Source organism: Lygodium microphyllum, chromosome 25, assembly GCF_053477565.2.
Source record: "Lygodium microphyllum isolate KBCC chromosome 25, Lygodium_microphyllum_v1.1.10, whole genome shotgun sequence".
NCBI lineage: Eukaryota > Viridiplantae > Streptophyta > Polypodiopsida > Schizaeales > Lygodiaceae > Lygodium > Lygodium microphyllum.
The window spans coordinates 126,598,159-126,667,300 of NC_141159.1; the positions used below are offsets into that span (position 1 = coordinate 126,598,159).

Here is a 69,142-nt window from a genome sequence, read left to right on the forward strand (position 1 = left end):
ATAATGGTACTATAGAAGTTCATAATTTAGAAATTTATATTGGATCTTATAAGGAAAAGAAAAAAATTTTAGTAGCACCTTTGCAATATGCTGATGTAATTCTAGGAATGCCATGGCGTCACCAATTCAACCCCAATATAGATTACAACACACACTCAATGTACATTGAGCACAAAGGTAAACACATTTTACTCAAAGGGTTAACAAAAACTAAATTATTTCCAATTATTAGTCATACACAGGCGAAGCGAGATTTGCGTAAACAATCAAAAGCTTTCTTAGTATGGATTAATGAAGTTGATGTTACAAAAACTGAACTAACTCCAAAGCAACAACATTTTATTGCTAAATTTTCTGATTGCTTTTCTGATGATTTATCTTTACAACTTCCTCCATCATGACCTGAAGACCACCAAATTGATTTAATTTCAGGTAGTCAACCACCTTGCAATCGCCATAACTAATTAGAACATAAAGAGATTCAAAGCAAATTGAAGAACTTTTAAGTAGAAAATTAATTCGTATGTAATGTGTCCACCTGTTCACTTGTAGGACACGTCTTAGCAGCCCATCGGGAAGAGAGTTTAGAAAGTGCTGCCCGGCACTCCCATGGAATATTACGGGGTTTACGATCTAGGTCTTCCCGAGTCTGTCACGTAGAGGAAGCATTCCGGCCGTCCCACTTAGGACCGACCTGAATCAGGGTTTTCCTATTGGTCAAATTCCTAGAACGGCAGCTAGTGTCGAGCCCCAGGCGAACTACTTTACGCAGAAATGTCAGGGTCGAAGCAGATTCATGCTGCACTTGGTTCAAGGAGAATGGGAAACGAGAGGGATGCAAAGCTCAACCTCTCTACCCATTAAGGCATAGTCCCATTCCGTTTCCCTAAAACCAGATGTACTTTTATCTCTACTACATGAATTAACAACAAGCGTAAATCCATTCTTCCTATGGAGTTAAGCGTGCTTAAAGCATTTCTTTTATGTGGAATTAAACTCGTGGAACCTAGGCTTGAGGGCTCATGGGAATGTCCACGTGTATGCTTGGGGAAGAGACCTCCGCACGTGCACCTTGCACCTTTGGTTTTGAGGCCATTGTAGATGTAGAGGATTTGGACTTCGAGGTTTGTCCTTGCCCTTTTCGTAATCTCTAAATTCCCTCCAAGCTTTGGCAAACAGCCTCAAAATCTTTTTACTTCTCCCTTATGCAGGAATACCCCTTTACAGGATGTGGGTTTTTAAGACCCCGAAAAAACTCGTGGAAACGGAGCTTATGGGAGCCCAACCTTAGAAGCTTCTGCCTTTTACAGAAAGCATGGAGGGAGGTAATGATTGAACGGGGAAAAATTAACGACGAGAGGGGGGGAAGTTTATGATGATAAGGCGATGATGGCAGGGAGTATGGTAGTGGTGCGCCAGCAACGGTAGCCTGGCGACCTTCACGGTGGCAGCGTTCTTCACGGCAGGCGGCAGCAAATCGTCCTCCTTCTCTCCCTTTGATCCTATCCTCTGCCCACGCGGCCTCATTTGCACAATGCAGATGGACTCGTTATTGCACGTGTGGGGTAAGGATTTAGCTACCAATATTTACAATATGGGAGATAACTTTGCACAGCTTTTGCGTGGGCGTGTGGTGATCAAGGTTCTTTAATATTTTGAGCGAAAATATTACATCATCCAAGTAGTTTACCTTTTGGAGCTCCTGCATTATTAGTTAAAAAGAAAAATCAAACTTACCGCATGTGTATAGATTATAGAGCACTTAATAAAATAACGGTTAAAAATAGGTATCCAATACCTAGAATAGATGACCTTCTAGATAAATTACAAGGAGCAACAGTGTTTAGTAAAATTGATTTAAAATTAGGATATCACCAAGTTCGTATGTCTACTTCTGACATTTTTAAGACAACTTTTCGTACATAATTTGGACATTATGAATTCTTGGTAATGCCCTTTGGACTTACCAATGCACCAGCTATATTTAGTAGAATGATGAATATAATATTTTTGCATTTGCAGCATTGTGTAATAGTATTTTTCGATGACATTCTTGTTTTCAGAAAAACTAAAAAAGAACACGAAGAACATTTATCTTTAGTGTTTAGTTTATTAAAAGAAAACCATCTATATGCTAACCCTAACAAAAGTTCTTCCTTTCAATCTGAAATAGAATATTTAGGTCATATCGTGTCTGCCAAAGGCATACACGTAGATCCACATAAAATTGAAGCAATTAAGTCTTGGCCAACACCTAAAAATATCCATGAAGTTCATTCATTTCTAGGACTAGCTAGCTTCTATCAAAAATTTGTTAGAAACTTTTCATTGCTTGCTTTACCATTAACTCTTTTGTTTATCATTGGGGCGACAACCACCCAACAATGATCATTTGAAATAATTAAGCATGCACTCACACATGCACTAGTTTTACAGTTACCTGATTTCAATAGAGCATTCTTTCTTCTTGTGGTTACTGATGCAAGTGGTTTTGGCATCGGTGCATTATTGATGCAAGACAATCACCCTATAGCATACTCTAGTTGTAAACTGAAACTGTCTGAAGTTAAATATAGTACATGTGACAAAGAATTACTAGCCTTAGTTCATACATTGCGCATATGGAAGCATTATTTAATGGGTTTGAAGTTAATGATTAAAACCGATCAGCAGAGTATTAAACATTTATCATCACAATCACAAATATTTGATAGACACATATAGTGGACATCATTTATTCAATCCTTTCATCCATTCATTCAATATCAATCAAGTAAGGAAAATGTAGTAGAGCCGATGCACTTAGCCGTAGGCCATCATTAAACAATATTTTTGTCATTTCTACTTCATCATTAGACACAATGAAAAATACTTATCTTCAAGATCCTCATTTTCATGATGTTTGGGTAAATTTATCTAACAATCAATGGATCCCTACTAATAACTTTTCTGTTTTCGATGATTTTTTGTTTTATGAAAAAGGTTATGTATTACTAAGCCTTTTCGTCATTTCATTATGCAAGAAGTACACGAACCTCCTTATATGGGACATCGTGGTATTATCTCCACACTTAGAAATTTACGTAAAGATTTTTTTGGGCCAAATATGCAACATGATGTTTCTAATTTTGTTTCTGACTACATTGTATGTCAACGCATAAAAAGACATCATGGTAAGTCATATGGTTTATTACTTCCATTAGCTATCCCTAATTCACCTTGGGAGCAGATTTCTATGGACTTCATTACACGTTTACCACAAACTTCTTCACAGAATGATATGATATGGACCATAGTTGATAGATTTAGTAAACATGCTTACTTCATTGCTTGTAAAAAGACCTTAAGTGCTGTGTAAGCTGCTAACTTATTTCTCAAGCATATTTTTGTGCACCATGGATTGCCAAAAATTATTGTGTCCAATTGAGATCCTCGATTTTGTAATAATTTTTGGATTACCTTGTTTACTAACTTAGGAATTTAGATTGATTTTAGTTCTGCATTTCATTAGAGACTAACGGTGAAACAAACGCCACAAACAGCACAATTTTGGATTTAATCCGTGCTTACACAATTTCTTCTCCAGCCACATGGGATAATCATTTGCACCTTCTACAGTTTGCTTACAATAATGCCACTCACACTGCTACACAAAAGGCACCTTTTGAAAATTTTTACGGTCACAAATTGCCAACTCCCACATTTCGTCTAACTCAAAAAATACATTCTCTTGACTATTGGATTCAAAATCATTCAAGTCTTTATGAGCAAGTTAAACATATACTAACAAAGGCCCAACAATTATATGTGAAACAAGCAAATAAAAAGAGGCAAGCTATGATTTATAAGGAAGGAGATTATGTTTGGTTACATGTTGAAAAACGTAGACTCCATAGTGTAGAAAAGAACCCGGATGTTAAATTAGCTCCTCATTTCTATGGACCTTTTAAAATTCTCCATTGTATTAATCCTAATGCTTACAAATTAGAGTTACCTCATCATTGGAAAATCCATGATACTTTTCACATTAGTCTTTTATGTCCCTTCAAAGGTTCTTTTTCTGTTCATCTTGTTTATGAATCACCACCCTTGATTGCTAATGACCATGAGATCCTAATACCTGAAAAAATTATTGATGTAAACTATATGACCACTAGAACTGGAAATACTTATCCTCGTAATCGTGTTAAATTCCACAATCACCCTGTTGAGGAAGCTCAATGGATGCATGCTCTTGATTTGCGACATTTTTCCAATTTATTGTCTCCACATCCAGCCAATAGCAATTGAGGACAATTGCTATCCCACCCTGGGGGTATGTTGCCAAGCGGCACCTACGCAAAGGGATGAATGCCTTAAATGGTTCTCCTTTGTGTATACGTTTTAGGGATGAGCACCTTAAATGGTTCTCCGTTAATGCGGGGCACGTTCCTAAGAATTGTCTTAGGCGGAAGGTCGATGGGGATGCTTATCCTTTCCTGGCGTCGATGCAAGTGTGAACGTGGATAGTACCATTTTATCCACATGAGTATTAGCGTCTTCATGAACTAATTATTGTATGGAATTTCAAATTAATTGATTTATGAGACTAGCTGCAATTATTCGGTTGGTTATTATTCTAACATGATTTTTTGAATTTTTGGCAACTGATGTATAGAGCAAGGAGAATTGAAAAGGCGCGCCATGCGCAAGCATTCTAAATATTATTTTCTTAAGAATTTATTAGGCAATTATTGGATTATTGTATTAGACGCACCGCTATTTCTTATAAAGCATGCACATAGTCTCTATGTAAATATTTATTAGCAAAATCAATTTTTAGAAGATATGTTCAAATAAAATATTAATGGTTCTAGAGAGTTGTGGGATGCACAACTGCTAGCATCCATTGATTCAGATTACTCTATCTTTCTTTTGGTTTACTCAAACTCTTTATGCAAAGAGTGATTGTAAAGGGCCTAAATCTTGGGCAAAGAAGATTTCATAATATTATTATAAATATGGCATGAAGAGAGTTGCCCACTTCATGTCGAGGGGAGATTGAACCCAATCTTGAGTCGCTTCATCTTACTTTACCTTGTCTTTTAGTCTATTTTCAATTTCTCATGAGTCGTATGCAATTTTATGAGTAAAAGAGAGAAAGAGGGAGCTTCTTCCATTCGCTATGCACAAACCACACATCCATTGCTCGCAACATTCAGTCGTATGATGAATTGTATATTTTTGAAGTATCAAAATGTGCAATTGTTTTCTTTGATGATATATTGGTTTTCAGTAAGAATGAGAATGAGCATTGTGAACATCTATCTTTGGTTTTCAAATTCTTGAAAGAGAATCAATTAGATGCTAATCTTGACAAGAGCGAATTTTTCCAAACCCAAATTCGAATACTTAGGTCATATTGTTTCTTCTGATGGTATTCATGTTGATCCTAAAAAGATAAAGGAAATTTTGAATTGGTCAATCTCTAAAAAATTGCATGAGTTATGTTCTTGCCTAGGTCTTGCCAAATTTTATAGAAAATTTGTGAGTAATTTTTCATTTCTTGTATTTCTTTTAAGAAAAATGTTAAAGAAAGTTGTTGTGTATCATTGGTCTGACAATCAGCAAAAGTCTTTTGATTTTTTGAAATATGCTTTAACACATGTACCTATTTTGTAATTACTTCACTTTAATCACCATTCTTTCTTGTAGTCACTGATGCTAGCAGATCAGGAATAGGAGCTGTTCTCATGTAAGATTCACATCCCATATCCTATTCTAGTTGCAAGCTTAAATCCTCTGGAACTGAAGTATTCCACCTATGATAAATAATTAATAGTTACAGTTTAAGTCTTACGTTAATGAAAACACTATCTAATGGGATCTGTATTTATGATTAAAACTGACCAACAAAGTATTAAACATCTCCTTAGTCAACCACAAATTTCTGATTGTCATATTACATGGACTGCTTTCATTCAAAGTTTTCATCCACTTATCAAATATCAACCCGGAAGAGAAAATGTTGTTACCAATGCATTGAGTAAAGACCAAGCATCCATAATATGTATGTTCTATCTTTTGATTCCCTTATTCCTATGAAGGATACCTATGACCATGACCCCAGTTTTCAAGCTGATTGGAATAAATTGGTTGCTAATAATTGGATTCCAACTGATTCTTTGTCTTATTCTAACGAATTTATGTTTTATGAGAAAAGATTGTGTATCACCGCTCCATTTAGATCATTTGTGTTGCAGAAATTCATTTTCCTCCATATCAACGCCATAGAGGTATTATTTCTACTTTAAGAACATTGGTTGAAGATTTTTATTGGCTACAAATAGAATCTAATGTTTTTAACTTTATTTCTGAGTGTTTAATTTGACAAAGAGTTAAGCAACACCATGACAAGCAATATGGTTTGTTAATGTTTTTACCAATTCCTGAACGTCCATGGAAACATATTTCAATGGATTTTATAACCGGTTTGCCTAACACCCAAGCTAATGATGATATGATTTGGACTATAGTAGATCGATTTAGCAAACAAACATATTTCCTACCATGCAAGAAAACATTAGCTGCATCTCAAATTACACAATTGTTTTTGAAGACTATTTTACTAACCATGATTCGCCAAAAGTTATTATTTCTGATCGTGATTCTAGATTCTATAACAATTTTTGGACTAGTTTGTTTGCTTATCTAGGTACTAAGATTGATTTCTCATCTGTATTTCATCTAAAACCAATGGGCAAATAGAAGCTACTAATAGTACAATTTTAGATATTTTGCATGCATACACAATTTTAAAACTACAAACATGGAACACATACTTGCATCTACTTCAATTTACATACAATAATACACCACACACAACTACACAAAAAGCACATTTTCAAATCATTTATGGACATAGATTTCCTACACCTATTACATCATTGTCTAACAAAAGTAAAGTTGATGATGATATTGCCGAAACACATATTACTATTTTTATTCAAGTGAAAGATGTGATTGCGAAAGCCCAGTCATCGTACACTAAACAAGGTAATGAGAAAAGAAAAGCCATGAGTTTCAATGTTGATGATTATGTTTGGTTACACATTGAAAATAGAAGATTGCAAAGTGTTGAGAAATACCCTGTTATTCAATTAGCACCTAGATTTTATGGACCTTTCAAAATAATTCACAAGATCAATGACAATGTATTTGAATTAGAACTACCCTAATATTGGAAGATACATAATACTTTTCATATAAGTTTACTACGACCTTTTAGAGGCTCATTTCCTATCCACCCTATCTATCAAAAACCTCCTTTGTTAGAAGAAGAAACTGAAATCTTTGAAACTATTCTAGACATTGACTTTATGACCACTAGAACTGGCCATAAATATTCTAGATCTTTGGTTAAGTTTAACTATCATAATGTTGAAGAAGCCGAATGGATGTACCCTGGCGATCTAAGTGCTTACCCCTCAGTGCTCACTCCACATTGAGCTAATAACAATTGAGGAAAATTGCTATTCCACCCCAGGGGTATGATGCCAGGAGGCATATTCCACGGTGGATTCTGTGAGGTTTTTTGGTGGATTCCGTAAAACTATGTTTATTTGCCAAGGCTCATACACAAGGTGGATTCCTTATGCGAGAAGTTGACGCAGATGCCTCTTCTTTTCAAGTTTCAAGTTAATTTAATGTGTATGTGGGTGATTCCACAGTGGGTGATTACATAAAATACATATTAAATTAATGGGCGTTTATGAGTTTAGAGTGGAGTCGTATTAAATTAAGTTTATAACAAATTTTCAACCTATTTAATTATTTTGTAGCTGAAAACTGCTAGAGGTATTTACTTTTGTGGGTTTTATCTTATTATTTTTTAACAATTGTGAATGCTTCAGTTGATGTGCACAGGAGGCAACGGTGGTGTTGGGAAGCACCAGGTGATGGAGTGTATTCAGATTACCTAAAAGAGATTTTTCTTTTGATGGACACGCGTCTTATTATTAAAGGTGTGGCACCAATATGTATTTGGATGCGCTTATTTATTAAAGCACTTGACAAACATTGATTATTTTGTATGTGCATAAGCGTTCGATTTGAATATTTCATCATTTGACATTATATTTGGACACAGCCCGATTTTTGAACGCCCAAACACTTTGCTCTTTATTTGGACAAAATCAAATACAAAAGCCAAAAGCATGCTAATTGTAAATTGGACTATTTTTTAGATTGGAGATTAATAAATTTATAAATACATGCCTTATGAAGCACATACATAAGGCATGGGGGAAGGGGGGGTTGCACCCAATTGGTCTTCTTCTCTCTTGTCATGCAAAATCTATTTTTGTCTTTATGAAGCTTTTGTAGAGTTCTTTGTTCTTGGGGACCTTTTAGAGTTCACTACGTGCGCATACAACATCCGATTTGTACCCCAGAGGAAATGGTTATAGAGAAACAAGCAAAGAAATAGAGGGAGCATAAGAGGAAGAAAGTAGAAGAAAAAGAAGTAGAGCAACTAGGACCTCTAGAGGATGAGCTTTTTGACATGCTTAAAAGAGTCAGCCCAAAAAGTTTTAGTATATATTTCTTCATGCTTGATCATGTAGGAAAGGAAAATGATATTATCTTTTTAGGCTCAAAATGTGTGCAAATTCTTAAGGATAAGAGGAGAGAAGTAAATGACTCCATCGTTCTTGTTGAATTAAGGTATAATATATCTAAATTTGTTTGTTCTTAAGAATGATATTTTTATATTAATGATTGCTTTCCCATATACTCACTATTTTACTGCTTTTACTAGGTGTATGATGCATGAGCTCCCTTTTGATATAAAGTAAAAGGTTGAGATTCTTGATTCTTCAATCTCCCACTACATGAGGCTAAGTGAGCTTGAAGCAAATGCATTTAACCATTGGCTTAGTAGAATTGATTTTGATACTTTGGAGCTTATTATGATTCCGTATCATGAAAAGTAAGATGTTTACTACTTCTTCTACTTTTAAAAGAGCTTATTACACTAAATTATTCACCTATGATTATTTTCATATCTCATTTTTATTTATTTTTTATATCATTTGTAAAAATATTAATTAAAATTCTACAAAAAAAGCCTCATATGCCTTCTAATCTACTTACATAAATGGAGTATAGACAAGTTGTGGTAAGTTTTTTATCAAATACATCAAGATACTTGATTTTGTAAACTACCACAAATAAGTTACCTAATTTTTCTTTGTGTTGTTTTTTGTAGAGCCCTCATCGAGATGATAGTCATTCTTATGGTTGGAGGGTTACTATAAATGCCAGAAGATAGGTCAGGTTAATTTATCTTAATGATAATAAATTTATCAAGGTAATGTAAAAGATATTTAATTTTAATATATTGATTCACTCAAAAGACAGTGCATTGCAAATTAGCACGTTTGGTATATACGAGCAAAGATTTTGAAGTATATACTTGTCAACTACACACAAGAAGAATAATAAGTCAAGGAGACCAGAAATAAGGATGGGCTAGAGGAGAAGGTAGAGACTATGGAAGTAGAGAAGGAGATACCCTGAATACCTAAGGAACCAAAGCATCAAATGTAACGTGTCCACTTGCATCTTCAGGACACGTCTTAGCAGTCCATTGGAAAGGGTCTCTAGAAAGCTCCGCCCGGCACTCCCATGGAATGTTACTGGCTTTGAGATCTAGGGCTTTCCGCGTTTGCCACGTAGCGGAAGTATCCTGGCCGTTCCCACTTAGGATCGACCTGAATTAGGGTTTCCCTTATTGGTCATTTCCTAACGGCAACTAGCGTCGGACCCAAGCGAACTACTTTACGCAGAAACGCCACGTTTGAAGCAGATTCACGCTGCACTTGATTCAAGGAGAATGGGAAAGGAGAGGGATGCAAAGCTCAACCTCTCTGTCATAAGGCATAGTCCCATTCTGTTCCCCTAAAACAGCGTAAATAAGGTTCAATTATAACTCTAGGTCAATGCTTTTTTTGACCATGTTCTTTGACGATCTTCCTGTTGTTCATCGTGATTTGAGAAAAGTTCTCGGCCAACCGGGACCACCCATTCGTAGGACCGACCTATGGCCCATCCTCTGCACTTTCCTCAGTTTTTTTAATTATTTAATTACCTAGCACATTAGTTGGACATGTAACAATCAGCTTCTTTAATGAACCTGCTAGGCACTGGTTCTTTCACGTAATCTTATCACTTGACATAGAAAAAAATATCAGACAAGTTCCTTATTAACAGGTTATCATATTTATCTTTGAAATACAAAGAGTCCATCCCGTAGGCTTATCCACAATCCGCCTAAAGGCTATCCAGCAATCCACAGGGATCACTAATCCAAGTTTCGACCCGTAGACTAGTATGCGGGCCTTGAGATCCAATCTCAAGTCACATTAGTCTCTTGTGCAGAGCTCGAATGGCGAGGGATTTATGGCCATAACCCCCTTTGGCACCCAAGCGTCCTCCTGCTCCAAGTAGCACTCAACGGAGAGAGCTTTCGCGGCGCGTTTGGTCCACTTTCTGCGCACAGTCATTCAACAACCCCCTTGGTTAGGGTCAGGCAGGCAGTCGGGGGTAACTAAAGCTGCCTCTCCCTTCAAGCCTTCAACCTGAAGTATAAATATCCATGTATCTCTTAATTCATTGATCAAACAAAGCTAAATAGTGCTCTAAAATCTGTAGCAAGCACAAACATTTCCATTGATCATTTTTGTTGGCAAACTGCTAAGGAATGAATCCTTCCTTTCGAATGTGTCTAGCACTTGATCCGGGTAGACTTGCAACTTGGCAAGATCCCCTATATCTTGGGTTAGGGCGTATCCTATTAACCTGACTCGGTTAAACCTTAAGTTCATTGGTTATTTCAGTTTATCGGCTGGTCTTTAGTTTCCAATCAATCTTCCTTACTCAAGAAGGATACTAAATTAGGATGATTATTCATCCTCTTGCAAGATAACTTGCGTAAGGACCCGCCAACCTCATTGCCAGAATTTGGCCATTTTCTTGTGATCCAATCACAAGATCATATGACTCCGCACTTGCTACGCAAGTGTCGCATCGAACTATGAGACTTATTCTACTTATTGAACAGAGTCATGAAACAATCTATTCCTGATTATATTAGACTGAAGTTGCTAGACCTAGGGTTTCCAAGTTCCATCTTGTAAGAATCTTAGGGACAAACCCTAGTTCATCTTTCAAATATGTTACACTATCCCTTCATTTCGGCAAAACTGGCCAAGTATTTAAGGTATAGGAGTTTCAAATTTAGCAATACGTAGCGATTAGGTTACGTATTAATTCCTAGTGAATTTACTGGAATTTAACCCTTTCTAAATGAGTACTCCGCGGTTATTAGGTTTATGCCAATTTGTTTAACTCTAGAAGATAGCTATGTTATCATTTCATAAACACGTGACTCGTTGTCTACACGTAAATTGCTCTTTCAACCCTAACTTGTCTATTTAAGGTCAGACATAGTTAAGGTTAATTCCAACTAATCTTCCTATAAGTTGCGAATAAAATTCATGCTAAACAAGTAAGCTTTTTTTAAATAATTTATGCAATTGACAACGATAATTTTCCTAGAGTTATGCATCGTAAGAATCATTTCATACTTTGCACTCTCCATGATGATTCATTGCGAAAAGGATATGGGTTAATAGTGCGATATGCAGTTTATACATCTAGGCTTAAACGAAGTATACTATTTTAATGGACATTAATCTAATTTTTAATTCATTTTCAATGTAGAAAGCTATTTGCTAGAAATGCATTTATGCTTCCTTTATTTTGCATGTTCTATTGAAAGTATTAATGACTAAGTTCCTTCGTCGTGAGCATTTAGGACAAAAATTATATCCTATTTCTAACAATTAACCTTGCATGATTGAATTATAACAATATCAAATAAAAATTAGGAAGGAAAACCTAAGCTTGGGGTGAGATGTCCACGTGGATGCCAAGAGACGACCCTCCCGCGGCTGCGCCTTGGACTTTCTTCAGAGGCGTCGCAATTGTAGTCTTTCGGATGTGGAAGCAGCTTTACAACTCCTTTTTGAAATTCCACCGTGGCTCCCTTGCACCGTCCGTCGAAAGTAGTTTTTAGAAGGCTCCCTCCTTGAAGTAGGGATTTCGAAAGAAGGGGTGTTTCAAAATCTTTTGCGGATAAGACCCATTAAAGCTATGGGGGGGGCTTAATAGCCTTGTAATGACTCGCACAAACGAGGAATGAAAAGGTGTGGAATCCCTTACAAGGGATTTTGAGTGGGCAAGGGAGGTGTCAAACGACCCTAAACATTCTTCTTTCTTTTACGTGTGGGAAAAGAAACAAGGTGCGGGACGGTTCCAAGGGTTATTTTTGCATGGGGCAAGGAAAGGGCTAAGGTAAAATTTTCTTGGGGGAAAATGGGCCCTATAGAATCATAAGAGAGAACTTCCAAGGGTAAAAGTAGCCTTAAAGGCTATGGTCCTAAGGGGGTTTTTTAAGAAAACACGGGGAAGAAAAGAAAGGTCATTTGGAGTAACCTTTTATGGGGGGGGGAGAAGCCCTAAGGGAGCCTTGAAGAGAAAAAAATTTTTTTTTTAAAGGGAAAAAAGTAGCCTTTAAAGGCTAAACCTTTCGGAATGAGGGCAAAAGCCTAAGGGCCTTTAAAGCCAAACTCGGAGGGAGGAGGGGGTAATCCTAAAACCCATAGGAAGGAGGGCTAAGGGAAATTAAACATGGGGGGGAAGGGGGGGTGATAAGACCTTTAAGGTCTGAACTCTTTTGGGGGGGAAAGGGGGCTTATAAAACCCCCTTAGAAGCTTCCCCTTAGAAGACTTTACAACTTCTTTAAGACACATGGCAAGAGGGGGAAATTTCAACACCGAATTGGTGGCATTTGACGGCTGGGAGCGGCCTGACAGCAGAGGTGACGCCATCCTGGCCTTTGGCAGACAATAGCGCCTTGTCTCCACTCCTGGAAGCAGCAGCCAGTCTGTCCTCAATCTCTCTCTCTCTCCTCACGATGCTACAGAGTGTTCGTCTCTTCTCCTTTTTATCCTCCCTCCTGGCAATTCCCCCCCCTATTTTATATAGGTAAGAGGGAGGGAATCCTTCCTCCCCTACGTGTCTACGCGATGGCAGTTTGTAACCAGCGAGCTCCACTGAGGAGCTTTTCCCATGCATTCTATTCCCCTTCCTCTCCAGCGTGACAGTCGGTTGGGGAGGGGAATAAGGAAAAAAAAATTGGCATTATCTTGGTAATTTATAAAAAGTCTATATTATTATCCCCACTACTTAAAAGGGGGTTCATGTGGGTAGTGTTTGGTATATATTACATTCTCTCCCCCTTAGAGAAATCAAGATGTCCTCATTTCGAGATAAACTGGGGATATTGATGGTTGAGAGTGCCTTCATCTATCCAAGTGGCATCCTCTTCAGGATAATCTTTCCACTGGATGAGGCATTCTCTCAGGGTTCTGGATCTTAATTGTCTCTCCCTAACATCGAAGATCCTGTCAGGCCTTAGTTCAAGGACTCCTTGAATAGGCATTACAACTTGTTGGTCATCAAGTACATGGTTGGGATTAGGTACATACTTCTTCAATAGGCTGATATGGAATACATTCTGAACCTTTTGGTTCTCAGGGAGTTGTAGTTTATAAGCATTAGGTCCTAGGCATTTGAGGATCTTGTATGGTCCACAATACCTTGGACTTAGCTTCTTGCAATCTCCTAGGGATAGGGAAGTCTTCTTTGGGCGTACGCGAATGAAGACCATGTCTCCTTCTTTGAGATTCTATCTTGACGCTTCAAATCCGCGTATGCCTTCTGTCTATCCTTGGCCGCTTGGATGTCCTGTCTTATTGACTTTATTTGGTCATTCAGCTCTTCCAACATTTGCCTTGAAGCTTCAACCCTCAAGGTTGGATCCGAGAAGTTTAGGGGACTTCTGCAGTCATGACCATACAATGCTTGGAAAGGGGTCATCTAAATGCTTTGTTGGTAAGAAGCATTGTAGGCAAATTCAACCAAAGGCAAGTATTGAATCCACCTCTTCGGCTCTCGACAGCAGTATGCCCTTAGCATATCCTCGATGACTTGATTTACCCGCTCTGTTTGGCCATCCGTTTGGGGATGGTAAGCGGTGCTAAAACAGAGTTGAGTCCCAATAGCTTCAAAGATAGATCTCCAGAAGTGTGATGTGAAGAGAGAGTCATGATCAGTAATGATTCTTCTGGGTAAACCATGTAGCTTGAATATCTCCTTGATAAAAAATCTTGCAATGTCTGAGGCTTTATAGTTTGTCTTTACTAGAATAAGGTGTGCAACCTTAGTAAGCATGTCAACCATAACCATGATGGAGTTGTATCCTCCTTGGACTTGGGGTAGGCCTACAACAAAATCTATACTGATGAATTCCCATTTCATTTGGGGAATGTCAAGCGGTTGCAGTTTCCCTGGCTTCTTGACATGTTCGGCTTTGATACGTTGACAAGACAAACACTCGTGACATATTTGAGAACGTCACCTTTAAGCCTCTCCCAATGGTAGCTCTTCCTAACTGCATTAAGAGTCTTCGCATAGCCAGGATGTCCTGAGAAAGGGGAATCATGAGCTTCCCATAATATCTTCTGCTTAAGTGACTGACTTGCTGGTACACACAGGCTTGTTCTATAGTAGACAAGTCCACTATTGATAGAAAATTCATGATACTTAGCCTACAACTTTTGATTCTGATCCTTGATAGAGATCTCCCTTAGCATTGTTTGGTAGGTCGGGTCATGGCATGCATCCTCTCTAGCTAACTCAAGTATTGGATTGTTTGGCATAGATACTTTTGTAGCTAGAGATCTAGCTGTTGATGGATTCTGCAGGATTAGAGAATTAAGGAGTGCCTTGTGACTGAGTGCATTGGCAACTACATTCTCTTTTCGTGATCGGTACTTGATTTCAAAGTCGTATTCCTCCAACACTTCAATCCACCAACGTTACCTCATGTTGAGCTCATTCTGAGTAAAGATCCATTTGAGACTCTTATGGTCAATTACTAGAGTAAACTTGTTACCCAACAGGTAGTGTCTCCAAAGCTTTAGAGCATGGATGACAGCTAGCAATTCCAAATCATACGTAGCATAATTCTTTTCATGACTCTTCAATTTCCTTGACGAGTATGCTACTGGATGACCTTCCTGCATGAGCACACATCCCAAGGCAAGTATGCTAGCATCAGTTACTACCTTGAACTCTTTATTGAGGTCTGGAAGTTTTAGAATAGGTGCTGATACCAAACTTTGCTTCAATCTGTCGAAGCTATTTTGTTCGGGAGTTGACCATGTAATGGCAGTTTGCGTCTTTAGTAAGTTTGTCAGAGGTGCTGCAATCAAAGCATAGTTTTTAATGAAGACCCTATACCATCCTGTCAATCCAAGAAAGTTGCGTATTTCTTTGACAGATGTTGGTATTGGCCATTCTAGCTTATCTCTGACCTTGGTTGGGTCTATTGAGATTCCTTCTACTGATACTATGAATCCCAGATATTCAATCTGACGCTTGAAGAATGCACACTTCTTCATCTTAGCATACAGCTTATGCGACCTCATTGTCTCAAGGACAATCCGAAGTTGGGGTTCATGATCTTCTTCCCATTTGGAATAGACTAAAGTGTTGTCGAAGAAGACAAGCACGAAATCATCAAGATATGGCCTAAAGATATCCTGCATTAACTTATTGAAGGTGGCAGGTGCATTCGTAAGTCCGAATGACATAACTAGGAACTCAAAGTGCCCATATCTTGTATTGAAGGCCGTCTTGGGGATATCTTCTTCCTTGATCCTTATTTGATAGTAACCTGACCTGAGATCAATCTTGGAGAAGATCTTCGCACCTTGAAGACGATCAAGAAGCTCATCTATTCTAGAAATAGGGTACTTATTCTTGACCGTTGATTGATTCAATCCTCGGTAATCAATACATAGTCGAAGTGTCCCATCTTTCTTTTTTTGGAATAGTATTGGAGCTCCCCATAGTGAACTGCTAGGCTGGATGTAGCCCTGATCTAGTAGTTGCTTGAGTTGTTCCTTCAGCTCAATTGCATCTAGTATGGACATTCTATAAGGTCTCTTTGCAATTGGCGCAGCTCCTGGTACTAACTTAATCTCATGATGCACTTCTCTTTGAGGCGGGAGTTCTGTCAACTCTTCAGGGAATACGTCTGCGTATTCCTTTAGCCATGAAGGTCCTTCACTAGACTCTTGCTTCTGATCTAACTTGTTGAGTTTAATCAAGTAGACATGTAATCCTTTCCTGACTCCTTTTATGATCCGAGATACTTTGGCCAATTGGATTTTTGGCACTCTAGCCTCACCTTGGGTTGTGACTAATTCCCTTTCAGAATTTCGAAAGAAAATTTGGTCCTTTCCACAATGAATGTGGGCGTCATTAGACTTAAGCCAATCCATTTCGAGTAGACACTCATGAAATACCTAAATTCATGACTCTGAGTGTGACCGAGGTCTTCTTTCCTCCCAGAAAGAATTCCACCTTAGCAGTTTGCCTGGTACAAGTAACCTCACGACCATTTGCCAATTCCACAAGCAAGGTAGGTGCTTCTACTGTGGCTATTCCTAATCTTTTTGCACATGCTGGTGAGATGAAGGAATGTGTACTGCCACAATCAATCAAGGTCTTGAAACTTTTACCTTGATAGTCCGACGGTGTCTGAATCACCAAGAACTGGCAATTCGGCCCTTTCTTGTGTAGAGCGGCATGGACTGTCGCCCTTTCAAATTCTGCTTCCATGGTCGGATCTTGTTCTTCTTCTTCTTCTTTGCACATTTGCCTATTGGCAATGCAGGCGGTTCTTCCTCTGCCTTGGGTAGCGGCTCCTTAACCACGGCCCATTCCTTGGAAAGGTGCTTGGCGATGTCCTCCACCAAGCTTGGGACATTGCCTCTTGAAGTGACCGGGTTTGTTGCAGTGGAAACAACGGAGGTTTCGGCTATTGCTTTGAGTAGGAACAAAGTTGTTGACATTGTTAGTCCTTGCTTTCTTTCTTTGTCCCTGATTATGACCTTGAGCTCTCTTCATCTGAGGTCTGAATACTCCTCTATTTGGGTCATTATAAGACCAAGCTTTGTTACCCCTTGGTCTAAACTGCACCTCCTGAATTATAGGCGCAGCTCAAATGAGTGCGTCTAGAAGATCTGATGGACACATAGATTCGAGATGGGTATTTACTGGTGGATTTAAACTAGCACAAAATTTGGACACCTACTGTGTCATGTACATCTGCGGTGCATACTTAAGAAGTGAGACAAATTTAGAATAGTATGCATCAAGTGTGAGCCCCAGCTATTTTAGCTTGTAGAACTCATTCATTTTCTGCGTGCAATATGCAGGTGGCAAGTATCTTCCCTGCACGGCTTTCGTCAGCTTCTCCCAGGTAATGGATCCCTCCGCAATCCCTTGATCCCTGCACCATTGCTTCCACCAAATCCTGGCTTCACCAGTGAGCTTAAGCTTGGTGAGCATAGCCTGACTGGCGGATGCAGTACCTGCTGCTTCGAAGTAATCCTCCATGGATTCAATTCAAATTTCCACATCCGCTTGGACGGACCTGCCTCTCCCATCAAACTCGGGCGGCTTGATATGCTTGAGAAGAAACTTCTTCTCTTGGATTACATCAGTACTTGATGTAGGAGGCAAACTAGGAACCTGTACCTGGGGTTGTACCTGGATAAAGGTTTCTTAACGTTATTATATGATAAACGTTATTGATTTATATTACATATTCAATTCTGCTATCATGTAAGCAATGTAGCTACTTAACTTTTTATCAATTCTCATGCACAATCAGACATTGATAAAAGAAAGTCTTATTTGTATTTATATGGGCATAGCCGTTTCGGAATACAATATTTCTTGCGATGATAAGCCAACTGTTACATTTAGTTTGGGGAGAACAACGTTGTATTACATTTATCTACAGGAACTATATAATAGTATGGTTTCGGGTCATGGATCTTCAGGAATCGGTAAGTCATTGAAAGTTCAGGGTATCCTTTCCATTGGAATCCATTCTTCTCTTGGCAGCCCAACACTTTAATCCTATTGGCGGGGATTACATGGGTTACTTCCTCATATACATATGAGTTCATCTCAACCCTCCGACCTCGGATATGTAAAGTTGAGTTTACGTGAGCTTCCACAAAAATGAACAGCTTCACGACTTTCAGGTCTTCCAACCACTTGATCCTCTTTAGGTTGGTTTGTAGATAAGAAAACCGGTGAGTGGCTATATAGTAGATTCCTGAAGCACCTGTCCATCTTCATTCCATGTACAAAGGTAATGGATTATAGATTTGCTCTATGATGTTCATTATCTCAACCCTTTGTCGATAATGCGGAGAATGCATTGCAGTCATAAACATGATTCGAAATACTAAGAACTTGTTCCACGCTTCATAATTCTGCAAGACAGCATTGAAGGTAGGGAAATGTTTGGAACATCAACATTTGCTTTACTTCATCTTAAAAAAAACAATTTCATTGTTGGTCAGCTCTGATACCAACTGTAACGTGTCCACTTGCATCTTCAGGACACGTCTTAGCAGTCCATCGGAAAGGGTGTTTAGAAAGCTCCGCCCGGCACTCCCATGGAATGTTACGGGGTTTGCGATCTAGGGCTTTCCACGTCTACCATGTAGCGGAAGTATTCCAGCCGTTCCCACTTAGGATCGACCTAAATTAGGGTTTTCCTTATTGGTCATTTCCTAACGGCAACTAGCATCGGACCCAATCAAACTACTTTACGCAGAAACGCCAGATCCGAAGCAGATTCACGCTGCACTTGATTCAAGGAGAATGGAAAACGAGAAGGATGCAAAGCTCAATCTCTCTGCCATAAGGCATAGTCCCATTCTGTTCCCCTAAAACAACGTAAATTAGGTTCAATTATAACTCTAGGTCAATGATTTTTTTGACCGTGTTCTTTGACGATCTTCTTGCTGTTCATCGTGATTTGATAAAAGTTCTCGGACAACCGGGACCACCCATCCGTAGGACGGACCTATGGCCCATCCTCTGCACTTTCCTCCGTTGTTTTAATTATTTAATTACCTAGCACATTAGTTGGACATGTAACAATCAGCTTCTTTAATGAACCTGTTAGGCACTGGTTCTTTCACGTAATCTTATCACTTGACATAGAAAAAAAATATCAGACAAGTTTCTTATTAACAGGTTATCATATTTATCTTTGAAATACAAAGAGTCCATCCCGTAGGCTTATCCACAATCTGCCTGAAGGCTATCCAGCAATCCACAGGGATCACTAATCCAAGTTTCTACCCGTAGACTAGTATGCGGGCCTTGAGATCCAATCTCAAGTCACATTAGCCTCTTGTGTAGGGCCCGAATGGCGAGGGATTTATGACCAGAGCCCCCTCTGGCACCCAAGCGTCCTCCTGCTCCAAGTAGCACTCAACGGAGAGACCTTTCGCGGCGCATTTGGTCCACTTTCCGCGCACAGTCAACAACCCCCTTGGTTAGGGTCAGGCAGGCAGTCGAGGGTTATTGAAGCTGCCTCTCCCTTCAAGCCTTCAACCTGAAGTATAAATATCCATTTATCTCTTAATTCATTGATCAAACAAAGCCAAATAGTGCTCTAAAATTTGTAGCAAGCACAAACATTTCCATTGATTGTTTTGGTTGGCAAACTGCTAAGGAATGAATCCTTCCTTTCGAATGTGTCTAGCACTCGATCTGGGTAGACTTGCAACTTGGCAAGATCCCGTATATCATGGGTTAGGGTGTATCCTATTAACCCGACTCGGTCAAACCTTAAGTTCATTGGTTATTTCAGTTTATCGGCTAGTCTTTAGTTTCCAATCAATCTTCCTTACTCAAGAAGGATACTAAATTAGGATGATTATTCATCCTCTTGCAAGATAACTTGCGTAGGGACCCGCCAACCTCATTGCGAGAATTTGGCCATTTTCTTGTGATCCAATCACAAGATCATATGACTCCGTACTTGCTGCGCAAGTGTCGCATCGAACTATGAGACTTATTCTACTCATTGAACAGAGTCATGAAATAATCTGTTCCTGATTATATTAGATTGACGTTGCTAGAGCTAGGGTTTCCAAGTTCCATCTTGTAAGAATCTTAGGGACAAACCCTAGTTCATCTTCCAAATATGTTGCACTATCCCTTCATTTCGGCAAAACTGGCCAAGTATTTAAGGTATAGGAGTTTCAAATTTAGCAATACGTAGCGATTAGGTTACGTATTAATTCCTAGTGAATTTATTGGAATTTAACCCTTTCTAAATGAGTACTCTGCGGTTATTAGGTTTATGCCAATTTGTTTAACTCTAGAAGATAGCTACGTTATCATTTCATAAACACATGACTCGTTGTCTACGCGTAAATTGCTCTTTCAACCCTAACTTGTCTATTTAAGGTCAGACATAGTTAAGGTTAATTCCAACTAATCTTCCTATAAGTTGCGAATAAAATTCATGCTAAAGAAGCAACCTTTTTCTTGATAATTTATGCAATTGACAACGATAATTTTCCTAGAGTTATGCATCGTAAGAATCATTTCATGCTTTGCACTCTCCATGATGATTCATTGCGAAAAGGATATGGGTTAATAGTGCAATATGCAGTTTATACATCTAGGCTTAAACGAAGTATACTATTTTAATGGACATTAATCTAATTTTTAATTCATTTTCAATGCACAAAGCTATTTGCTAGAAACACTACAACATATACATGCTATAACAACGTTTATAACGACGTTTTCTTTATATATAAAAAATATCCCCATCGTCGGTATTAGCATCGGTATTAGCGTCGCTACAAAACGTCGCTATTTGCCTCGCTATTTTTGTCATTACCGACAAAATTAGCGATGAAATTAGACTCTAATTAATTTTTGGTAATTAATTTTTGTCGTTCCACTTGTTTGTAATGTCGGTATATTAGACTCTAAATTAATTTCGTCGGTAAATTAATTACCGACAATCTGTTCCTTATTATATTAGACTCTAAATTATTGACGAAATTAGCGATGAAAACAACGATGGTTACAGAGGAATTTCCGACGCTAATACCGATGATTGCAGAATTATTTTTCGACGCTAATACCAATGGTTGCAGAGAATAATTTTTTTGTGTGGCAATGCTACAGATGCAGCCCTGCCACAGTTAGAGCTACACAGGGCTAAGAGACAATTCCTACTGTCAAAGAAGTTAGACAATCGATCCCAAATAATGACAAGACTTTGCAAACAAGTACTTTCATGACATTAGTTAACACAAGGGTACACTACATTGATAAAGAAAATAACAGAACTTAAATTGAGAAGTGCTACTGCGACAAAGCAAATATGGAGTCATGCTACAATATAGAAGTCCGAATCATATACACTTTGCTATTACATATGGAGAATAGAGGCCATAAGGCCTTACATAATACAAGATGGGAAGTAATCAATTGTAGCCTAATCTGCTCTCTACGACTCATCCGCATCAGGAAACTCCTCTCGCTGTAGTGGCATATCGAAGGGAGTCTATAACAGCAAATACATATATAATTGTGAGTACCAAATACAAACTAACATATAATGACAGATTTCTCAAATTAGGAATGATATTTATTACTACTTACCAGTTCTCCGTGAGCATAGAGCTTCTCAATCAAGGCACTCAAGCCATGCTTCTCCCCGTATGTCACCTCTAGTGGAGTCGAGTCGCGATTCATAAAACCTTGTTGTGGCACACAAACATTGAAAAATAATGTACTTGAGATTCATGTTCGAAATACATACATCAACATGGATGTCATTAAATTAGAGCACTCTACGCTATTAATACTTACAAAATCTACCAGGAATGTTGCATGGCCGCCATTACCAAGGTGATGCACCGATCCTGCGTCCAAGCACCTTTGTTGCGTCCTTCTGCTGCTTCCACTTGTCTGGAGTGCCTCATCTTGCAGATTACTCCAGTCCTCTGTATCCAGCCACTCCAGCTTCGACTTGCCCTGCTTGACTGCTTCACGTGCATCAGACCGTCTATGCGACTGATAGTCATGCATACGCGTCATCATCCACTCTCTCGAAAATCTATCATTGCTAGAGGGCTGAGGGAACTCTCGATACAATGTATCAATTATGTACTCCTTGCTGGCATCTGGGATCTCCTTCCACTTGTCTATAATGTTGTGCCGAAATACTTGTTGGCACAACTCATGTATCCTAGAGATGACAGCTTTTCCATCATCATTCATGTATAAATGGCCAGAGGCCTTATCTATGAGATACGAGTAACCTGCAAGATTTTGCAAACGGATAATTTCATGACATTAATACAAATGTGTCAAACACAACTTGAATTGATAAGTGCTACTACGAAAAAGGATGCGAAAATACATACTTGGAGGAGTGGGTTTCGTGTACTTCTTGTCGGCCCTGGGAGTGATTGGTGGGATGCGTGAAAGAGTGGGAGTAGTAGATGTCTGCTCACCACCGCCAATGAAAGATGTTGTTGACTCCCTGGTGGTAGTGCGAGTGGGAGAGACTGCATCTGTATCCCCACAAGAGGAGGTAGTGCATCTATATACCCACAACAAGAGCTACCTCCTCCTCGACTACGTGACTCTGAAGCAAAGTGAGACCTGCGACTGCGTCTACTGGAGACCGAAGCATCGGACCATCTAGAGTTTGCCAATCGTGCTGAGGTGAAACATGAAAGTTGTGCATCGGCTCTATCTCTGACCCGTGCTAGCTGCTCTGGTGAGAAACGCGCTAGCATCGCGTCAATGTCGTCATCTGTAAAATCCCGACTCATCCTGCCGTCCGTGCCCAAATCCTAAACCTGTATATACAAGGAAAAATAAGTCAATTAGATAATGAATTGCAAGACATAATAAAACTAAGACTTAATTTGCAAGAATTCATTTTAAAATAATAATAATAATTAGATAATACAAAACACCATACTCCAAAAACATACAAACTATCCTAACCGATTTGCAAAAAGTGGCATTGTTGTAGTGGAAGGAATGTTTTGATCGAGTCACTTTTGTTTAGGGCTCCACAATCTCATCTTGACATAGCTCAGTATACACCGGGAGATCTATACAAAATTCTCCACAAAATGAGAACTTTGCTTCATTTTCAAAAAACCCATCCTCTATCTCCTCTATCTCCATAGGTGAGATGTTTTGGTCCTCCAGGCGGTTCATCCTAGTTTCTTGTATGCCTTCTGTCATTGCCGCTATTAAAGGTGTCTCTTCTACGGTCGGTACGAGGGTTCTGGCAAACACGGGGATACTCCTAGATGTCATGGGAATGACATACCACCATTGAGGTTGTTGCGGATTAGGGAAAAAGACGACCTGATCCATATTACGATTAGTATAAAAGTCCACTTTAAGATTGCTAAAGCGCGTCAAGTATTAGGGATTCTTACCTGCTCACAGTGATTTGGCAAAACAAATGTGTCACTCAAATCGGTCCACTTCTTCATTGAGTAAATCTCAACAAAGCCACTTGGCCCTCGCCGAATAGTTGCACCTGCTCCTTCGAGAGTAACCTTGAACCATTGCACATCAAATATGGTCACAGAGAAACTTCAATAGTCCACTACAAGGATACTCTGTAAACATCCAAAATACTCCATCTTTGCAACTGCACGGTTTGGATCTGTGGCACGTCGTTGGCTTTCCTGCTCAAACATTGCCATCACTCCACAGTCCATTGTTGAGCGTAACTTGTCGATGTGCTCTACTTTGAAATGTTATCCACGTGACCATGCTGCACTATGGACCTTATACTGGGAGAAGAACAAGTATATTAGTTGCGATTTGCAGTATAGATTGTAATTTCTTGGGATTGCATACCTTGGGATTGCATCCATACCTTGGGATTGCATCCACATGAGAAGTCCCACTCTTCTTCAGTAACTGTTTCTCCATCTTGAGATGCTTTGGTTAGGGACTCATGTAGCCATCTAGTGGACATGAGTAGAGGCATCTCCTCTAAGACCCTTCGAATATCGAATGGGCCGTTGCCATGTACGCCGTCGAAAGTCAGATCTTGCAGACTCTTGCTCAGCTCGAGCATCCTCATACCGTTGTAGCCACTTCTCCATCATAGCACTATGCAGCATACAAAATTTGTTCACCTTGGAATCCATGGATGCGTCCATCTTCTTCTCTATTCTGTTTCCCACTAGGACATCTCCATTCAGACGATCATCCTCCTTAAGTGACCATATCAAGCCTTTGTCCCGGTCCACCATGGATAACCACTCAGAAATGTACACCAAGGCCTCCGACACTAACCAACCTTCAGCCATGCTACCCTCAGGACGAGCCCGTTGTCGCACAAATCCCTTTAAGGTCTTCATGAACCATTCAAGGAAAAACATCCATCGACTATGGATTGGACCTGCAATCTACAATTCATCTACAATATGCACTAGAAGATGGGTTTGTATCGTGAGCATGCTAGTGGGAAGATACTTCTCCAAAAGACAAGCAGTCTCTATTGCCATGCATTTCGCGAGTTTGTATCGTCCAGGAACAAGCAAGCTGAGCAAAAGGTGTCCTTTCTTGGTGGAAAGCCATGGTGGTATATTGTAGTTAACAAGGACCACGGGCCATACACTATAGGAGGTGGAACGTAAACCAAAAGGATTTACCCCATCCATGGCAAGACCGAATTGTAGATTCCTCGCCTCCTTTGCAAAGTCAGGGAAAGTCTCGTCAATGTGATGCCATGCTTTTGAATCAGCTGATGTATGCTGTACACCATTAGTGGATCGATTTTTTTCATGCCATGTAGTCAAATTTGCAAAACTCTTGGTCTGAAAAATGTGAGAACACGCGGTATCAGCGGAAAGTGCCTCAAAACCTTTTGCGGAACAGTCTATCCTTGCAAGTCATTTCAATACCTGTCCGCAATGCACTTGGGACATGTGGCCAACAATTCAAACTCTCCCCAGAAGAGAACACAATCATTGGGGCAAGCATGAATGCAATTATAATCCATGCCTAGCTTTCGCAGCACTTGTCTTGCATCATCACGAGACTCAGGCATCGTGTTTTGGGTAGGCAAAATGTAAGATTTCAACATTCTACAAATTGCAATGAAGCACGTTATTAGAGTACTACATAGCACATTTTAATGGCTTTCAATAAAGAATCATACACATCATAATATACTTGAATAGCTCTGTCACACTCGCATCGCTCCATCCATACTTTGTTTGTATGCTCAACAATGCAAGAAGTGTCTTCAAACGGGATACCCGACTCCCATCATACAATGGAATGGAAGCCTCCGCAATTAAAGGATCTTGGGATTCTGAGTCCGTCAGAAGCAATGATTCGATCATGTCCTCTAACTCGGGCTCCAAAAAAGCAGGAGGATCGTCCATGTCTCCAGCATTCTCACCCATAAAAGGGGGTTGAGAGTTATCACCTTATCTCGGACGGCATTTATATAGAGCGCGGACGAACCCGTCTTACTGGACGCAAGAGATCTACGGACTGCAATGTATCGACATGGCCTTGACCCTGTTAAGGACGTTAAGGAGCTAACTTCTAAGATAACCCCAAACTGTTATACTTAAATCAATTAGATGTCATATAGTACGTAATGAGAGAGAACTTACCGCAATCTCATAATTCAAGTCTGCTTGGTTGATTATCTCAACTCGAAACTCTCGATACCGTTGCACATGCTCTATGGACAAATGACGTTTCCGACAAATGGCCAATTTGCATTGCGTGCATGGACAGGGGACACGTTGATTGAGCCAAGCCTCACGATCACCACCATGTTGGTCGTGAGTGCTAGACATCTTGACTGCGATGTAATGGAATGATAATTTAATAACGATTCTATATTGTATATTGGAACCACTCCACTATATATATTTCAGGTCTTTTTTTTATAAAAAAATCGTATCTATCTCTTTGAGTTCGACTCTAAACTTATCTATCTTTGAGGTCGGCTCTAAACTATGCTCACACACACATTTTCGTATCTACATTGCAAAGAATAAAAACCAACACAAGAAAAAATTTGAAAACACTCGCTTCCATTTCTCTCTCTTTCAACACTTCCTAACCTACATTGCAAAGCAACACAAAGCAACACAAAGATCGAAGAGAAACCAACACTTTCTAACCTACATTGCAAAGCAAAACAAAGATTGTAAAGAAACCAAAATAGGGCATACCGTCGTGCTCTCTTCTTCTTCCACAACCTGTTCGTGTGGGCAACGCTCCTCTCCTCGTGTGCAGCTCGCGGCTTGCTTCCTTGCTCACCTCCCTTTCTCTTTCTCTCCGTCTTTGCACGCTCATTTGAAAGAAACATTCGGGTTTCCGCAAAATGTTACCGCAATAAGTCATCGATATTAGCATCGCTAAAAACATCGCTATTTGCGTCGCTAAATAGCGACGCTAATAGCGATGTTTTTAGCGACGCAGATAGCGATGCTAATACCGACGCCGAAAAAAAACGTCGCTACTTAGCGTCGCTATATGTGTATACCCTTGTAGTGAAATACATTTATGCTTCCTTTATTTTGCATGTTCTATTGAAAGTATTAATGACTAAGTTCCTTCTTCGTGAGCATTTAGGACAAAAATTATATCCTATTTCTAACAATTAACCTTGCATGATTGAATTATAACAATATCAAAAAAAAATTAGGAAGGAAAACCTAGGCTTGGGGTGAGATGTCCACGTGGATGGCAAGAGAGGACCCTCCCGCGGCTGCACCTTGGACTTTCTTGGGAGGCATTACAATTGTAGTCTTTCGGATGTGAAAGCAGCCTTACAACTCCTTTTTGAAATTCCACCATGGCTCCCTTGCACCGTTCATCAAAAGTAGTTTTTAGAAGGCTCCCTCCTTGAAGTAGGGATTTCGAAAGAAGGGGTGTTTCAAAATCTTTTGTGGATAAGACCCATTAAAGCCTTGGGAGGGGCTTAATAGCCTTGTAATGACTCGCACAAATGAGGAATGAAAAGGTGTGGAATCAATCCCTTACGAGGGCTTTTGAGTGGGCAAGGGAGGTGTCAAATGACCCTCAACATTCTTCTTTCTTTTACGTGTGGGAAAAGAAACAAGGTGTGGTAGGGTTCCAAGGGTTATTTTTGCATGGGGCAAGGAAAGGGCTAAGGTAAAATTATGTTGGGGGAAAATGGGCCCTATAGAATCTTAAGAGAGAACTTCCAAGGGGAAAAGTATCCTTAAAGGCTATGGGCCTAAGGGGGTTTTTTTAGAAAGCACGGGGAAGAAAAGAAAGGTTATTTGGAGTAACCTTTTATGGGGGGGGGGGGGGGGGGAAGCCCTAAGGGAGCCTTAGAGAGATATTTTCTTTTAAAAAAAGGGGAAAAAGTAGCCTTTAAAGGCTAAACCTTTCGGAATGAGGGCAAAAGCCTAAGGGCCTTTAAAGCCAAACTCGGAGGGAGGAGGGGGTAATCCTAAAACCGATAGGAAGGGGGACTAAGGGAAATTAAACACGGGGGGTGGGGGGGGGGGGGGGTGATAAGACTTTTAAGGTCTGAACTCTTTTGGGGGGAAAAGGGGGCTTATAAAGCCCCCTTAGAAGCTTCCCCTCAGAAGCTTCTAGAGCTTCTTTAAGACACGTGGCAGGAGGGGGAAATTTCAATGCCGAATTGGCAGCATTTGACAGCGGTTGGGGGCGGCGTGACAGTAGAGGCAACGTCGTCCTGGCCTTCGGCAGAGACAACAACGCCTCATCTCCACTCCCGAAAGTAGCAGCTAGTCTATCCTCAATCTCTCTCTCTCCTCATGATGCTATAGAGTGTCCATCTCTTCTCCTTTTTCTCCTTCCTCCTGGCGATTCCCCCCCCCTCTCCCCCCTAGTTTATATAGGTAAGGGGGAGGGAATCCTTCCTCCCCTACGTTTCTATGCGATGGCGGTTTGTAACCAGCGAGCTCCACTGAGGAGCTTTTCCCATGCATTCTATTCCCGTTCCTCTCCAACATGACAGTCGACTCGGGAGGGGAATAAGGAAAAAAATTTTGGCATTATCCTGGTAATTTATAAAGAGGCTATATTATTATCCCCACTACTTAAAAGGGGGTTCATGCGGGTATAGTGTTTGGTATATATTACATCAAAAAAGGACAAAAGAATTCCTTAAAATGATATTTCTCACAAAAAAAGGGCCTTTGTACATTGTCTTGTACAACCTCATATATATAGATCATGAAGAAATTTACTACAACATTTGGGCTTGTATTTGTATTGAAAGTAAAAAGACATTTTCTTCAAATTCCTTGCATTGTATCTTTCTCTCTCTTCTCTTTGATAGCTGTTAGAAAATCAGCATAGATGTTTACCATTCAAGAAGTGGAATCATATGTATATATATATTATATGACTTTATGTATAAACTTACTCGTTTATTATTAAGTTAGAATGCAAATGAACATGGCAATTCAATATCTTTGTTTTGTAAATTCAGCCTCACTTGATGAAGTGTACATGATTATCTAACCTTTAGTATTGTAATTATATCCTCATTGAGCCAAATATCAATGTTCACTATAGAATCTTTGCTTAAATTGTCAAGATTTTTATCCAAAGCAACTATTGCTACCAACATAATGTCATCTACTGTAATTAAAGCTAAGGATGAAATTTTGAGTAGCAAGCACGTATTTGCAAGAGATAGAGTCTTGATCTATCTTACAAGTTATCTTGCCTTCTATCCTTGTATCACACCCCTCATCAACAAACTGTAGGACATGATCATATGTCAATCTCTTGATACCATGGCCTTTGATCTTCGTATCTCAGTATTGGAAAAGAAATCAATAAATACATTAATAGGCATAGACAAAGTAATCTTGTTTAGCCTACTTGAGAAATTAGGTCTCAATGTTTTCTGAATCTCAAAAACGATTTTACATCTATAGCTCTCACTAGTGGTTGGAGTTAGTAAAGACCACTGAAGGCTTGTGAAATCAGGCAAAGGAAGTGGGGATATTACTCCCCATTGGCAATTATGCATAGGGATAACATAAGAATAGTCATAAAAATATATTCCATTCTCTATGACTATGTTGTTCTCATGTCTTTGTGCATTTCTTATCCAATCAAACCATGCATAACATTAAGAACATCAATAATAGACTTGATAGGCTGCCATTTCTCAAGACTAGAAGGATAGATATCTACAAAAAAAAAAAAACTTATCACAATAAAATCTAATACCAATTTTATTAACAAAAAACATTGAGAATACAATACTTACAATTTGGTCTACACATTGGAAGACTTGAAGCTCCACGTTTTAAATGCAGCTCTTTATGCATAAACATATGCTATATACTAAGACCTCTTTTATGATTTTCTTGTTTGCTCCAAGTTTGAAATCTTAGATCCTACCCTTCCAAGCAGAGAGAAAGGAGTTCTCACATCTCTATCTTTTTGTTCATTTTTCTTGTTGCATGGTAATCCAACTACCTTCACTAATAATGCTAAGAATCCATCTTCCATCTATTTGGAACAAATTAAACACAAATATAGATGTGATTTTAGAGCTTGGATGCCTTGTTGAATGTTATAAAACCATTGGTAATGGATAAGGAAACATCTCACACTCTGTCCTAGAAAATTAAAGATTCTTGTTACCTAAAACCTTCCCAATATTTTTATTGCCCTACGCCACAAAACTTGCTTAATAATTCCTTACATTGCTAATCATTGTACGATTCACTCAATCTCTAGATCCTAACTGATACCAAAAAAACATATCATGATACTACAAGCCACATTCATTTATGCTACATAAATCGTCTACGTTTAGGACTACATCATTTCTCTAAAGCTCAGATACTTCATGTTGTAATGACCTTATGCCACTCGAACAATTATCTACCTACATGTTACTCTAATCTTATACCACCATAACTCTTCTATAGCTTTAGGAGTATACTATAGTGACCTTTTGGTATCTTTTGGTGTATATTGGCTAGCAAGATTTGGATGGATGTAGCAATTAGATTTGTTTCTCTTTTGTAGGAGATAGTTCCAAGATTTTCTCCTATGACTAGCAAGGCTTTCTCTAGATATGTAAAACCCTATTGAAGGAGTTCTAATTTAGTAGTATTGATAAACAATAGTATGAATATTAGATAAGAAAATGAATGATAGCAAGATTTTTATGATAGAAAGATAGTTAAAAATCCTTTATTTGCCTAATGTTAAGTATTATGCTAGGTTGTACTTATTTCAAAACTCATTAAATAGGATTTCAAGTCATTGGATCTTTAAAGAGAATCAAATCCAAAAAATATTAGATTCAAAACATCAAGTTCAATAGATATTGGAATATTTTGAAAGATAGGAACAATAAGTTAAGTACTATCTAATTTTCCCTAGGAAGAAGAGGAGGTACAACAAGTTCCAACTAGGCAAGAAAACTCAAACATTGTTTATAAACCTACTTATTTCATTAAGAAATTGTTATAGAAGTGTTAGATCAGAGGGATGTCACTCCTCTATATTAGTATAGGCATAACCCTTATTACGGAACCCAAGAAAAGGATAGATAAGTATATCAATACCATAAAGAATTAAAGGATCATACACACCTAAAGGACATCCCTTACAATATCTCTCAGGTAAGTTACTCATGAATATATGTGTGCATCACCTGGGTTCAAGATAATGTATTTTTCAAATACAACTTTTATACATTTTTTACATATAGAAGGGCACAATCTGAAGGGATTATTTACATATTGAATAGAAAAGGGTTATGCTTTATTCATAAAAAGGTCACAGATAAGGATATTTATAAATAGGCCTTGAATGCACATGATGTAGAGGATATACATATAGTAACTTTCCTAAGAAATATCTCTATGAGGAGAGGGTCCTTGTAGCCATATAAGTCATGATGTTGAAAACTGTATAACCATGAAGGAAGATTATGGTTCAAGCCAAGCATAAAGACTCTTAAGCCCAAGGAAGGGATTTCAAACCCCAACCTAAGATGCCAATTTTTTTTTGAAGGATTGAATTATTTTCAAATAGTTTCACTGAGCATTCCCTAAAATTCATGATGACCTAACAAATCAAGTGGAACCTCAAGTTGGAAGATGATACCTAGAACAAATTCCAAATTGCATAGATTGCATCTCAAGGATTATTTTGTGCATTATTGTAAGGGTTGTTTCTTGATTTTTTATTTTGAATAAAGTTTGTATCAATAAAATTGAGCTTGGATACATGTTAGGCCTCTCCCAAGGCTGGTGAGGATGGATCCCTTTACAAAACTGCTATTTTTGTCCACTCCAACTACTAGAACTAGCACCAACATGAGAGGTTTGTTCATGTTAGCTATATATAGTCTGTCTATATATAACGCCCATGTTAGCTATATAAAGACAGACTATATATAGCTAAGAGGGGCACTATAAATGTTGGAAATTGCGAGGAAGATGAGAGACAAAAGGAAGAGAGGAGAGAAGAGAGATATGAGACACCGGAAGTGGAACCCCAGAAGTGTGTCAACTGAGCACACATGATAGGAATATATAGAGGGGACCTGGGGCGCTATAAATAGACAGACTATATATAGCCAACAGGGGCACTATATATAGACATACTATATATAGCTAACACCCCCGCTCAAATAAAGGTCCCTTACTATGGATGAAAAAAACCCTTGGGGGCTCAAGGGAAAAACCCACAACTCTATATAGGCCTACTGTTATATTAACATTCAAAATATAAAATTACAAAGTTGAACTTACAAGAGCCTATTCATAGGCATCAAAGGAGCTACGTCACTCGTGAATTACAACATCAACGGAGATTGGAACTTATAAGAGCCTATTCATAGGCATAAAAGGAGCTACATCACTCGTGAATTATGACATCAACGGAGAAGGAGCTACATCGCTCAGGAGCGACATCACTCCTGAATTATAACAGCCTCCTATTCAGAGGCATCAAAAGAGCTTTATCACTCCTTAATATACATGTAAAATAAGGATAAGCGACATCACTGCCAAAGATAAAATCTCCAAGAAATTCCTGCAACTGAACTTGGGATGTAAGCAGTATATCCGTCACATCAAAACTTAAAGAAAAACGTTACAGTGACATTAGAACAACACAAGGTCTATAGAGACGGTTCGCGACGCCGCTCTATAGACAACATAACACATGTGGGGCCCCACGAATAGAATATAAATAAAACAATTTATCATCAACTGGAATATAGTCGCTCATTAGCTGGAAAGAATATAAACGAAATAATGTGTCATCAGCTGGAATATAGACCCTCATCAGCTGGAAAGAATATAAGCCTTGAGTGGCAATGCCATACAGGCAATCTAGCAAGTGCTTTCGACTATGTATGTTGTTGACGACAATGTGGAAGCTTTCCTCAGAACTGAAATAAAATGGAAGAACCTCACAGGCTACTTTGTGACCAGTTTTCCCAATACTTTGAGTGCTTCTGCACTTGAGTCTTGCGCATTGTTGTCCTTTGTCATGCTTATTATAATGACCTCCAGAAGCAAGAACATTCCAATAGGACAAAGTCCTGAAGGATGGATTTTCGCAAAGGGTGAGGGTAACACCAACAGCTTCATAGTGAATGCCAACATCTTCCGAATGCAGCATGAATATTAGAGTTGGTAATGCATTGTACTCAACAATGTGCATTTTATTTTCCTCATTCTTGAAAGCTAGGGTACGCAAAGCACCAGCAGCTGCTCGTTGCACCTTGCTGTCAGTAGATTCTAGCAATTCCACTAGAGGTGGAATACCTCCTTCAGTTCTTACACGAGTTTTTATACTTCTGTTCTCGTGAGCAAGATTTGTAATGGCATTAGCTGCCTTGCAGATAACACCATTAATTGTTCGAGCATTTGAAACACTTGCTTTCCTCTACAAAAAAGCCACAAGATATGGCAAGGCACTAGCATTTGCAATTAGCTGTTGATGTTCTGGCTTGACAGCAAGTAGCCCTAATGCAAAGGCAGCACCTTTCTCAACTTCATGCTCACAAGCAATGGGACCTTTACTTTGTGCACTTGCAACATGAAGATGCTGCACTAAGGCACCAACGGCTCCCTCATCTACAATTACCTCAACATTGTCCTCTCACTTTGCAAATTCAGCTAATGTATGAGCCGCCCTTCTGGCAGCAACAGGATCAGCCTCTGCACAAGATACACACTTCTTCAAAATTTTTACTTGAGCTCTAACGTCTGCTACAGAGCCGGTCCTTCTCCTAGCCCTTCTCCTAAATTGGCGTCGGCCAGCTTTCTTTTGTGGCCTTTTCTTTCACTTCCAGCCGGAAACTTTGCATCCATCCGATTGTTGCCCAGGGACCGGGTTTCCATTGGATCAGGGACCGGGTTGCCATAGAATGGCAAAAGCACCTTAGAAGCGCCTGATCTTTAGAAGGAGAAGAAAATCGCATTGCGGCTGCCGCATCATCCAAGGACATGAAAAGGCGTGAAAAGGCCTTCCAATAACAAAGACAAGAGGATACCGACAAGCAGTAAAGACGAAAACGGATGGCGAGGGCCGGATTTAGGGCTTGAAATTCGCCGGAGACAGGAAGATACTGACAAGTAGTGAAGACGAAAACGGATGGCGATGGCTGGATTTAGGGCTTAAAATTCGTCGGAAAAGGTTTGTGAAAGGTGGAGGCAAATTCTGTCTCTGGAATGAAGAGATAGTAGATAGCGGCTTGAAGATGTTTAGAGAGACAGTAGATAGCGGCTTGGAGATGTTTATGGTTCTCTGTGAGGACTGGAGGCATAGAGGTCAGGCAATGGAACAAACGGCAATCACCTCCTCTTCTCGATCCTTGCTGTCTCTAGGCTGCACAACCGAGGAGGAGCTCTCTTCAAAACCAACCGAGTGATCTTCCTCTGTGCCTCTGATGTCTTCTACAATCCCCTGTGCATTTATAGCATCATACACAGCTTCAGGGGTTACCGCAGCATCTACATACGACATGAGAAGAAGTCCCAGGGTTGTTCTCGAGTGATTCAACTTGATATGCCTGTTCTCCTTCTAAACCCTCCAACCTCATGATCCCTTCCACCTCCTATGAGACCGTAATCCTCATAGATCGAGCTCACAATGGCTCTCGGGTGTATTTGTGCACTCTGATACCATGTTGGAAACCGCGAGGAAGATGAGAGACGAAAGGAAGAGAGGAGAGAAGAGAGATATGAGACACCGGAAGTGGAACCCCAGAAGTGTGTCAACTGAGCACACATGATAGGAATATATAGAGGGGACCTGGGGCGCTATATATAGACAGACTATATATAGCTAACAGGGGCGCTATAATTAGATAGACTATATATAGCTAACAGGGCCGCTATAGATAGACAGACTATATATAGCTAACAGTTCATAGGGATTAGATGTTAGCTAGGAGATGACAAGGGTGTTAGAAAGCTCAATCCAAAAATTCATTGGGTATCTAAGATTAATCTAACCCCCTGCGAGCTTAGGATGGTTCTCTCGATAGTCCCCAATGCTAGCTAAGAGTGGACTGATAGTATCTTTTCTTTAGGTAGAGTCCTATGTGTGGATGGTTGGTCTGATGTAATAAAACAAGGTTATATAGATTGAAATTTAAAAGTTAGTATTTTGAAAATATTTTCCTCATAATATGTTACATGAATTCACTTCATTCTTAATATGTTAATTAACACATTCATTAGATCTTCATGTTAGTTCTAATTGTGGTTTTTTTCTCTTTCCCCCCTTTTCCATTTCAACCAAGGCCCTTTGAAAAGCTCATGATTTAACCTGGGAGCTAAGGTTTTTTCCCCCCTTTGGGTTCCCCACAAGCATCCACTAGCCCAAGTTCGAAAACCCTTCCCATGGGCCTTTGTTATTGCCTCTCTAGTGGGTTTAAAAGCCCATTTATTCCAAGACGAAAAGGCCGCATTTGCGATGGCTCCTAAGAAAGCACAAGGCGCAACCGTAGGAGGATCGTCTCCTAACCTCCATGTGGACATTTCACCACAAATCCAGGTTCTTCTTCCTAAATTTGATTAACGTCGTAATATTTCAATTATGCATGGATCATTTGAGGAATTAGGATGCATGTTTTTTCGATTGAAAATACTTTGGCTAATAACTCACAATTGAGGGATTCGGTCATTAGTATTTTTCAATAAAACGAACAAAATAAAGTGTGCATAAGATTTCTATGCATTTCTAGCAAGTGGTTTTTATGCATTGCAAAGTAATGAACTTAGATTAATTAATGCCCATCTTTACAAAACGGAATTATGATAGTACACTTCGATTAAGCATGAAAGGAATAAACCACATATCGCATTATTGAACATCTTTTTCAAAATGATTCTTCAGGAAAGTTGCTAGTAACCGTAGGAAATTGCTAGGGCTGCATTTAACTCTAGACAGGTGGCCTAAAAACTCAAATCAACGAAAGATTGTGTAAGTTCAGCATACAACTAGTTCATTCGGAAATGAAAATAGAAAAAGGCTGCATGATTAAACATAAAATCCTAAAGCTTAGTAGCATGAATCATGTTTGCATGTTATAGGTTGATCAATTGGAATTATGCTATAACTTAATCTATGCTTTGATCTTAACCCAAAAAGTTAGGGTTTGTAAATCAACTTATACGTAGACAATGAATCATATAGCGTAATTATCTTCAAGAATAGACAAGTTAAATTGGTTTAAACCTAAACACCTAAAAACCACAAGGGACTCGTTTAGGAAGGGTTAATTCAATGCAACATATCCCAAAGAGCTAACTAGGGTTAGCATGTTGAGGACATTACCTAATCACTCTTATTACTAAAGCTGAAACTCTTAAACCTAAAGACTTGACCACATTCACAGAATGTAGGGATAATAGGACGCACTTGCGAGAGACGATCTAGGGTTTCTACCCTAAGGATCTCTCGTTAAAAAGATGAAACTCTGTTTGAACTTGGAACCCTAGAACCGACAATGTCGGCCTAATGCAATCATGAACTAATTGTTATATCTAATCATGAATTCGTGAGTATAAGACTCCCTTCGATGGGTAAATAGTCCCATAGTTTTAATGCGACACTTGGCAACAAGTTACAGAGTTGCATGATCTTGTGATTTGATCACAAGGGAATGACAAATTCCTCAAGATGAGATTGGTGAATTCTTACCCAAGTTTATCTTGCAAAAGGATAGATAATCGTCTGATATAGTACATTTCTTAGGTAAAGTGACCAAGATACAGGGATTAGAGAATTTCTTGGAAGTGAGACACCAATCAATAAATTGAAATAACATATTTACTGCTAATAGAACTTAAGATTTTGGGTAAGTTGGGTTAATAGGGTACGATGTCGAAGGATTTCAAAAGGAAAGTCGCAACCATAGAGGACCTTGACTAATTTCAGGATAGAAGATCAATCATACAAATAAACAAGATGAGAGGATTTGTGTGCAGTAATAGATGTGCCAAGCTCCCAACGAGACCTCGTCTATGCAACAATGATATGACCAAAAGCAAGTTTTCAGCTGAGCATAGAATTCATCCTTCAACATAGGAACCTTTAGTACAAATTTGGTTATCAACTACAGACATAAATTTCAGCATTGTCCTTTCAGCAACATCAACCAAAGGATGGATCTATGGATCCACAAACTTAACAATAAACCCATAGGGAACTTGATTTCAAATGATGAGGTGAACAATATCTCGAGCAATAGTCAATGTTGCAGGCATGTCTTTTAGAGGTGGCTCCCTTCCAAGAACAAGAGGATTAGCCACGAATTGATCTAAAACCATGTATTCATTTGCATTCTCCATAAGCTGACAAACTGACTTGTTTTTTTTTATACCAGCTGATATCTTGATAATCTGATGCCTTGAGCTCACATCAACTGTCATTTACCATATTAAAAGAATCCTCTGACCTTGTAGATGAGTAAATGAGCTACGAACATAAGCTTCAGAGCCTCCCTTTTCCCATAAATGGAATAGGGAATATGAAACCTACAGATATTCCATACCTTACCCACAAGAATAGACAGGTGCTAGTCTCAATGCATTAAAATAGACTGTTCATTCTGATATCATCTGCTAATACCTCATACAACACTTGTTCTACTGATACAATGAGGGTGCTAGCACTCAAGTGAGGAAAGAATCCCTACCCATAAATTGACCTTTGATATACCAATGGTGCATGCATCCAACAGCTACTGCAAGGATCCAGACTGTGCTAACCACCAAATTCTTCACTTTTTGAATTGGCAATTACCAGTTTCCACTTTACTTGGTTGTCTGTTTTCCATATATTGTTGTGCTAGGCACACGCTTGTTTCTGAACATCATGTACCCAACAGGTAAGACCACTCCCAACATCATCACAATTGCTCCAATCAGGTAACGTGTAGGTCCTGGTGGTTCAACTTCCAGAAGGTGTCGGAACGGCATGACTTCACCTTCTCCTTCTGCATGTCAATGGCATCTGCATTCTTCTCCTCATGATCAGCTTTATCGGACTCCGATCAGTTTTGACAAAACAAATTACACTTGGTCTTCATTAACTTCATCTTCTGCGGCTTTATTGGCTTCTTCTTTTATAGCTCGTCTTCATCTTTAGCTCATTGCAGCGTATTCTTCTCCTTAGTTGTCTCAAAATCGAACACCAAGCTTCCTTCTTTATAACTGATAGGTCCTTGTCCAAGATTGAAGCAGTGTTCCATCGATTCTTCATATAATTATTGTCATTGAACGTCCTTTTGTTCGCCGTCTTCCCTGTCACCAGCAAAACAGTCTCCATCGTCTTCTCTGTGCTTCGTCACCATCAAAGTAATCTCCGCAGTCACACTCTGCAAGCTCCCCTTTTGATAGATCTCCCCTCCTTGCATTGTACTCCTATCTTTTTTCTTCATGCAGTCCAAAGTACTATTCTTCCATGGGAACAAAAAAAAAACAACCGTGGAATTACGAATTCTGCTTTCCCCCCCAGAAAACTAATTCGAAGATCTCTTCATTGCCCACTGAGGCAATCTGGTGAGATTTTGATTTGATTATGCTCCTGTAGAAGCTCCAATCTCTCAGGGATGTGCGGAGTTGATCTGTGCAGTGGCTATTATTAGAAAATTTCAGTCCGATGTTCTTTTTCTGTAATGAGTCAGGGACCTGCAGGGTTCAGAATCATCATTGCCATCTGAGCTTTTTGCATGCGGGGTATTTACTGGATCAATATGATTACTGGTACACCCCTCGATTCAAAAGAGTGGGAAGGAAGTAATTTTGATTGCCACAAGGCGCATAATGAGGCCTCCCAAAGAAGCCCCATTTGAAAATAGTCATCCCCTACGCTTTTCCTCCTCAGCCCAATATATTGCACTCATAAAAGCAGCCCTTTTTCTTCACTAGAAAAGCAATCCAATCACTCCCACTCTTGGTGGTTACAATACCACCTCTCCTCGATCAGGCCCTATCTGCCCTGCATCACTATAATTTGTATCAAAGGCCATCACACTTTCTGCCAGTCAATTCCTTGTCATAAATAAAACGGTCAACAACCCTCTTGATTGTGGCTGCATTGACTGCATTTATTCTTGCAAACAATTCAGGAAGAGATTTTCTGTGCCCATATGTGAGCAACTGACGTCCAATGTCTTCTGCAACTGCACTTGTACCATCCAAACGCAATAATAAGCCCATGAGAGGTCATCCAGTGTGTTACTTGTATCAGTAGATACCAGTAACTCTACCATTTTCATCCAAGCCTCAGCATCATTTGGACTTATTTTTGTTGCTCATGCTTCCTCTGTTCTCCCCTGTAGGACATATATATGTCCCATAGCCTTAAGGCATTCACAATTCTCAGGCTGTACACCATGGATGCAAGACATGGACTATTGTAATATGCCTGTGTAGAGACCAAACAAACATAGAACATACAGGTTATAGACAAGTGCACAAACCGAGGGTGCGGATACTTTTCATCTCACCACAAAGGGGCACCCACACACCATTAATCTCATTTCCAATCCAAGATATCTAGCAATAATAGGGTTTGTGTATCCATTTCGGTGACATCACCAAAATCAAGCTCGATTCCAAATGCTTCCAAACTTCTCTCCACTATACTCGCATGCATAAAATAAATGTAAACAAAACGACTAAGTATGTACAAAGTAACAATTGTCACACACACAACATTTTGGTAGATTCCACACCTCGGATGTGCAGCAGTACGACATCCACCCCCTCTAATCCTGCACATCCTCCGGATGGGCCAACTATGGATGATCATTATCATCAAGATCCACAAAGAAATCAATCTCTTCATTGTGTATTTCCGGTATATCAACAAGATTATCCGTCATATCATCTGTCTCTTCTATTGGAGTTTCTTCTCGTTGCTCTTCTCTTGCAAATTCTTCCAATGCATAATTCTCATCATCTCTTTTCTTGAAAATCTTGATTCTTTTTCCTGCAATAGGAACTTTAAGCACTATCCCATCCAATTCTGTCAACTCATATGTTGCATTATCAAAGACATGTCTGACTATGTACGGTCCAAACCATCTTTTCACCATCTTCTGAAGTGCAGTATGCTGATTTTCAAGGCTGCTATCAAAGACTAATACCCAGTCCCCCTCTTCTATTGCTCTGGGCCGCAAGCGATGCCTGCTGTCAAACCTGTCCTTATTTCTTAGTCTAGCAACCTTCAACCTATCAATAGCTAGCTGAATATCCTCTGGTCTTCTCTCCAACTACCGAATCTGAAGAGCTAAGAGCTCCTCTCTCGTCAAATCCTCCTGCCAAGGTAAAACTGACCAAGTCAAAGCACAAGTCTCAGTCGGCATAACCGGTTTCTGACCATACATCAACTCTGCAGGCATATATCCTGTGGTAACAGTGTGAGTCGTACGATCAGCCCACAAAGCAAATGGTAGAAGTCTCGTCCATTCTCCAATCCATCCTCTGCATGCTTTGGCTAATACTTTCACTATCGGTGGATGTTCTCTTTCACTCTTCCCATTTCCCTCTGGATTATATGCTGTGGTTAGAGCCAACTTGATTCCTAGTTGAGAGAAAAACTCCCTAGCTTCATCTGCATCCAATTCACCGCGATCCGCAATGATCTTACCCACACAGCCATACTTGCAGAAAATTTCTTCCAATAAGAACTTACACATTGCACTAGTGGTCTTTGTTCTCAAAGGTCTGCCCTCAACATGATTGGTAAGATTCTCTCTAGCCAAAACAATATACCTCATCTGCCATAGACCCATAGGCATAGTAACCAAGTCAACTACCCACTTATAATGAATGCATAGCGGATAGGTCGGATGAAGCTCATCTCAATGACGCACTACCGAATACATCTGGCAGTCTCTGCAAGTCTCTACAAAGTGAGAAACATCTCTATATATGCTTTTCCACCAATATTTCTCCTTGATTTTCTCATAAGTAGCCCACACTCCTCTATGATCAGCCCAAGGACTCTCATGAAACTCCCTCATCACTTGTAACTGTGTCTCTCTATTGCAAACAATCCGCAAGGGTAATCCACCTCTTTTCTTTGGATGCTTCCAAAGGAATCCGTCCTTGAGAAAATAACCATAGGCTTTTCTTCTGATCTTCTTGAACTCTTCATCTGTCCATTTATATTTTTTGCTTAGTGTACTAAGGTACGTGCCAATCTGCAACCAATCTCCAACATAGAGTTCTTCTATGAACGCCACAATATCATAGACATGGCAAACATGATCAACCATAGTGGCTGAAATTTCTACATCATCCTCTTCTGCAAGTAGTGTCTCCTCATCATCATATCTGGCTCTAGACAACATATCTTCCACTGGATTATCCTTTCTTGCTATGTGTTTAAATTCTGGATTTAATGGCTTGATGTATGCAATCCATCTCAGCATAGCTATATCCGGAGTAGAGCAACTCGTAATCATACCTATCAATGGCAAGCAATCTGTCTCTACCACAACTGAGGCTCCAATAAAGTACTCCTTATCACATTTGAGAGCCGTAACAATCCTCAGAAACTCCCTCTTGATTTGCGGATATCTCCTCTATCTCTCGTTTAGGAGTTTCGCCCCAAACCGAATTGCATACCTATTTCCATCTGCATCATCTTGACCCACAGCCCAACCTATGCCAATTGGACTAATGTCAATTGTCAATACAATAGGTCTTCCCCAATTATAATTCGCTTTCCTGAGAGTAGGAGCAATCTGCAATAACTTCTTCAATTTCTGCATGGCTCTAGTGTGGCTCTCATCCCAATAAAATTTCTGCCCCTTTCGAAGTAGCTGATATAAACAATCTGCTATGTGGGTAAAATGGGGTATCCAAATCATATAAAGCACACAAGCTCCAATGAATCTCCGTACCTCTGAAGTGGTAGAACAATACTCTGTAATCTTGCCTATAGCATCCACCTTCTCAAGTGAGGGTTTCCTGCCATAATACCCACACATATGTCCAACAATGACAACCTCATTTACTCCAAAAATAGATTTTTGCCCTGATAGTGTCAAGTTCACTTCTTCTAACTTGGCCAAAATCTTTTCACAAGCTGAAATATGATCAGCCACAAAGTATCTGCATCCCTGCTCATTTAGACTCTCATTCTTCTCCTCTTCTGCACACCCCTTAATGGGCACATCATCCAAGAAAGGCATGGTAAGCTGAGGTATGTAATCACGAAGGACCTTCTGCATGGCATTCATCATATGCGCAACAGAATTAGTGGCACCTTGAGGCAAGGTACACATCCTGACAAGCCCAATAGGAGTTCTCATAGTAGTTATGTCCCTGCATTCCAAAGCCAGCTGAAACTGATCATATCCCGAATACAAATCACCTAAATAATAGATGGCACATCCAGCAAATGCTTCTGCAAACTCATCCACAACTGGACCTATACCAACATTCCTGATAGTAACTCTATTTATTGGCTGCATGTCCTGTATAAATCGGAGAGTACCATTCTTCTTTGGAACCGTAAACCACCTATTTGAGTATGGTGCAAATGAAGGCTCTAGGATTCCCATCCTGATTTTGTCATTCAATAAGTCAATCAGCTTTGGCAGGTGTGCCTTAGGCACTGGAATAGGTCAAAGGTTCCATGGAATATGAGGAATAGTAAAGATCACCATAGGAGCAACAATATCCAGATTCACACATCCAATCTCATGCGGGAAAAAAGTAAACCCCCTTCCATGTCGCTCAAGCATCTCCTGAAAGCATTGCTTCTCTATGGGTAGCAAGAAATCACCATATCTAATTTTTAATTCAGCAAGAGTCTCTGCTGAAAATTTATGGCCTATATGCTCTGGATTCCTCAAAATTGGCTGTTTGGAAGCCCTCTCTATTTACTGATCACTGTTAGGTGGAAGCGGTACAGCTACCGGCTTCACCTTCTTATCCACAGTCTTGTATTTCGTGTCTACCGTGGCTTCATTATGATCCTCTGCATTGCTCAAATCTTGTTGTAAATCAACAATTCTGCAATTTGGTGTGGCTGAATATCCTCAGCCCTCTGCTCTATGGACTGCATAGGAACAGCCCTAAACTCTGGATGCTGAAATATTTCAGCAGTAAACTCTGTTGGCTGAAAGTTTTCAGCCCTTTGTGTCTCTGTAAGCTGATCATAATCAGCCGGAAACTCTGTTTGCTGAATTTCTTCAGCACTCAATACTTTTTGCTGAGTCACCTCAGCCTCTGACTCTATTTGTGACACAAAATCTGCAATTTCATGAAACATGTCCAGGGATTGCACTGATACATTACTATGACAACTCTGCATATCAACTTTCAGCATATTTTCCATCTCTGTCATCGTATCTACACAAATCATACTATCATACATCCCATCTATATGCTCATCATCCTCTAAAATACCTGCATTTTTCAAAATTTCCTCCTTTCTACATATGTACTGCCTGGCAGCTCTAGGCAACTTAGAAGTCTTCTGATAGCTCATCGAACTATTTGCTGAAATCCCAACAAAACTAGAGGAGAAAACACTACTGCCAGGAGGCAAGAACTCCAATCTCCTCTGCTCTGTACCACTATCGTCTCACGAAATAGCGGTATCTAATGAAAACCCGAATCCCTCACAGTGGGCAAAGGTGCATCTCTAAGAGTATCCATGTTTCTAACATGGTTCACACACACAGTCATAAACTAAACGGCTCTCATGCCATCTTTACTGTGAATCTGTGCATAAGTAGATCCATCATCCATTACCTTTGTTTCCATACACATCTCTGTGATGAATGGCTGTCCAAGAATTATGGGATAAGAGCATGAATTCTACACAAAGAAATGGAAATCCTCCTCTACATCTCCAATAGAAACCCTGACACTGGGACAGGTAGCATACAAATCACCTGCAGTGTTGTTGGTGGCTCTCATGTGCCACCCATGCTCTACATCCATAGGCCATCTATTACTTTCATAAACTCCATGAACTATGAGATTAATCTCTGAACCATGATCCACCAAAGCAACATAAGGCACCTGTTTCTCTCCAATTTTTACCATCGTTTCTGTAGTTTCCCTAGCCCAATGACTCCGCGAAAAGTGACTATGCGGTATCAAGACAGACTCATCAGTTTCATCATAATGCATAGGCTGAACCCTCTTCTCTATCTGTGGAAAAACAGAAGCATTCTCAACCATAACCTCATCCTCATCCTCATCCAACTCCCCAATCAAAACTCCATGTGTATCAGTACTAGGCAATGCATGTCTTTTCCTCTTCAGGACCTCTTGGAACTGATCTTGAAACTCTCTTTTCGAGATGCCCAAAATTTTAGAAATAGTAAAAGTCACCTCACTGCCAAGTATCTTGTCATTAAAGATTTTCTTCATGTCCGTAGATGTCTCAATATCAGACATCAATCTAAACCCTGGCTGCTTTCTCTCTCTAGGCTCTTGCCTCTTTTCTCTCTTTTGAGCATCTTCCATCTGTCGTTATGGCCCTGGTCTCAAAGACGGTCCTGCAGTAGGTCGAGTAACAAACTCACCTCCTCTAGTCTTTTTAGTTGCACTTGGATTTTCTTCATCCCTCTTACGCTTCTCCTCAACAAGTACATCTGCTCCCTGAGACTTAGCCAAGTAGGCATAAATAGTGTACCTGTCAATAGGCGAATCCCAACCTGTCTCAGATCTGATGCTAGAGCTTGCACTAGTCAAAACAGTTTGCTGAATTTTTACCTTGTTTGCTATCTCCATAGCATAAGTCCATAATGCTGACTGATTCTCTGATCCTTTCTCAATCTGGACTCCATATGCAAAAGCATCTCCTCTAGCTGCCACATAAGAAGTACGCGCAGCCATGTCATCCACTAACTTCTTCATTCCGCCTTTCCCAAAGTTGGTAGCAAGCGGAGCTCCTGTTTCAGTCAACCAAATCTTACCATCTTGTCCCCAAAATACCAAATTATTCCTCCTTGCATCCTGAAAAGATTCACAATCCCTGCAATGTTGATGGTCCGTACTATCACACCAAATACATCTTCGATCTCTCCTAGGTGCATTAGGAGCACTCCTAGGTGCAATAGGAGCACTAGACGAAATAGTAGGTGCAGTCGAAGCAAACTGCTCTTTCAATTTTCCCACCAATTCTGCTTTAATTGACTCTAGTGTCAAATCCGTTATGCCTTTGATTATGTCATCAAGAGAGGAAGGCACCGATGGAGCGGTTGGTTTTGGAGCAGAAGGAGCTGGCATCGGTCGTGGAACAGGAGGAACAGGAGGAGTAGAAAAAGTAGGCACTGGCATAGGCCAAGAAACTGGCTGAGGAAGAGAAGAATAACAGGGATAGAAGTAGACATAGGAACAGAAGACGACGTCGGTGTCATAGAACCATTCTGTAGGCGGGTCTTCCATATCCTCCTCTTGGTCAAAGTCGAGACTGCATCTTGAGCATCTTGCCAATCCGTTTTAAGACCCATAGGCTTTGTGCGATCCTCAAGAAGCTCTCCTAATTCTTCCTGAAGAGCAGGATCTGTAGCTTGCAAGAAAAGCTCAACTTTCTCAACATCCAATGCTCTTTGTTCAATGGCATCAAGTTGACTATACCTCTCTTCAAATTCTCGAATCAACTCTGAAGCAGTTAGACCTTTATTTGGCATGTAGACCCACTCTCGGAATGATCGCCGTGTAGCCATCCCAAAGTCCTCAAGGAAATACTCTTCTTTCAGGGCCTTCTTAAAATCTTGCCAATGTGAATTTTGAATAAAAAGATCAGTCACTTTTGCCCTCAAGGCGGGTGTGACAAGACGAAGGAAATACTTACTCATAAGTCCAGCTGGTACTCCAAAAACTCCCATCTTGATCTCATATGTCTTCAAGTAAGCTGAAACATTACGGCCATCAAATAGCTTCTTCTCATTCTCAACTGCTTCAATCGCCTTAGTTGCACTGATTGCATTCTCCTGCTCCAAATATAGTTGCATTTGTTGAGACAACTGTTGTTGATGCAATTGCTGCTGCTGCTGCATATACAATTGTGTCTGCTAATTTTGAAGCTGCATATACATAGACATATTCTGCAAAATCTGCTTTAGATCATCCATTGAAGTACTTGACGCAGCAGTAAATGATGGAGCTGAAGTAGAGGACACAGCAAGAATAGTAGAAGAGGCTGAAATGGATGCTGAAGTATCTCCCATCCTGAAATTTATGCGACGCTTTCACGTCGGGTTCACCAAAGATGTCGAAGGATTTCGAAAGCAAAGTCACAACCACAGAGGACCTTGATTAATTTCAGGATAGAAGATCAATCATACAAATAAACAAGATGAGAGGATTTGTGTGCAGTAATAGATCCGCCAAGCTCCCAACGAGACCTCGTCTATACAGCAATGATCTGACCAAAAGCAAGTTTTCAACTGAGCATAGAATTCATCCTTCAACATAGGAACCTTTAGTACAAATCTGGTTATCAACTACAGACAGAAATTTTAGCATTGTCCTTTTAGCAGCATCAGCCAAAGGATGGATCTATGGATCCACAAACTTAACAATAAACCCATAGGGAACTTGATTTCAAATGATAAGGTGAACAATATCTCGAGCAATAGTCAATGTTGCAGGCATGTCTTTCAGAGGTGGCTCCCTTCCAAGAACAAGAGGATTAGCCACGGATTGATCTAAAACCATGTATTCATTTGCATTCTCCATAAGCTAACAAACTGACTTGTTTTTTTTAATACCAGCTGATATCTTGATAATCTGATGCCTTGAGCTCACGTCAACTGTCATTTACCATATTAAAAGAATCCTCTGACCTTGTAGATGAGTAAATGAGCTACGAACATAAGCTTCAGAGCCTCCCTTTCCCATAAATGGAACAGGGAATATGAAACCTACAGATATTCCATAGCTTACCCACAAGAATAGACAGGTGCCAGTCTCAATGCATTAAAACAGACTGTTCATTCTGATATCATCTGTTGACACCTCATACAACACTTGTTCTATTGATACAATAAGGGTGCTAGAAGTCAAGTGAGGAAAGAATCCCTACCCATAAATTGACCTTTGATATACCAATGGTGCATGCATCCAACAGCTACTGCAAGGATCCAGACACTGTGCTAACCACCAAATTCTTCACTTTTTGAATTGGCAATTACCAGTTTCCACTTTACTTGGTTATCTGTTTCCTGTATATTGTTGTGCTCGACACACGCTTGTTTCTGAACATCATGTACCCAACAGGTAAGACCACTCCCAACATCATCACAATTACTCCAATCAGGTAACGTGTAGGTCATGGTGGTTCAACTTCCTGAAGGTGTCAGAACCGTATGGCTTCGTCTTCTCCTTTTGCATGTCAATGGCATCTGCGTTCTTCTCCTCTTAATCAGCTTTATCGAACTCCGATCAGTTTTGACAAAAAAATTTACACTTGGTCTTCATTAACTTCATCTTCTACGGCTTTATTGGCTTTTTCTTTTATAGCTCATCTTCATCTTTAGCTCATTGCAGCGTATTCTTCTCCTCAATTGTCTCAAACTCGAACACCAAGATTCCTTCTTTATAAGAGATAGGTCCTTGTCCAAGATTGAAGCAGTTTTCCGTCGATTCTTCATATGATTATTGTCATTTAACGTCCTTTTGTTCGCCGTCTTCCCTGTCACCAGCAAAACAGTCTCCACCGTCTTCTCTGTGCTTCGTCACCATCAAAGTAATCTCCACAGTCACACTCTGCAAGCTCCCCTTTTGATAGATCTCCCCTCCTTGCATCGTACTCCTATCTTTTTTCTTCATGCAGTCCAAAGTACTATTCTTCCATGGGAACAAAAAAAAAACAACCGTGGAATTACGAATTCTGCTTTCCCCCCCAGAAAACTAATTCGAAGATCTCTTCATTGCCCACTGAGGCAATCTGGTGAGATTTTGATTTGATTATGCTCCTGTAGAAGCTCCAATCTCTCAGGGATGTGCGGAGTTGATCTGTGCAGTGGCTATTATCAGAAAATTTCAGTCCGATGTTCTTTTTCTATAATGAGTCAGGGACCTGCAGGGTTCAGAATCATCATTGCCATCTGAGCTTTTTGCATGCAGGGTATTTACTGGATCAATATGATTACTGGTACACCCCTCGATTCAAAAGAGTGGGAAGGAAGTAATTTTGATTGCCACAAGGCGCATAATGAGGCCTCCCAAAGAAGCCCCATTTGAAAATAGTCATCCCCTACGCTTTTCCTCCTCATCCCAATATATTGCACTCATAAAAGCAGCCCTTTTTCTTCACTGGAAAAGCAATCCAATCACTCCCACTCTTGGTGGTTACAATACCACCTCTCCTCGATCAGGCCCTATCTGCCCTGCATCACTATAATTTGTATCAAAGGCCATCACACTTTCTGCCAGTCAATTCCTTGTCATAAATAAAACGGTCAACAACCCTCTTGACTGTGGCTGCATCGACTGCATTTATTCTTGCAAACAATTCAGGAAGAGATTTTCTGTGCCCATATGTGAGCAACTGACGTCCAATGTCTTCTGCAACTGCACTTGTACCATCCAAACGCAATAATAAGCCCATGAGAGGTCATCCAGTGTGTTACTTGTATCAGTAGATACCAGTAACTCTACCATTTTCATCCAAGCCTCAGCATCATTTGGACTTATTTTTGTTGCTCATGCTTCCTCTGTTCTCCCCTGTAGGACATATATATGTCCCATAGCCTTAAGGCATTCACAATTCTCAGGCTGTACACCATGGATGCAAGACATGGACTATTGTAATATGCCTGTGTAGAGACCAAACAAACATAGAACATACAGGTTATAGACAAGTGCACAAACCGAGGGTGCGCATACTTTTCATCTCACCACAAAGGGGCACCCACACACCACTAATCTCATTTCCAATCCAAGATATCTAGCAATAATAGGGTTTGTGTATCCATTTCGGTGACATCACCAAAATCAAGCTCGATTCCAAATGCTTCCAAACTTCTCTCCACTATACTTGCATGCAGAAAATAAATGTAAACAAAACGACTAAGTATGTACAAAGTAACAAATGTCACACACACAACATTTTGGTGGATTCCACACCTCGGATGCGCAGCAGTACAACAATGGCCCTAACCCAAGGATATAAGGGTTAACAAACAAACCCTTGAGCATCTTGCCAAGTCACAATTGATCCTGGATCGAGTGCTGGATGCATTCGGAAAGAAGGATTCGCTCCTTAGCAGTTGGCTCCTTAGCAGTCGCAATTAACGAATGGAAATGATTGTGCTTGTAACAGTTTTAAGAGCATTGTTTTACTTTGTTTGCTCAAAGAATTAAAGGATGAAAAGATATCTAAATGCTTCAGATTGAAGGCCTGAAGGGAGAGGCAGCTTCAGTTACCCCCGACTGCCTACCTGACCCTAACCAAGGGGGTTGTTAACCGCGCCGGGAAGGTGGACCGAACCCGCCGCGAGAGGTCTCTCCGTTGAGTGCTACTTGGAGCAGGAGGATGCTTGGGTGCCAGAGGGGGCTCTAGCCGTAAATCCCTCGCCTTCCGAGCCCTGCACAAGAGGCCAACATGACTCGGGATTGGATCTCGAGGCCCGCATACTAGTCTACGGGCGGAATCTTGGATTAGTAACCCCTGTGGATTGCTGGGTAGCCTTTGGACGGATTATGGATAAGCCTACGGGTTGGACTCTATGTATTTCAAAGATAAATATGATAACCTATTGAAAAGGAACTTGTTTGACATTGCTTTTCTATGTCAAGCACCATTATTACGTGAAGGAACCAGTGCCTAACGGGCTAATTAAGGAAGCTGATTGATACATGTCCAAGTAAATGTGTTAGGTAATTAAATAACTAAAACAACCTGAGGAAAGTGCGGAGGATGTGGCCATAGGTCTGTCCTACGGATGGGTGGTTCCAGTTGTCCGGGAACTTTTCTCGATCATGATCGATAGCAAGAAGATCATTTCAAGGGACACGAACATCAAGGGCGTTGACCTAGATTCTAAGTTATAATGATCTCGATTTACGCTGTTTTAGGGGAATGAAATGGGACTATACCTTATGGCAAAGAGGTTGAGCTTTGCATCCCTCTCGTTTCCCATTCTCCTTGAACCAAGTGCAGCATAAATCCGCTTCGGACCTGGCGTTTCTGTGTAAAGTAGTTCGCTCGGGTTTGATGCTAGTTGCCATTTAGAAAATGACCATTAAGGAAAACAATGATTCAGGCTGGTCCTAAGTGGGAACGGCCAGAATACTTCCGCTACGTGGCAGACGCGGAAAGTCCTAGATCACAAACCAAATAACAGTCCATAGGAATGCCGGGTGGAGCTTTCTAGACATCCTTTCCGATGGACTACTAAGACGTGTCCTGAAGATACTAGGTGGACACGTTACATCTACGGGCAGAATCTTGGATTAGTAATCCCTGTGGATTGCTGGATAGCCTTCGGGCGGATTATGGATTAGCCTACGGGCTGGATTATATGATGTATTCCAAAGAAAAATAAGATCAAATGTTGTAAAGGAACTTGTTTGACATTGTTTTTCTATGTCAGTGCTAAGATTACGTGAAGGAACTAGTGACTAAAAGGCCAATTAAGGAAGCTGTTTTATATGTGTCCAACTAAATGTGGTAGGTAATTAGACAACTAAAGCAACCCTGAGGAAAGTGCAGTGGATGTGGCCATGGGTTCATCCACGGATAGGTGGTCTCGGTTGGCCGGGAACTTTTCTCAAACGAAATCAACAACAGGGAACTTTCTCGAAAGAAGTTGACAAGCAAGGAACGATGACCTAGAATCTAGGTTACTAGAATCTCGATTTATGCTATTTTAGGGGAAAGGAATGGGACTATGCCTTATGGGCAGAGAGATTGAGCTTTGCATCCCTCTCATTTCCCATTCTCCTTGAGCCAAGTGCAGCATGAATCCGCTTCGACCTTGACGTTTCTGCATAAAGTAGTTCACATAGGGTTCGACCCTAGCTGCCGTTCTAGGAATTTGACCACTAGGGAAACCCTGATTCAGGTCGATCCTAAGTGGGAACGGCCGGAATGCTTCCACTATGTTGCAGACTTGGGAAGACCTAGATCGTAGACGAATTAATTTTCTACTTAGAAGTTCTTCAATTTGCTTTGAATCTCTTTCTGTTCTAATTAGTTATGGCGATAGGGAGCTTTGCAAGGTGGTTGACTACCAGGAAGTAAATCAATTTGGCAGTCTTCGGGTCATGATGGAGGAAGTTGTAAAGGTAAATCATTAGAAAAGCAATCATAAAATTTAGCAATAAAATGTTGTTGCTTTGGAGTTAGTTCAATTTTTGAAACATCAACTTCATTAATCCATACTAAGAAAGCTTTTGATTGTTTACGCAAATCTCGCTTCGCCTGTGTATGACTAATAATTGGAAATAATTTATTTTTGTTAACCCTTCAAGTAAAATGTGTTTACCTTTGTGCTCAATGTGCATTGAGTGTGTGTTGTAATCTATATTGGGGTTGAATTGGTGGCGCCATGGCATTCCTAGAATTACATCAGCAGATTGCAAAGGTGCTACTAATTTTTTTTTCTTTTCCTTATAAGATCCAATACAAATTTCTAAATTATGAACTTCTATAGTACCATTATATCGTTTTCCTAGAAATGCAGCTTTAATTTTATAGGCAGATGGAATAGTTTTAAGTTGTAAGTTTCTAGCTACTTTTTTTGAAACAAAATCATGAGTACTACCATTGTCATGCAAGACAGTCAAATCATTGTTATTGATTTTACATCGCATCTTTAATAAGGCATGCATAGAAATTTTACCAGTAAGGTCTTCATATTCATTAGAATTTTCGCCAATAAGTATAGCCTCATCGAAGTCGGGCATTGCTTCAAGGTCTTCATTCAATTCTTCAGCTCCAAGAAAATTTAGATGCGCCGTGGGTTTCTTCCAATCACAGGTGTTGCCCATGGGACAACGACTCGCAATATGACCAAGACGCTTACAATTATAACAAATTACATTTTTGAAAATGACATTAGAGACACTTGGGTTAACATTTTTAGGTTCACTAAATTTATGCAAATTTGAAGGTAGATTGGGAGGTTTAGAATTGGAAACAGATTGAACATTTGGCATCCATGGCCATCGCTTAAAACGATTCTTTCCATATTAAGAATTGAAGTTACGGAAAGAATTAAAATGAAAGTTACCCATGTTGTTACTGTTGGATATCGAAAATTGCCTTCGGTCTTTAGGCTGCTTCTTTTCAGCGTCGTGAGCTAGGGATATGGCTTCGTCCAGGTTATTGGGCTTGAACATGTTGACTTCAGCTTGGATGGATGGAATTAAGCCGGACATATACTTTCTCTTGAAGATAGATTCGGCCATTGGCTCCACCATTTGGAGCTGCACGAGAGTACTCCAAAATCTTTATGTGTATTGAGGCATAGACTCACGTTTCTGTTGCATGAATAGATCACATTGTTGTTGCATGCAGAGCTCGAATTGTGCAGGGAGAAAATTTGCAAGAACCTTCTTGAGAAAGTCATTTCATATCATAGGATGATCAATGCTTTTATGTGTGACATCCCATCATAATGCAGCTTTCTCAATAAAATAATGAGATACACATTTAAGTTTATCACTTTTTGAGTATTTTTGATTGTCAAATAAGCTTCTAACTGACTTAACCATGATAAAATTTTACGACCATATTTAATAGCATCAAAATAATTAAATTTGAATGTATACTTGCTTACCTTGGACTCCTTTCGACTAGCATGGACATCCAAAGTAGCGTTGATAGCACGAACTAGGTTGTCGTCGTTGGTAGAAATTTCAGTGGCAGGACGCTTGAGGAACTTCAGTTCTTGGTCTAGTTGTACATGATGTTGATGCTCTTCTTCAAGTTGCATGGATATTAAATCCATATGCTCCTCCAAGGTTGGCTCAGGAAGCAGTGATGCAGAGTCGAAATTGGCCATAATTGCTTGATGGAGAAATCTGGAGATTTAGGATGCCTTGCAAATGAAAAGACGCATCGCTTGTCGTTGAAGAATTTTGGCATTTAAGATGAAAATTTTAAATGGTCTTTGGGCAAGAAATTATGGATGGAAGTAGGCAAGAAAGGCAGGAAGTTTTTATGGAAACTTTGTGAAATTTATGAAGCTGGAAAGAACTACGCGAGAACTGCCTCTATGGGAGAGATAGTCGACTGTGACTTGTGAAGATTTGCAGGGTCTATATATGACATGAAGCAAGAGAGGTTGAAGTTGATCAAGTAAGTTAGTAATGTGACTTGCTTGATAAGGCTTTTAAGCCAAAAAAAAACTTGACGTTTTAGACAAGAATATGTCGTGGATGCTGCCGTGGTATCAAAAAACGCCCCCCTCCCCCCCACCGAATTCAAAATAGAGCTTAATCTCTTGCTTAAGCTTATACTAGGCTTTTACTTAAGCTTTAATTAAGCTTACTAACCTCCTGAGAGCTCCAATTCCTCACAAAATATGGCACCATGATGTAGGAGTGGGTATTCTTCAATGTTTGGAAAAATCACAGAATTTCTTAACTGTGATAGAGGGGTTTGGAGTTTTGAAGGCCTGGGAATCCAGCCGTGTAGTCAAAGTTTGTGATGACACAAACCGTAGATCTTGTTTATAGCAGAGGGCTCGCCTTCACGCCAGAGGGTAGGTGATTGGAAGCCCAAGAGGTAGGCTGAGCTCTTATACCACTGTTGCGAGCAACGGATGCGTGGCTTCCGCGTAGCGAATGGAAGAAGCTCCCTCTTTCTCTCTTTTACTCATAAAATTGCATACGACTCATGAAAAATTGAAAATAGACTAAAAGAGAAGGTAAAGTAAGATGAAGCGACTCAAGATTGGATTCAATCACCCCCCGACATGAAGTGGGCAACTCCCTTCATGCCGTATTTATAATAATATTATGAAATCTTCTTTGCCCAAGATTTAGGCCCTTTACAATCACTCTTTGCATAAAGAGTTTGAGTGGACTGAAAAAGAGATAGGGTAATCTGAATTAATGGATGCTAGCAGTTGTGCATCCCACAACTCTCTAAGACCATTAATATTTTATTTGAACATATCTTCTAAAAATCTATTTTGCTATTAAATATTTACATAGGGGCTATGCGCATGCTTTATAAGCAATAGCGGTGCGTCTAATATAATAATCCAATAATTGCCTAATAAATTCTGGAGAAAATAATCTTTAGAATGCTTACGCATGGTGCTCCTTTCCAATTCTTCTTGCTCTACACATCAGCTGCCAAAAATTCAAAAAATCATGTTAGAAGAATAACCAACTGAATAATTGCAACTAGCCTCATAAATCAATTAATTTGAAATTCCATAGAATAATTAGTTCACAAAGACGTTAACACTGGTGTGGATAAAATGGTACCACCCATGTTCACACTTGCATCGACGCCCGGAAAGGATAGGCATCCCCATCGACCTTCCGCCTAAGACAATTCTTAGGAACATGCCCCACATTGACGGAGAACCATTTAAGGCACTCATTAAATGTCAAGTGTATCCAAACATAGTTGATGATATCCAGATTTGAGATCTATCTTGCTAAAAATAGTAGCTCCTTGTAGTTTATCCATGAGGTTGTCTACCCTAGGAATCAGATATCTATTCTTAATAGTGATCTTATTTAGGGCAGGATAGTCAATGCACATCCTATAGGTATTACTTCTCTTCTTAACCAATAGGACACGTGCACCAAAAGGAGAACTACTAGGCCTAATGAGTCCTCGGTTCAACATTTCTTTAACTTGTGCTTGGATTTCTTTCTATTTAATTTGATTGTGTCTATAAGGTGCTTTACATGGTGGTTGAGAACTAGGAATTAAGTCTATTTTATGGTCTGCGAGACATGTAGGTGGGAAACCTGGGGGTAAATCAACAACAAAACAATCTTTAAATTGTGAAAGAAAATTGTGCATGCCTAGGATACAATGCAACATTTATGCGATAATGAGTTGGAAGAATAGGTAAATTCATTTCTTTTACCAACTTTGCAGAAATAAAATCATGTGTGCTTCCATCATCATGCAAAACAATCTTTTCTTGACCATACACAAGACATTTCGTCGTTAATAATGAATGAGGATTTAACATACCTCTTAAAGGATCTGAAGCATCGCTGATATGATCATTATCTTCAGTAAAGTCTGGCATATCTTCATGGTCTTCGTATTGAATCGCTCCTAACTAATTGATTTGAATAGATTTCTTCTTGGATTGACAATTTACTACGAAGTGTCTAGGTTGATAACACTTGTAGCAAACCATAGGCTTTGCTTTGGAAATATTATTGCGAATGGCTAGAATTTTGGGTATGTTCGGATTTGGTTGGAGAGAAGGCTTAGGGTTTGAGTTTGTATTTGATGGTAAAGCAAGGGTCGAGTCTAGGGTTTACGGAAAGAAGAAGGAACAAAGCGATTTTGATTGAATGTTCAGAAGTAAGAATTGAATTGCTTTGTACCAAACTTACCATTAGTCAAATATCGTTGCAGTCACTTTTCTCATCCATGAATTTTATCTTCAACATCATGCGTTAAAGAAATCACATCCTCCAAAGTCTTTGGCTTGAACATATTCACTTTGGCATAGAAGTGGCCAAGTAAACTAGACATATTCTTGTGCTTGTGGATCTCTTCAAGAACATCTTCAAGCATTCAAAGTTGAAGTAAGACACTCTACAAACATTCACTGCATTGCGGTATGGATTCACGATCTCTTTTTTGTAAGAGATCCCACTATTTGATTTCTTTTTCATGGAATTGAGGTGGAAGGAAATTTTGCAAAAATTCTTTTGAAAGGCCTCCCAAGTAATGTGACAATCAACACTCTTGTGGACAACAACCACCATAATGATGCTCTATCTGCTAGATGGTTAGTGACGCATTTAAGTTTATCTTTTTTAGCACATTGCTCTTCATGGAAATAATCATCAAACTAATGAAACCAAGAATAATTTTGCCGTCACATTGCCCATTAAAAGTATGAAATTTAAAATTTATTTTATTTATCTTGGCCTCTTTCCTAAGAGATTCAAGTCTCACGTCAATCATATGTCGAATAACATCTTCAGGTTGCGCTCCTTTTTGATCGACAATGGATTGTTGAAGTGTAGCTAGTTGTGCTTGCAAATTTTGATGTGCTCTTTGTCTTATTGAAGTTTCATCATAATTAGGTCCAATTTTTGCTCCATATTTGCTCTAATCTTCGCCCATAAATCTTCCATGTTTTGATCGGACATCCTCCAAAAATCTCAAACAACCTCACACACTCAAAATCTCGTTAGAAGGATGAGCGTAGAAAAAATTTGGGTTTACAAGGCTTGTTTTTTTTATTATAAGGCTTTTGAGATTTTGCTTCTTTTGTGGGTACAACAATTGATGACGGTCTTCTTCCAAGCAAGAAATTCTTTCGCATAGACTGCGTCTGATATTCTGCTTGCTATGAATCAACTCTACCAAATTGCAAGTGTCATTAGAGGCTTGTTGGAGTTTTGAAACGGGTTTGGGATTAATTCGGTGCGACTTCCACTATGGAAGAGATTAAAGATTAAGTCTTTAGCCTTAGTAAGGCTTAAAACTTTAAGCTTTATATAAAAACCTTAACCAAATTGATTGATCAGCGATAGGATGGTGGTATGTTATGGATGACATTGACACTGATCAGTTTGTTGTCCTACCGCCACTGATGGTTGAATTTTGGAGCTTAAGCTTTATAAGCTTAAAGATTAAGCTTAGCAATTGATATAAAATTTGGAAATTTCTATCTAAGAGAGAAAAAGAAAACATCTTTGTGGTCTGCCGCCTCCTTGGTGAGGTCCTCCACGATCTAAGAGTGCAGGAGGGGGTTCTTCATCGCCAAAAACATGCATGTATTATGATTCGACCTGTAGAGCCTTTTTATTCCACGAGCTTCACCTTTGTGCGAGATGGTAAGCGATTAGAAGCCCTTGATCTCAACTTTTCTCAGATACCATTAGCGCGCAAATCGGATGTTGTATGTGCATGTAGTGAACTTGGAAGGTTCCTAAGAACAAAGAACTCTATAAAAGCTTCATAAAGATAAAAATAGATTTTGCACAACAAGAGACAAGAAGACCAATTGGGTGCAATCTCACCCCATGCCTTGTGTGAGCACTTCACAAGGCATGTACTTATAAATTTATTAGTCTCCAAGCTAAAAAATAGCTCGATTTACAATTAGCATGCTTTTGGCTTTTATGTTTGCTTTTGCCCAAATAAAGAGTAAAGCGTTTGGGCATCCAAAAATCGGATTGTGCCCAAATATAATGTCAAATAATGAAATATTTAAACTCAGTGCCTATACGTATACAAAATAATAAATGTTTGTCAAGCGCTTTAATAAATAAGCATGCCCAAACAAATATTGTCGTCACACCTTTAGTGATTAGACGCACACCCATCAAAAAATAATAATTCTTCTAGGTAATCTAAATACAAGCCATCGTCCAGTACTTCCTAATGTCAATGCTACCTACTCTACACATCAACAACTGAAGCATTCACAATTGTTAAAAAATAATAAGATAAAATCCACAAAAGTGAATACCTAATAGTCTTTAGCTACAAAATAATTAAATAAGTTGGAACATTGTCCTAACCTTAATTTAATATGAGTGCACTCTAAACTCATAAATGTCCATTAATTTAATATGTATTTTGTGGAATCACCCATGTGCATATTAAATTAGCATGATACCCGAAAAGGATAGGCATTGGGGGAGGGGTTTTTGTCGAAAGGTCAAATCCATCGAGGATCAGAGGTAGAAGAAAGTAGAAATAGGAGATGGAAGAGAAGAAAGAGAATAGACAATTGATAAACATGACAAAAACAAAGCACAATGAATTGAATCAATATGTATTAAAAGAACCTAGAATCCTTGCACTACTCAGAAGCAATCTCCAGGCATTAGATCTCATGGAGCTCCCTCATAGAACAAAAACGTGGATCAGAAATAACAACTCCTTCTCTGCTCCTCGGAACCCAAATTTGATGGCTCCGTTGGTTGCAGAAGGGGGGTAAAACCCTAGGACACATGGTCACGGATCTCCCAAATCACTCCTTTCTCTTCCATTTCAAACTGTAGTTTTCAACCTATTAACAGCGATTGCAACACACACGATTTTGTCAATCTGTCTATTTAATGAAAATCCCATAGCTGGATGAAAAAACAACTTGCTTTTTTTATGCGATCCTAATCTAAAATTTTTTTTAACTTTTTCAAAATTTTTAACAATAAATAATATAAAAAATAGACTAAAACTATAAAAAAACCTAGTACTTTTAGATAATCCATGCCACTCACACTAGTACTAATGACTCAGATCACATTGGCTCTCTTGATCAATAAGAAAGTCGGATGATGATGCATTCGAGAGTTTTTCACATCGTGTTCGCGTAGTGGCAAGACATCCATCCCCTCTAAATCTACACATCCTCTGATAGGTGTCAAAATCCTAGTTGACCGCGGATTCTGAGCCCTCCTCATCCTCTGCAACCATATCCTTTGCTTCTTCATCTTTCATATCTTCCTGGCTAGCCCTTGTATCATGGCCACTATTTTTTTCCAATTCTGGCAACTCATAGGCAGTAGATTCCTACCTCTTGAATAATTTGATTATTTTCCCTACTACCGAAAGTTTGATGGATGTCCCATCCAGCTCATTTAATGCATATGTAGCATTATCAAATACATGTCTTACCATATAGGGTCCGAACCATCTTTTCGGAACTTTACACATGGCACTATGCTGGTTGTCCTTGCTGCCCTTAACTTTATGATTGCTGTCTCTATGTCTTCTAACTTTCTTTCCAACTCTCTAATACATAAGGCCAATAACTCCTCTTGATTCAACTCCTCCTCCTGAGATAGCACACTCCATGTGATTGTCATCTCTTCTATTGGCACACTATGAGTTATTCTGTCATCCCACAAAGCATAAGGGAGCAATCGTGGCCACTCTTTTACCTTCTCTCCATATGCTTTTGCCAATGCTTTCACAATAGGTGGATGACCTCTTTCACTTTTTCCATTTCCTTCAAGATTATAGGCTGAAGTTAAAGTAAGCTTTATCCCCAACCAACAAAGAAATTATGATCTTCACCAGTATCCAAATCACCCCTATCTATTGTAATTTTTTCCACACAGCCATACCTACAAAAGATCTCTTCTAAGAGAAAAGTACACACAACATTTGTTATCTTAGTACGCAAAGCTCTCCCTTCCACTTGATTAGTCAAGTCTTCACCGGCAAGCACAAGATACCTCATTTGCCAAAGATCTTTAGGCATTGTGACCAAATCCACCACCCACTTAAAATGAAGAGATAATGGATATGTGGGTTGCAATCCATCCCGATGTCTCACAGATGAATACATTTGACATATCATACATGTTTCCACAAAGTGAGCAACATCCTTATACATACCCTGCCACCAATATCTTTCTTTAATCTTTGCAAAAGTACCCCAAACACCTCTATGACTAGCCCACAAGCTTTCATGAAATTCTTGCATAACATTTACTTGTGAAGCTTTGTCACCCAAAACTTGCAATGGCATACCTTGTTTCTTTTTAGCATGTTTACATAAGTATCCATCTTTTAAGAAAAACCCATAGGCTTTCCTCTTGATCTTCTTAAACTCCTCATCTAACCATTCATCTCTCTTTGTTAATATACTGAGGGATTGACCAATTCTCAGCCACTCTCCTACAGATTTGTCTTCCTGAAACACTTCTACACAAGATGCAAAACATCTAAAGTGTCTTCTCTTTGTTGTCCAAGATTTTGTTAATGCTGTAGCAACACCTTGCATTGCTAAATTCACTCTTACAACATCATTTTTAGTCGCAAGAAAGTCAACTTCTTCCTCATCCATCATCCCATCTTCATTTTCATAGCGTGCCCGCCGAGATAACATGAATGCCACTGGGTTATCTCTTCTTGCAATATGCTGAAATTCAAGGTTCAAAGATTTGATGTATGTAATCCACTGGAGCATAGCAATGTCAGGGGTGGCACAACTAGTTATCATATCCAATACCGGAAAACAATGGGTCTCAATGACTACATGAGCACCCATAAAATAATCCTTATCACATTTAAGGGCTATCACAATTACCCATAATTCTCATTTTACCTATGGATATCTTCTTTGTCATTCAGTCAATACTTTAGCATCAAAGCGATTTGCATATCTTTTCCCTTCCTTATCACCTTGCCCAATTGCCCATCCAATCCCAATTGGGCTTGTATCAACGGTAATAATGATAGGCTTTCCATGTGAATAGTGAGCCTTTCTCAATGCAGGAGCAGATTTGAAGAGATGGTTGAATTTCTTCATTGCTTTCTGATGCTTCCTTTCCCAATGAGATCTCTGACCTTTTCTCATAAGCTGATAAAGAGCATCGGTTACATGTGCAAAGTGAGGAATCCATATCAAATAGAACACATATGTACCCAATAATCTATGCACCTCTGATACATTCGTGGATACATCTTGTATTCTATCAATCCCATCTATTTTTTCTGCTAATGGCCTTCACCCATAAGGCCCACACATATTCCCAACATTAAAAACCTCTTCAACTCCAAAGACAGACTTTTGTTCAAAAAGAGTTAAATCCACCTCTTCTAGACATGTCAAAATCCTCTCACAATCCACAATGTGGTCTACAACAAACTGTCTGCATCCATGAGCATGCATCTCTTCATTCTTCTCATCCACTACACACCCTTTTATTAGAACATCATCCGAAAAGGGAATTTTCAATTGTGATATAAAATCCCTGAGTACCCTATTCAAAGCATTTGTCATGTGTGCAACTGAGTTTGTTGCACCCTGTGGGAGAGTACACATCCATACTAGCCCCAACAGAGTCTTCATGGTTGTGATATCCCTACTTTCAATTGCAATCTGAAACTGATCATACTCCGAGTAAAGATCACCCAAAGAATAGATCACTCTACTTACAAAAGCCTCTGCAAATTCATCAACCATAGGACCTACACCCACATTTCTTATGGTCACTTTATTGACCGGTTGCATGTCTTGAATAAATCTCAAAGCCCCATTCTTTTTGGGTATAGTAAACCAACGATTTGAGTATGGGCTGAAGAGGGCTCCAAGATCTTCATGCAAATCTTTTCATTTAGCAAATCCATCAGCTTTGGCAAGTAAGCTTTAGGCACTGGAATAGTCCTCAAGTTCCATGGTATATGTGGCAAAATAAATATTACCATAGGAGAGACAATATTTGGATCCACACAACCTATTTAACTTAGCTGAAATGCAAATGTCTTTCCATGCCTAGCCAACATCCGCATAAGATAAGATCTCTCAGCAAGCAAAAGAAACCCTTCTGCATCAACTTTCAATTTCTATAATGTTTCATATGTAAATTGATGACGTGTATCTTTAGGATCCCGTAAGCTTGGCTTCCTTGACACTTTTTCATACAAACCCTCACTCTCTGGTGGAAGTGGCAAAGCAATTGGTTTCACCTTTTTGTCAATTGTCTTATACTTTGTCTCCACAAGTGCTTCAGCCCATTGTCATCCTTCCTGCTAAGAAACAATGCTATAACATCATACATATTCAAAGAACATACTGACAACACTCTATTTTCAGTCTCATTTTCTGCATGTATAGTTGCTGAAATTTCAGCCATAGTGTCATTAATCTTCAGCCCATAAAAGATGAATGAAATGCCTTCATTTTTAGCTAACAATCCCAATGCTCTCAATTCCTTAGTAGCTAGATATGCATTCAGCCTTGCACATAGCTTCCATAGGCTTAAACCAACATAAACTATTTTCTCTAAACCGAGAATAACCAATAGTAAATACATGCTTCATTCTATCAAGAGGTGAGTACATTCTTTGAACAACACTACTGTAGCCCCGTATTACAACAGTGCTTAATCAAAATCAAGGTCTTTGAATTCCCTTTCATTTGGAGCCAAAGGAGACTCTCGAAGTGTATCCCGATTTCTAGGATGATTAACACAAACAATAAGAAATTGGACTGTTTTCTTCCCATCCTTAATTCTGACTCTTGCATTAGCAGAACCATCATCAAGCACCTTTGTTTCCCTACGCACTTCTGTAATATAGGGCTGTTCCAAAATCATTGTGTATGAGGAATTATCTTGCAAAAATAAGTGTTGCTCTTCTTGTACATCACCAATTGTCACTTTTACAATAGGATATGCAACATAAAGCTCATTCGAATAATTATTTGTAGCCCTCATATGCCAATCATGATGAGTGTCTATAGACCATGCACCATTTTCATACATTCCACGCTCAATGACATTTATCTCAGACCCATGGTCAAGTAAAGGAACACAAGGAGTTTCAGATTCCCCTATTTTCACTACCATTTCAGTGGTAGCCCTAGCCCAATGATTTCTTATGTAGTGACTTCGAGGAATAGATCTTCGAGTCTCTTCCCCATATTGTTGCATCTGCCTTACTCCACCATGCATATTGCTACAAGACAATGCATTTTCAGCCACTTTCTTCTCTTTTCCACATGCTGTCCACTGATTAGTAGCATCCTGCATAGATAATCCATTACTTACTTCATGCTCATAACTAGCCAAAATACCCAACAAACCAGTTTCCTCTTCAAATTGTAGCAATGCACTAGTGATATCACCAAGAAGCTGATGCTTCCTCTTAATTATATCAATGATCTCAGTACAAAATTCTTGCTTGGCGATGCTAAGCACCTCCCTCAAGGTGAATTCCATCCGATTGTTTAAGATCCGTTCTTCAAGAACCTTCTTAAGATTTGTGGCTGTCTCAATGTCAGATTGCAACTTATATCGTGGCTACTTGCATCCTGGTTTTGCTCCTGACTGACCTCTTCCATAACATGCTCGAGAGGTGACTAATTTGTAGCTTTAGGCTAATCCACACTTCTTCTTGTCATTCTTTTAGATGTCCCTGCATTATCTTCATCTCTTTTTCATTTTTCTTCCACAAGTACATCCGTGTTTTGTACCTTTGTTAAATATGCATACATTGAATATGCATCTACCGATGATTCCCAACCAGTTATGCCATGAATGTCTTGCCTTGCATGAGACATTTCACTATCAGTGACCTTTCTCTTTTCAGTTGCATGTAAAGCATGTGTCCATATTTCAGCCTTTGAACCAACCATCACTTGGTCATTCATTCTATCCAACTGTAGACCAATAGTAGAAGCATGTACCGCCACACAAGCATTTTGAACTGCCAAGTCTTCCAACAACTTCTGTATACCTCCCTTTCCGAAATTCAAAGCAAGAGGCAATCCCGTTTCTTGTGCATGGATCCTATCATCTTTCCAAAAGATGAGGTGTCGATCCAAGGCCTCTTGATAGGTAGTACAATCCTTTTTGTCATGTTGCAAACTATCACACCACATACATCTTTTTCTTGGCTTAGGCGCTGTTGCTCGTCCCCTTTCCTCTTGTCCTTTTTCATCCAATTTTGCAACCTTCAATTGAAGATCCCACATGTCTTTGACCAATTCTTCTAAGACATTTTTCCTAACAGAGGGAACAATAGCAAGTACAACCATAGGGTTAGCCATAGAAGTAGGTGGCTTACTGGATACATAAACTATCTTGCCTGTAACAGTGGGCAAGCTAGAGACATGCAACCTTTCTCTTCTTCTATGCTTCTTCAAAAGTGCAGTAACAACTTCCTTGACATGTCTTCACTCTATTTTTAGACCTGTCTCTATAGTCTAATCCTCCAGCAAATCATCAAGCTTCTCTTGAAGGTTAGGATCAGCTGCATGTAGAAACAATTTAATTTTTTGACTTGCAAGAGCTTGTTGTTTTGCAAGATCCAACTGCTCAAATCGACTTTCAAATTCACTTAACAATTCTGTAGCCACAAAATCCTTATTGGGTTGTAAAACCCACTCCTGAAAAGTCTTACATATAATCAAACTAGTATCTTCAATGTAAAATTCTTCCGTGAGTGTCTTCTTGAAAGCTACGCAGTCAGCATCCTGCAAATATAATTATGTAATCCATGCTTTCACTTCATGTATAGTAACATGTACAAAATATCGGCTCCATGAAAGTTGAGCCACACCAAAGAATTCCATCTTCTGAGAGCATAGGTATGTACATATGTAGATACATTCTTGCCATTGAATAACTTCATCTCACGCTCAACTGCTTGCAAAGCATTCATCACAACACTTTTTGTTTGAGCAGAAGCTTGCATCACCTGTTGTTGTTGTTGTTGTACCTGTATAAGCATATTCATATTTTGCACCAACTGTTGCAAAACATCACTAGAGATTGTGTTCGAAGGTTCTCCCATCTTGTCTTTTCTTCTTCTAAGGACCTTTCGTGTTGGGTTCACCAATGTTGGAGGGGTTTTGTCGAAAGGTCGAATCCACAGGGATCAGAGGTAGAAGGAAGTAGAGGTAGGAGATAGAAGAGAAGATAAAGAATACACAGGAGATAAACAGAATAATGATAAAGCACAATGAATCAAATCATTATGTATTGACAGAACCTAAAATCCTTAACCTGACACTACTCAGAAGCACTCTCCAAGCATTAGATCTCTTGGAGCTCCCTCGTAGAACAAAAACGTGGATAAAAAATAATGGCTCCTTCTCTGTTGCTTGAAACCTTAATCTTATGGCTCCGTTGGCTCCAGAAGGGGGGTAAAACCCTAAGACACCTGTTCATGGATCTCCCAGATCACTTCTTCCTCTTCTTGTTCAAACTACAGCTTTTAGCCTTTCAACAGCGATCGCGATGTGCATGATTTTTTCAATCTGACTTTTTTATGAAAATCCCATAACTGGCCAAAAAAGCAACTTGGTTTTTGCATGCCATCCTAATATAGAAGCTTTTTTATATTTTTTAGATTTTTTAACAAAAAATAATATTGAAAATAGATTAAAATTATCCAAAAATCTAGTATTTTTAGATAATCCATGCCACTCACACTAATACTAATGACTCATATCACATTGACTCTCTTGATCAATAAGAAAGTCGGATGATGATGCATTCTAAAGTTTTTTAGACTGTGTCTGCGTTGTAGCATGACAACGTCCCCATCAACTTTTCGCACAAGGAATCCACCTTGTGTACGAGCCCCAGCAAATAAATATAGTTTTATGGAATCCATTGAAAAACCTCATGGAATCCACTGTGGAATATGCCTCCTGGCATCATTCTCCCTCTCATGCCATCTTGTATCTCCAGTATGTGTGACATCTCCACTTTAGGACATGTGTCATCCTTCTTCTTCCTAGATGGTGGCGCATTAAGAATATTATATGTCTTTTTATTTGTAAGAGGAAATGGCTCCAAAACCTTGTCTATATTTCAATCTTCATAGGATAAGTATATCCTTATCCATAAGTGTCACTCTATGTGCATGGGCAACATAGATGTATGCATCTTGGAAAATTTCAATCAGGAAGTCCTTGTTGTAGCCTCCTGGATACAAATAAGAGCACTCCTTGTCCACTTGAAGCTATTGAGACTATGCCTATTACATATCTCCCTGACCACTCTGTGGAATGGCAACTTTGCAACTGCATTATTAAGATCTTTCATTAACTTCCTGATTTCCCTAAGACATCTTACACCTTTTGAAAATATTATTTTATGCTTCTTTGGTGGTTTGGATATCTTAGAGGGCTCATCGATCTTGTCAATAATTTTCCTAGGATTAATCTTCTGCTTCCTTGTAATAGCCTTAGCTCTAGCCATACCTTAATAAAACAAATTGCAACAACATGAAAAGAAAACCAATTATCGAGCAACAACTTCACACAAAACGTATGAAAAGCAACCAAAAAAGAAAAGCAAAGGCAACTCAATTCGTGTATCATACGACACATCCAAACTAAACTCCAAAAGTAAGAAATTTCTTCTGAATTCTATAGGGAACATATGATTTATTTCCTTTACTTCAACAATACTTAAAAGCACCATGTGATTATAATCATTCTAATGTATCTACTAGTAAAAGTCGAACTATGATTTTCAATCTCTCCCTTAAGCCATCATGATATGTAGCCATATGTTTTTCATAAACAACATAGTGATCAAGTACATTGGGTGGAGACAAGTCATGTTAATATGTCAATAGTTGAGTGAGTAAAATATTTTTCTATTGCTAAAGAATGCTACCGAGAACCCCTCCTGAAGCGAAGGCATATAGACCACCTCCTTGCCCCTACTCCCGATGAGAGAGAGGGTGGGAGAGAGAGAGAGGGAGAGAGAGAGGAGGAGATAGAGAGGGAAAAAGAGAAAGAGGGAGAGATAAAGAGAGAGAGGAGAAGAAGAAGACAAAGAAGAAGAGGGAGGGAGAGAGGGAGAAGAAGAGAGAAGGAGGGAGAGAGAAGAAGAAGAAGAGAAAGGGAGAGAGAGAGGAGAAGAAGAAGCGAAGAAGACGAAGAAGGAGAGCAAGAGAGAGACAGAGACTCTCTGAGGGTTCCCTTCCCTTCCCCTCCTTAGAGGATGACCATACGTGTTTACCCCCCCCCCCCCCCTTATTCGCAAGCCTAATCCCTCCCATCGTGGTAGAAGGAAGTCGCCCCACATGCCATCTCTCCAAAATTCACATTGATGTGAAGCTATGTAAACTATGATCAAAACTATTATAAGTTTTAAAAGATATAAAAAGGTATTGTATGAAACACGAAAATAGAAAGGTGCAACAGTGATCCCCATCATTCAATTTGTGTTTCACAAGTCAAAGTTCACCGATGCAACAATGACCCTTATTGCAATTATTTTTCCATCAAGGATCTCTAAAAGAATGTATGAAACATGAAAGGATGTAGGGAAAACAATAAACCCAACCACTACATTCACATTTTACACAATGGGGTATAATAAAGATATATGAAACATGAAAACAAATAGGTGCAATAATGATCCCCATTATGGAAGTCACATTTCACATGACAAAGTCTACCTATGCACCAATGACCCATATTGCGATTATTTTTCCACAAGGACCACTAGAAGAATATATAAAACACAAAATGATATAATGAAAACAATGAACCGAGCCACTAAATTTGTGTTTTACATGACGGAGTCCAATTTATGAAACTTCATTTTCCATCAAAGACAATGACCCGAAACAAAGACAACTGATCTCGCATTTTATACAACAATGTAGATTAATGTACGCAAGTCTACTTTATTTTTGAAGATTTTTCTTTGGAGTATGAATTTATTCCTAAGAGATGGTTGATCTTGCTAGTTTGCTCTTGTTGTATTTCAATACCAATGGGAAGATGAAAATGATTATTCACTAGAGGGATTGGAATTAAATTACAAGTACGCATTGTAATTACTCATTGATGTGGTACTTTGTAGAATATTGACTCATTAACCACTCCTTTCTAGGCCTGGGAATAGTTCTCACACATGTTAAAAATAGCTTTTAAAAAAGCAAAAAGTTAAGTGTCCCATTTTTCGATGAGAGACATCCTTTTCAACTCAAAATTTAGAAGAAATGGCTCTATCATTAAATGCCCTTTTAGGAGTCTTTTAGAAGTAGCACCTTGCAATCATCAACCATTTTCATTTGCAATATTTTCTATCTCCATCAAATTGAAGCTAGGCTCTCCAAGACAAAGGCAACCAAATCAAACACTGTAAGTAGATAAACCAACTCGTTTTTCTTCTTACAATAAATAGCATACAAATTCTTTCTCCTTTGCATGCCATTTCTTCAATTATTATTGGTCTATCAAAGTGCTTGATAATTTATCGTATGAAAGGCAAATTTAGCAGCTCTGTTGACTCCTACAACTTATGAAATTGCATTTCTTATGTCAAACTACAGGATCTTCTCTTTCTTATTCTTCTTATTCTCTCTTCCATAAACCAATTCTCTTAATCTAGTCATTCTTAGACCATGCAAGATGTGAGTCTGGATGAAGACTTATGGATGAGGAAGCTATTGACTTGGAACTAGCACTTGCAATCAAAGCCTAGCACAAGGATGAAGGTATCTAAGTAGACCTTGTGGCAGTCCTAGATCTCATTCAATACCATGTGCATCCAAACATGGGAAACTTCCACATTGTTCAATATCTTCCATCATAATACACAGTCACATGGAAGTCTGATACATGCCACCTATTTGTTGTATCGATACACAGTACATGGAGACAATATATCAATATAGCTCTTTTCTTGAGGCCAAGGAACCACTGTAGAGCATCACATCTTATTTCTTTTGTGTGTATTATCATATTTAGAGGTGTGATTATTAGCATGGGAGCATTATCAAAACCATAGCAATAATCCGAGAAGAAATAGAAGACCATGTATTGTAGCTCGGCATTCTGGAAGAGGTGGAGATATCTAGTGAAAAATAAGAGCAGCAATCTTAGGACTATAAGAAATAATGTGAATGTAGGGGGATTGTCTCATTATGTAGGAGTGCATTTTGGAAATTTTTTTTCTCTTGTGTATATTGATTTGTGAATATTGATTTTGAGCTTACCAAGGACTCTATCACCTCATTGACCATGTCCTCATTATAGGCGGTTATCACACCATAAATACATATCCACCTAATTGTTGTGGGTAGCGACATCTCTATTAATTTGGCAAGGTCAACACCTATGGATATTTCTATAGACACCTATGTAGATGGTTATCCATGTTGTTAATTGCACTATTAGCAAGAGAAAAGGAGTGGATGCACCTATTCAAGCCATGACTAAATGCCACACTACTAGGATGTTGTCATATGACACGTGAATGATGTTGTGTTACTGTCTCATGCCTTCTACTGAACTTGAATTTCACACATTAGGGATTAGTTTTCTAACATAGAATCTAGTTATTCAAATTTTTTTTGCTAGTAAGAGGTGCACTTTCATAATTTGTATTTTTGTAGTGTTTAGATATGTTAAAGAGGAAGCTCTCCCTTTTGATTTGCAAGAGATGTTGGGTGATCTTATTAAGAAGCTTAGGGAGTATAGAGAGTAGAGTCTCTCTTAACTAATAGTTATGTTCATTTTAATGATGTGATTCAAGAAATCAATGCTCCTAGGACAATTTTGACTACTAGGTATTATCTTATTAACAAAGAGTTCAGAAGGCATGAAATAAACTCCATTTTCCATAGGGATAACCAGTAGTTCCTTTTGATTCACAAAGGCATAGGATTTTTTATGTTTCTTCGAAATATGGATGATTTCCTTCAAAGAAAGGGCAAGAGAGAAAGGGTGAAGATGCTACATATATGGATAAGGAGGTTGAAGAGAAGGCAAAGATGTTTCAAGAGGATGTTGAGAACCATCTAGTTCAAGGTTTTGATATTCCTATATTCAAGAGTCAAAATATTAGAAAGATAGAAGAAGAGGAGATGGAATTGAGTACAGAGATTGAAGAAGGCCCCTTAGATTGTATCCCTACATTTCCTACCTATGTTATTAACAAAAATATATATGTATTACTCAATGACATTCAACATCTTTGTGATCTTAGATAAGATTACTGCTTAGCTATACTAGTA

The 69,142-nt window shown here is 39.3% G+C and overlaps 1 protein-coding gene and 1 pseudogene across 1 annotated transcript; both read right to left on the minus strand.

Annotated features, from left to right (window-relative positions):
- Positions 1-37,347: 37,347 nt before the first annotated feature.
- On the minus strand, positions 37,348-37,512 carry LOC148014719 (uncharacterized). The gene has a single exon (XM_087667167.1). It carries the CDS (start codon positions 37,510-37,512, stop codon positions 37,348-37,350), a length of 165 nt encoding a protein of 54 aa, XP_087523293.1.
- Positions 37,513-46,720: 9,208 nt separating this feature from the next.
- On the minus strand, positions 46,721-51,386 carry LOC148014720 (uncharacterized; annotated as a pseudogene).
- Between the last annotated feature and the right edge of the window lie 17,756 nt (positions 51,387-69,142).

What these genes read in the sequence shown, in the direction of transcription:
- LOC148014719 (XM_087667167.1), bottom strand. Translation starts at nt 37,512, where the DNA reads ATGCCGTTCCGACACCTTCTGGAAGTTGAACCACCAGGACCTACACGT.